This window comes from Manacus vitellinus, unplaced genomic scaffold (genome assembly GCF_001715985.3).
Source record: "Manacus vitellinus isolate BGI_N305 unplaced genomic scaffold, ASM171598v3 scaffold_20_pilon, whole genome shotgun sequence".
Lineage (NCBI taxonomy): Eukaryota > Metazoa > Chordata > Aves > Passeriformes > Pipridae > Manacus > Manacus vitellinus.
In genome coordinates, this window is record NW_021939471.1 from 4,193,118 (window position 1) to 4,258,711 (window position 65,594).

The window sequence follows — 65,594 nt, forward strand, 5'->3', positions numbered from 1 at the left end:
AGCCCAAAAGTTTCCATTGACCTAAACACAGAATAATCTACTGGCGTCAATGCGAGTCTGAAAGCGGAGAAGCCGATCATTGATCTGCTTCGCTGTCATCTGCAAGAGCTGACACCCGGGAAAAGACAAGCTCAGCAATACCAGCCAGGTGTGCGTACAGCAAATCCTGAGTGGCAGCTGTCTGTGGCTGTTAGAAACCCAGCACACCGTGTTCTCCTGGTAATTATATTTACATATTTGCCATCCACTTAATTACCACGTCTGCCAGGAACTCCGCCGCCAGATTTAGCGGTACAGCACTGTGCCTTCTACCTCCCTTCTAATTAGGTCTAGACAAGGCGATGAACTACATGCAGCTCGTCCAGTTCAGACATTGCCTCAAACGTTAAAACTTACTACTACTGATTAACACAACTAATACTGCTACTAAGCCCTTGTCACTATAATGTGCTTCACTCTTACAACTTCCTTCCGCTTGCTTAGTTACTTCCCCTCCAGACCGACCGCTCTCGCGTCCCGCGGGGCGAGGGCTGCCCTCCTCACCACGCCAGGCTCTCCCTCGGTCTATGCAAGACTGCACACGCTGGCTAAAAATTAAAAAGAAATAAATCATGCTTCAAATGGCAGGAGTTTAAGAGTCCTTACAAGCCTTACTGTCTCCTAGTAGAAGCACGCAGTAGAGCAAGAATGGTGGATTTGTCAAGATACGCTGACGATCACAAAATAAAACTGGAAAGTGTCAAAGCAGCACAATCTTTCTGGAGGAACACCAAAAGGAGAGAAGATGTATGTATTTCAGCTCACTCCGCAGGATCCCAAGGTAAAAGCACCTCCATGGATCAGTCTGGTTTGGATGCTCTTTTAGGCTCCTATCTTAACATAGGAAAAATGAGATTCTAGGATCTGCAAATAACTTGCAAGCACCTCTGTCTTCTGGACAGCAAAGACCAAAGGAAAGAGAGGAGTGAAAACCTATGTGCAAACACAACATGTCTATGTCCCAGCTTTATCTGAACACCTGTGAGGAAGGCTACAAGAGACCAAATGTCAGTAACCCTTATACCCTTCTTAACATAAAGACTATCAGCATCCCTATTAGGAAGGGACAAAAGGCTTAATCTACATTTTTTAAGAATTTTAAGGTCATACAGAAGCAATCCTTCGTGGGATCCTCTGTGTGGAAAACAGGTGGTTAAACAACAAAACAATAATAAGTGCATAAAACCCAGAGACAGAGTAATGGAAATAGTTAAAATAATATGGGAAAATGCTGAACCTTGAACTTGGCAGTTCACAGTTTTAGCACTCAAGGGAAAAGATAAAAGACATGCTTGTGTTGGGCTTTTCGAACAAATGGAGTTGTCCTTTAAACAAACCCCAGGAGAAGAAAAAAAAAAACACAAAACACCACAATATTTGAGCCTCAAACCACTGCACAATGCAGTGAAAATCAGATCTAAGTTAAAGAAAAGAGAAAGTGAGAGAAAAATGTGCAACAAAGGACAACCTAGGCCCTCTGTTACAATGTTTTCCTTGATCAAATGACAGCACAGCCAGGACACAGTTATGGAATTTAAACTCTCACCCCAAACAATTCTTAGGATATTATCATGACACAAACTCTAACAGACAGCACAATCACTCTTGCTATTTTATGTCCAGACAATGAGATATTCTTGTCCTCCTATCTCAAACTCCATCCCCAGGAACTTTCTCATCTTCTCATCAAACTGCCACAAAAATCTGCCTTCTGGAAACACGCTATCCAAATCACTCACACAAAAATCAGTCTACTGCATGTTTTCCAGTGATGCTACAAGCCACTTCAAAATGGTACACAAGAATAGTAAAGGCATTACTGACAATATGGTGCATGATGCTACAGCTAACTCAACCTACCAGGCAGTGCCACCAAAAACAAGCTACAAATTAGCATCCTTCTTTATCCCGCTGCAACTGTGATTCAGGAAAGGAAACCACAAGAGACTTAAATCTCTTCTAGAAGAGCTATTTACCTCACAACCCATCTTGGGGTGAGACCAACGCCAGGCGAGGAGACTCACATAACCCATACTAGGGGAAGCAAATGGCCACCTTCAGCAGCAACCAGCACTGGAGCAGCTTAGACACAGTGAATCACAGAATGGGTGGGGTTCAAACGGGCCTTTAAGCTCATCTAGTTCCAATCCCCTGCCATGGGCAGGGACACCTTCCACTAAGCCAGGCTGTTCAGACACCACCCACTCTCAGGGATGAGGTTTCCACAACTTCTCTTGGCAACCTATGCCAGTGCCTCACCACTCTCACAGTCAAGGATTTCTTCCTAATATCCAATCTAAACTTACTCTCTGTCAGTGTGACGACATTTCCCCTTGTCCTGTCACTACATGCTCTCGTAAATAGTCTCTCTCCGTCTTTCTTGTAGGTTCTGTACTAGAGAACAACCCCAGAGCTGCTTATCCCGCTCTCAGGTTGGGGTTGCCCATCTCTCCTATTGGAAGACTGTGGGACAAAGGATGCAGAACAACCCGTGTCAGATTTAGTAAAGATAAAAACCGAACTCACATCATTCCGGTTGCCACTGAACCAATGCAACTGCACCCAAGAAGAACAAGGAGGCAGCAAGTAGCTGGTTTAACTGGTTAAAGTCACACTGAGCACAATGCAGTGTCTAGTGGCCGGCAACATAAATATACGTCAGTTTTCAAGTTAGAGGGTTCAATTATGCCTACATCCAGCACTAGCCTACAGTATTCCAGTTTTATTTTTTCACTTCCATCTCTGGAAGTGTTCAAGGCCAGGCTGAATGGGGCTTGCAGCAACCTGCTCTAGCAGAAGGTGTCCTTGCCCACGGCAGTGGTTTGGAGCTAGATGATCTTTAAGGTCCCTTCCAACCCGAACCATTCTGCGACTCCATGATTTTTTAAGTATCCGTAACACACCCGAGCGGCCTATTTTCAGTGGTTAACACCAGTCTCAGCGGTTCTCAGCAGCAGGCGATGGATGTTCCCTCCCGGAGGCGCTGGAGCGGGGGTGGCTCCGGCAGCGCACGCCCTTCCCCGCACCGAGAGCCGGAGCGGTGCCCAGCAATGGTCACACAGACGGAGGTGAAAGCGGGTTTTTACCTCGCCCTTGAGCCGCCGTGGTGTCTGTGGCCAGGGGCGCCTGCGCGGCGCTCGGGGGAGTCCGGGGGGGAAAGAGAGGAGAGGGAGGAGGATGGAGAAGGGAGAAGGGGGGATGCCGCCTCAAGCCGCTCACTCACCTCGCGGGCGATCTGGTTGAGCGCATCGTCCTACCCGTCAAGGCGCTCCCGGTCCGGCAGCCCCGCTTTCTCCGGCACCCTGCGTCCCCCATGCGAAACCCGCACCGGGACCCGGCGCCGACCGGCCCCGCTCCTCGGCAGCCCGACCGACCCTCCCGCTCCCTCCGCCCGCCTCCGCCGCGCGCCCGTCACCAGCCCCCCGCCCCCGCGCATGCGCCGACCGCCCCCCGCCCTGAGGCAGGAACGGGGCCACCTCGTCCCCCCCTCCCCCGCCGAAAACCGGATGCTGGCGGCTCCCGCGCGGTACCTTCAAGCCCCGCTGAAAAAGGGATCAGGGGAGCCCTCTGCCCCGCTGCCCTCCACAGCCCCCTTCCCCAAAATCGGAGTCCAGGGGGGCCCTGCTCGCTGCCCTCATGCCCCCTCCTGCTCCCACAGCCCCACTCCTCCCTGGGGTCCCCGGACTGCCCGCCGAGCTGTAGGAAAGTCACAGCATCACAGAGTCACAGAATGGGTGAGGTTGGAAGGGACCACAGCAGGTCCCATCTGGTCCAACCTCCCTGCTCAAGCAGGGCCAACCCACAGCACATGGCACAGGATCGTGTCCAGGCGGTTCTGGAGTATCTCCGGTGAGGGAGACTCCACACCCTCTCTGGGCAATCTGTTCCAGTGTGCAGTCACTTGTACAAGAAAGAAGTTCTTCCTCGTGCTCAGGTGGAACTTCCTGGGCATCAGCTCCTGCCTGTTGCCTCTTGTACTATTGCTGGGCATCACCGAGCAGAGCCTGGACACCCTCCCTGCAGTTACTGACAGACCTGGATCCTCCCGAGGCTGAACAGGCTCGGCTCCCCCAGCCTTTCTTCATATGAGAGATGCTCCAGTCCCCCAGTCATCCTCGTTGCCCTCCACTGGATCCGCTCCATGTCTCTCCTGTACTGAGGAGCCCAGACTGGACACAGTGAATTTACCAGAAATCGTGGAAACGGGCATCAAAACCTCACCAGCAGCAAAGCTGGGGGATTCCTCTGCCACAAATACGGGGGAAACAGGATAGAAAAATGTCTCCTCGTGCCCTGAACCCTCACACAGCCTCATAGTCCTGTGGGATCTCTTCAACAATGAATTTCCCTATTATGTATAAGTGGACATGATTCATTTTAGTGTCAAGTACATCAGTGCTTAATTAATTCACATTGACAAGGAAAATGTATTTCCTGGAATTCCTGTCACAGCCCTTACACCTTAATTTTCACAATAATTCCCTAAATATGAATTAAAAGTCTCTCAAGCTCACGTTATTACACAGACAAAAAAAAAGGGCTACAAAACCCGCACACCCCCTTCTGACCAGAAATCTGCATTTAATCTTTATGGCTTAATTTTACCATTGATTTAAACTTGATAAAGGTAAAAGCCAACACCTGCCTTCTCAGTATATATTGGCAGTTTTCATGTACAACACCTGAGATTTGGGTCATCCTCAAGTTAACTGGGTAGAGGTATTGCATCGATGCTGTTCCTTGCACCTGGTACTCTTTATCTTACAAGAAATAAATTATTTTTTGTCAGCAGAAGTGGATGGATGAGTCCCTCACCTTACATGGGCATTAAAATGTGCATCACATCCTCAGATTCGGCATCAAGTTTACTCTGACCCCACACAAGTGGATAAAAAGGGACCTCCTCTGCAGTGCAACACTGGGGCCTTAAACTAAGCTCTCACCTTGGAGGCAAAGCCTTGCTGGGTCTGGTTTTCCTAAGTATCCCTGAGGCTTCCCTTCTTCACCTCCCCAAGGCCTGGCTTAGCACTATCACCCTTTCAGGCTCTGCATAACTTCTTCCTTGAGCCCTTATCCTTGCATTTGCCCCTGCCCTTTGAGGAATTCTAGCCAGAGAGGCGGGGCAAAGCCTTATTTTTAGGTCCCTGTTACCCAGGGATTTCAGCCACCTGTGCAGCTGCATCACTGTATCCATGCAAGGAATTTCCCGTTCAGGGGTGCAGTAAGATTTGCATCAGTGCTGTTTGCCTGCCTGGCTGAAAGCCCTACAGAGGCTTGGCTGTATGGTCAGCTGAACCTTGGGCTAGGCAGTTTTCTGTCCAAAAACCTACTATTGAGGGGACAAAGGGAAGGGGAGAGAGGAATAGGGGGAAACAGAAATATGGGGGCAAAGGGGGAAGAAAGAGGAGAGAGAGAAGAAAGGAAGAAAGAAATAAAGAGAAATTTGGGGGGAAGGGGTGGAGAGAGGGGAAGAGAAATACAGGGGAAGGAGGAAGGAAATGGGTGGGAGAAAGGAGGGGGAAAGAAAGAAACAGAGGGAAAAAGAAATCCGGGGAAAGGTGGGAAAGGGTGGGAAGAAGTGGAGGGGAATAAAGGGGGGAAAAGAAATGGTGAAAGAAAATGAGGAAAGCAAAAGGGAAGAAGAAATAGAGGGAAAGAAATACAGGAAAAACAGGGGAAATGAGGGGAAAGGGAGGAAGGGGGAAAGAAAGAGATGAGGAAGGGAAGGAGGGGAAGATGAAAAGAATAAAGCAGAACTGGAAAAGAACAAGATATTAGGTGACTGCAGTGAGATTTCAAATCACACATTGAAAGTGTGCTGCAATGTAAGAAATCCTTTTTTCCCTCACATTCCAGATACACACAGTGATTTTTTTCTTTTAATATAGACAAAATAAGCCATATTGTTATAAAATACTATACATACAGACTTTGTTGAGATAAATATGAAATAATGATTCAAAAAAACATTAGTTTTGGCTGCACTATGAAGTGCAGTGAGTGAAAATGAAATACTGAATGTACATTTCTTATTTTAACAAGCAACATGAAGTCGAACCTCATTTTGTCTGAGAGTCATGAATGTGATTAATGATACTCAGACAACACTGAGTATCCCATGCCAGTTTTAAAGGGCTCAATTTCAAGTGCACAGTACGTACCTCATTCTCCAGTGTCCTGTGTGCAAGGAGGCTGTTTTGTGCAGAGCACACCCTAAAGATACAATTTTCCACTCTTAAACAGAACCGTCTTGTAAAAACTCACTCTTGAGAATCAGAACAAGCAATCAGCTGTTAAAACTGGTGCTGGTGTACTCAACAGACCTCTTTTGCATAATAAAATGGATGTTTTTATATTCTGTGCAGGAAAATGTGCTTACATCTCTATTAGCAGCAAGCCCTGGGATGGGAGAATCCAGTGGCAAGGACAGTGTTAAAACTGTTAACTGATGGTGTTAAAAGAAAATGTTCCCCTGTAAGGTCACAGCATCTGCCAAAACAGAAATGAAGCCTGACAGCTTTAACAAGATATCCATTAGTCCAGGGAGAGTGGAATGCTTGAAGACCTTGGAAAATCTATGCTTAGGAGGCAAATATTTTGTATTGTCAAGACACATGACAGGAGCAGAGCTCCATTAGCACTGTAGTATTTTGCAAACATAACAGCAGTGTTATCCAGCAGGGTCTGTGGATTTATTAGTGGAAAAAAATTACATCACAGACAAGTATGTGTTGGCACTGAAATTCTGCAGGAAAAAACCTATTGATGCAACCAAAGGGCTTGTACTTTATTAGACCTCCTAAGGAGCCCAAGATGATCCTCTTCAGCAAATCAGACCTCCTGGGAAAAGCTCTCAGGTGCTACCACATTTGAACGGTGTCAAGACAGGGCTCAGGAGAGCGGTAGTGTCCATGCAGATTTCATCCAGAGGAAATTCATTACTGTTGGTTCATCTTTTCAAGTCAGCAGAGTCTCTATTTGCATCAGCAGAGCTCTGACCCCCTGGGAACCTTAATTAGCTTTGTCATGTCTAGCCTGGGGCTTGTAGTCACACAGCAAAGCCATAACTGATAAGTGGCTTCCCAAGTGGTCCAGAAAAGAGATCCATGAGCTTGGGCTGACCAAAGAGAATACAGTCCATAAAGTTGTGAGCTTCCAAGCCTTTAGGAGGACTGGAAAAAAAAAATCCCAGAACGGCAGGAGACAATTATCTTGATCACTTTTACCAACAGTAACTTACATGCTATACTAAAGATGTGGGTATATTTCTGAAGAGAGCTTATTTGTTGCCTTCACCTTGCCAAAACCCCTCAATGTCACCTTAGCATGCCATGAGAGAGTTTTTCACCTGTAAACTTTTCGCAGGTCACTGAAGATGCCACTTTGAGGATCTCGAGGTCTCGGTATTGGATTGCTTTTAAGGCTGAGGAAGAATCTTCCTTTGGAGGGAGTTTTTCAAAGGTTAACCTTGGGGTTGATTTCATTTAGTATTTTCATCAGCACCCTGACACAAATAGGACAGCACTAATGAAATAAGCTGATGACACGGTGTTATGAAATGTCACCAAAAAAGGAGGATGAAGTCCTACAAGAGGTTAAGGACTGAGAAACAAGTGGAGTGAAATCAAGCAGACAGCCAATACCACGTCAAGAGCTAAATTCATTATCTCATCAGCTGTTAATAAGGGAAAAAGAGGAAGTTCTGGGGTCATAAACTAGTCACAGATTGGTTGCTGCCACCATCACAACATAAACACCAAAAAAATTGCATTTAACGTTAGAGCACTTCAGGAAAAGTCATTGCACGACCATCTGCTAGACCTTAACTAAAATGGTGCCTGCAAGTCTGCCTTCCCATGCTAAAAAGAAACCAAACTTGAATAGCTGTGATGAGAAAAGCTCCTAAGATAAGCAGCAGGAGGAGTTTACTGAGATGAGAAGGGGTTGGCTTGTCTAGCCAAAGGCAGAACAACTACGCTTCTTTTTTATAAACTCCATTAGAGATAAGTGGGATGAGGATGATGCTCTATAAAACCTGGAGCCAAGTTAGCACAAAAGCATACAGCTAAACAGGCCATATATAACTGTAGTCTGGAAATCAGGGGTTTCTTGCCAAATTTCTGGACGTGCATCCAAAAGCTGTTTTCGGGTAGCCAGGGTGAAGTATGTTAAGTCTGTGGTAAGCACTATACTGAGAGTCTGTCTGCCTTAACAAGCACTAGTCCAAACACTGCAGGCTTTTCACCCTGCCAGTAAATCTACCACATGAATATCCATCACAGCTGACGCTCAACAACCCAGAGAGGTTGTTCTGGTCCCACTGATGCTTCTGTTTGGAGAACATAAGCCAGCCTCCACCCAGACCGACATGTGCAAGCTCTGCATTACTGTGCCAGGCTGGGAACTTACCTGCAATGTGCAAACTATCACTGAACTCGCTGAAAACTGCCCATCCTTGGCGAAAATGGGAACTCACTCAACACAGCCTCTGCAGACCTAATCTAATTAGCAACAGACACGCCATGGCTCAGAGTGCTTCAGTGCAAAGCAAAGTGAAGCCAACTCCACAGCAGCTGTGGTTGTGGGGAGCCAAACCCATCCCAGGCTGTTGAACAGCAACCAATTGCGGTGCCTGGCTCCCAGAGATGGATGGTCATGGTCTGCTGTTTGCTATCTGTGCTCCTATCCGCTATTCCCGGCCTGCCACAGCACTGCTGAGCTGCAAAATCTGGCTGTGTCGTCTCCTGTGGCTTCCCCTCTTGATGTGTAAAAACCTCTATATTTTAAGAAAGCTTCAGGGTATCTTCAGAAGAAAATACGTCCTAGTCTCTTCCACCTAATCTAAAAACTCTCCTCATTCCCTACCTCAAGTGCTACAGGGATAAAAGCTATTCCAGACTGGGGGATGCTTGGGTAGTGCAGTCCCTGCATCCCTGCCTTTTCTTCACAGGGCTTGGGCAGAAGGCAGGCAAGAGGCCAATATGCATATTTAATTTGGGAATACAGCCTCTGTATCTGTCAAAAAAATAGTCTGAACTAGTTAGTCCTTCAGTCAGACAAAATCGAGATGGCTTTGGCGAAAACAATGCATTACATCAGCTGAAGCAGCTGAGGAACTGGCTCTGCATCACTTTGGGATTAATATATCAAAGCATTCCTGCTGTCATTGTGCTGGTGTCCTCACCCCACTGACAGGGCATAGACATGAGAGTGAGGAATCACGTGGCCTTGCTACAAGATCTTGATGCTGCCTGCTTGTTTAATTTTCCCCATATTTTTTCTGCTCCATGCTGTGTGGCCTCATCCACTCCCATTCCAAATGTTGCAGAGTTAAGCTGAGCCACATTTTCCAATCAGGCCCTTCATATTTTCTTGAACTCCAATTGTTTTGAACTGGAGTAAAACATAGCCACAACACATGGTCTGAAAACAGCCAGTTGTTTGTAAAAGACCAAGTGCTTGCACTAATTAGTCATACTGTTCTGTAAAATGCCATATGAACATGCTTTTGGAAGAGCTTATGGGAAACCACATCACAGTTAAAACTCCCTCAGCTGAAGCAGAAGAGGGGGAAGGAGGTGCTGTTTAGTGTCCCTGTGGAAATCTATCCAGACTCATCCAGAGCACAAGTCAGAGCCAAACTATCCCTTTTCTCGAGCACAGAAAACAGTGCTCTGCTTCTATCCCTCTTTCATGCTTGTCAGGAAAGAGGTATGTTTTCCACTCACCTATTTTACAGCAAAATGAAAAATTGCCAGCTCTATTCTCAAGGAACGGTTCCAACCACTTGCCATCAGACAGAGGAGCACCTGTGTGATGCCTCATGGTTCTGCATTATGATCTGGAGCTGTGCATCGCTACCCCATCTCCTGCCACCTCTCTGGTCACCCACCTACAGAGAACAGCAGCAAACAGGCAGTGTCAGCTAACAATTCCTGGCTTACCTAAAATAAACCATGCTGGTGCTGAAGTATCTCAGATTCCAGCTGTGATAATCGCTCGTAGGGCAGGAAGGCAGGTCATTATAGTTTCCTGAAATAAAGAAGTTTGCCTAAACTGGTAAGTGGAAGATGATGCTGGTAACAAAACATCAGAGGAAACGGAGACAAAACATTTCAGATGTTACATGTGTTAGAGTTGGTGCATCTGATTTTAAATCATAACACATTTTTCTGGCATCCATTGCATTCCTGGTTTCCTGTGCACAGTGACTGATGAATGCCATGTGGGACTGACTCATCTGCCCAGTGCTCTCTCTGCCTCACTGTGCACAATCAGTTGCTGCAGCCCATCCCAGCCCTGCAGCAGGTACCGTGCACTGCCATATTCCTGTAGGCTTTCCCACAGGATTAATTTTAGACAGCACTAAAACCCTTCTGATCCCTCCTTGTAGGGATGTGAAGGAATTAGCCCCTCTATTCTCCATCTACAGAGACAAAACAGTCAGGCAAGTGTTGTCGAAGTCTCCAGTGTTTAGTTTTCCCTCCAAATGTAGCAACAATTAAAAGAAGATTTCACACACACACAAAGTTGCTGCAGAATCCTTTCATTTCAGATGCTGTAAAAACAACAAATAAACAAATAAATAAATAGATAGATAAAGCACTGAATACCCCAAACAGGACAGAAAGCAAAATATGTGCTTGCATCTAGAAACCACCAATTTCCATAGCCAGCTCAATGGCTTGTCAAGGAGCAGGCTGGAAACATGCCAGAGTCAGGAGCAGAATGGCCTCAGCCACAAGCTACTGCTTTTCCTTCCTTTTGCCTTCTGCCTTTCCTAGCTGTGCCTTTCCCTAAGGACAGCTACTCGATATAAATACTTATTGCAGGGTTTCTAGCCTTAAGCCACGTCAGGCTGGGCACTGTTAGAAGGAGGCATCTCCCCAGGGATTGACAGGCACCGCCTTTGTTGCCCAACTTCAATTTCTACAGACATTTTCATCCTCTCTGACCTTGGAGCTGTGGTGGTAGAGGGGAAAGACAGGAAAGACACTACTCTGTGTGGCCTCTTTTGGGGAAGTTAGTAGTTTAAGTTTCCGAAACATCCGGAGCGCATTAGTGGTTCAACTCAACTAATTAGAAATTCCCAAAATAATTTTTAATATATTTTTCAATTATAAAAGGGGTTGCTCTAGGTAACAGCAGATAGTGGTTCCACCCCCCTCCCTCCCCAAGGCATTTGTTCCTTCCAAGTTTATTGGCAACAGATGACTCATTTCACCTCTGCCTAAGCTTTACAACTCTTCCAGCAGCATCTGGCCCTAAACGAGGTTACTCAGGCTCATACTGATGAAATAATTTCTATTCTTGTGCCTTTACAAACCATGCCTGTAACAGCCAGTACCTGAGACTAAAAACCAACTGAAAACCAGCCAAACATTTAGATGTGAGCTGAAAAAAGCAAGATGATGCTGTGGCCACCGGCCTGGTTGCAAAGCACGGAAAGGCAAAATTCATCATAAAATGCCCTGTGAAGTTGTCTAGGCTACACATCCCAAAGCTGAGTGGGGACTTCTGGAAAACTAAACTTATATTCACACCCACATGAACTTTCCAAGTTTGTGCTAGACAGCATTGCTTAAATATTCCTCTTTCCAAGCTCAGGCAAACCGTTTTCAGTTGCATTTATTGCAACTGTCTCACAAACACAGAGAGATGAAATGCTTCTGAGGGAGATTACTGAGCTGGGAGCAACTTTGAGTTGTCAGGGAGCTTCTCTATAGCCCTTTCCTTGGAAAGGTATTGCCTACATCCATTTTTAGCCTGGTTTCCTAAGGGAACATGTGTGATCACCCTGTGTGCGTGCACCAGTCCCAGACTAACAGCTTCAGCCAGCTGGCCAGTTGCCACCAAGCTTTTTTGGAGAGGTCAAGGTCCATTCCAAACGTGATATCCCCACTGGCAAAAGAAGCAGCACATGGAGCTCCTGGTAGACACCAGACCCTGCACGTGGAAGAGAGTGCTTAAGTGCTTTAATCATGTAAAATGCTGCAAAACCTGCACCTTGTTAGATAACGATGTCTCTTATTTCACAGAACCATTTCCTTCTTTTCCATACCTCTCAGGAGCCGGCTCTCCCTTTGAAGTCAGGTGCCCAACCCAGGGCCAAAGGTGTCTGCACCGCAGCTCCTCTGGCAAGGTGGGCTGGACTCATGGAGGGGGATCCTTCTGGCCAAGGTCCGCTGAGTAAAAGAGAACATGAAGTTTGAGATAACAAAATGTTCGATGCAGACATTTTTATTCGTGGAAGTGACATTTGCCTTTCACAAAAGCTGCTCTTTACTTATTAGACATGTGGCAAGAACCTCAGCACTTCCCTATTCCTCGAGGCTATTTAATTGTGACCTGTCAAGTGTAATTTCAAAGGTGTAAGGAATCTCACCTGTCTCTTCAAATGGTAGCAGGCAATGCTGCAGGGAAACCTTTCTTGTGGTTCACACTTGTATTCTTTATGTAATTTAATGCCACTATACTTCAAATGTTTATTGTAGTCAGTAGTTATTTTCCCTCTTCAGTCTTTAACACATGCTAATGTTCACCACCATTTATCATCTGGGAGCTATTAATATTAAGCTTGTTTAATGTTTCCAGGCCAATCTCTGGAGTGTTTTAGTGATGTTAATAATTAATATAGGAAGCCTAGCATGTTAGAAGCCTGAAGCAGTTCAGGGCAGGCTCACAGTTTCAAGCCACAGTGTAAATGATTTGTTCATCATTACAACTCCAATAATCCTTAAAATATTTCCTAAATCTCCATCAGTGTAACAATGAGGACCCCAATCCTTTTTTCATTAGCAAAGGCACAACCCCTCCTCCTCTCAAAACTGACAAAATGATCTTTTAATGCTCCATTGCAGTGATGACAAACCTCACCTATCTGATCACTATTGGGCTACTCTGGGTCTTCAGAAGTTCATCTTGCACCAGCTGATGACAGTACTGCACACACAGAAAAGGAGAAACAGCAAAGATCAGGACACTTAGAAAAAGCATTTCCATTCCAAGCCAGGCCTCTGTGATTAAACTCCTTACCCATGTTTTCTGGGAGAACCATCACACAAACAAGGGATTGCACATTTTACAGCACAGTATGGCAAATAGTTTTGAGAACATCACTTGTTGTGGCCTCTGAATGGGTTGATTATTTTGAATTTATTTTGTTTACCATGGTTTCAGATGTTCCTTTTTGAAACAAACAGGCTTTTAGAAACAGAAGAGCCTCAGGTTATTTCTGAGGCTGCTGACAAATGCCAGGCTGGCTTGCTTAGCAAGAGGCAGCGTGCCCACCTGTCTTGAAGCTGGCCAGGGGCTCCTCAGACCAACACGCAGCATTTTGGAGCCCTGCTCAAAGGAACACAGTGAGAAGAGCTGCTCTGCAGGAACTGATCAGACCACAGGTGGACTCTGATCAGAGAGCTCAGTTATAGCAACACCAACTAAACCAAAATAGTTCCATCCCAAAAGCAAGGCCTGCTATATATACTTGCACACAAGGGACTGTGTGTGGTTCCTTTTGAAGCTGATGGTGCAGAGGCAAGTTGTCTGTCCTATGGCTGGTCCAGGAGCCAAAATCATTTAGGCAAGGTTACAACAAAACCACATTTCTATGACCATTGATTCTGGTCTCTACATACCTGTTGCCAGCTGTCTAAATCTGGCCATAACCTCAGCTCTGTCCAGCCAGAGCTCCCAACAGACACAGTGTTGGCTTTGCAACAGCATCAAGACCATGGCTGATGCTCTTGGAACGCCTGGCAATGCAGAGGCAGCCCATCAGAACCTATAGAGAGAGCAGTTTGCAGCAGTGGGGGCTTTACATTGGGTCAGCAGTGGCCTGTGGCCACTGTAGGCTTTCAGCACAGCCCAGAGCCCTAAAGCCACCAGACCATGGCACAGGACAACAGCAGGATTCAGATGCTATCAAGTACGCACTCCACACTTTCCAAAATGCCTGCTCACACACACACATGCACTACAGATAATTTGCTTCTGAAAAAACAAATGAGGATTTCCACCTAGTGAGCTATGAGAGTGATATCTAGTGAGCTCATGCTGCTTTAACCCTGCTGCAGTGGCTTCAATCTGTGCAGGTGAAACTTTAAAGCACCTCTAGCAAACCCCAGCTCTGTGGTTTAAGCCAGAAAACTTTCACAAAGCCCTTCCAAGGTAAGTAACATCTTTTTTTTTTGCTACTCCATGTCCCCCAGCAACAGGAAGAGAAAATAAAAAAACCAACCTGAAAAGCTGCTTGTGCTTTTGGACATGGTCTTCAGAAAGCGAGAGGCAAGGCAGACAACAGCGTTCACTGTGTGATCCAGGCAGCTGAAACACGCTCAGGTACCTGTGCCTGTTTCTGGTCAGAGCAAACAAATTCAGGAGTGAGGTCACAGCCACCTGTCCCTGCGTGAAACAGTGCAGCAGTGCTGTGATGTGAGCAGAAAACAAGAGCCTGGAGGTACCCAGGCAAGCAGCACAAACAGTGCTCAGCTGAGCAGGGCTGCCAAGACCACAGCGTACCCTTGAAGCAGACTAAATAAGAAATGAGTGTTCCAGATAAAAACTGATCCATCAGGAACAATTTCACGGTATTCAGAGATCTCAGGGGACCAAAAATGCTAAAGCTGAGGCTAATTTCTGAGCAATCCAAGGTCTAAGCACTGCTCCCGCAGTGTGGGAGCCTTGATGGAGACCAGACCTCCCATGCTGGGCTGCCCGCACAGGAGCACATGTAAACTGTGAAGATGAGCCAAGGAGAGTGGGAGAAACAAGTCAGAAAAGAAAAAAATAAATCTTCCCACAGGTGGACAAGTGGCAAAGCTGAGGTTTGGTTTCAGTCTCTGTTTTCATCTTGGGGTAGTGCCCTCATTACCAGACCCTGTTGCCTTTTCCACCCAACTGCTCTTCCTTAAGCAAGGGATGATTTACAGTGCTCATGTGGATACTTCCTCACAGCAGGCACAGTCAGGAAGAACCAACTGCTATACAACCACTGGAAAAGAACCCTCTAGGAACTCCCAAACTGCTCCATAAAGATCTGTGTCCTTGTGCATCCTTTTACTCAGAGAAAGGGAGAAGGAGAGGCATCCTGCCCCAAGTTATACAGCAGGCAGGGCCAGAAATACAAAATTATTGGAATTATTCTTGCATGTTTAATCTAGGAGTTTTATTTTGACCTGCTCTGACATTCCTGTGCACCACTGACATGCCAATCTTCCCTTCACAGTTAAAAATCAAAGAAAAAGGCTGAGGTGGAGCAGTGGAGGAATGCCTGCAAAGAGGTTACAGGTGCTCAAATGGTGCATTGCTGGGCTGGTGCATACCACTCCTGCAGCCAGACCTGTCCTGTAAATTCTCGTGACGTAATTACATCAGGCAAGCATAACATGAAATGCAATCCCTAGACCTCAGAAAAACAACCAGTGTCCAGTTTTTACCAGTAAAATTTATTTCAGGTGAGGAACCCTTCACTGCACAAGCACAGCTGAACAAGGTGCACACCTGGCTTTGTGCAGGACTCTGCAGGTGCTCTACCCATCCAGTTTTGATGCAGACACAGTCTCTATTTGCAAAGTACACCACACTGAAGGAGGTCTGACTCTGAGCATTCAGGACAACAAGATATTCACATGCTGAAGAAGCAGGCAAGCAGACAGAGATGTTACACATCTGGCTTTCTGAGACCACAACAGTGTTTATCGCAAAGGTTCAGCTCCTGGCTGTTTGGAGAACAGGGCCCATCCAAAGAGAAGTGGTCTGTCCAGAAGCACTTCTGGCAGGAGACCTCAGTCCGTTATCTCCTCTCACCCTCACTCACTGGTGTCTGTTTGGCTGCCCAGTTTTGAAATGAGACTGGGGAGCAGCATCCTCCTTGTCTTAAATTGTAGATGAGCTGTGCCCTCTAGTGGGGTCTGACACACCAGGAGCTGGAGAAGAGCTTTCCAGGGGAAGATGACACAGCCCACACAAGGGACACACTTACCTGGACTCGGGAGGACTCCAAGGCATTTACACCAGCCAGGCCATAGCACTTTGTTCCCACCATCTTCTTTTGTAAAAGCCCTTCACAAAGATCCTGAGATCAGCTCAGCTGGTTAGATCATGCTGCCAATAACACCAAGGTCATGGTTTTGTTCCCTGCGTGGGCTATTCACTTAAGAGTTGGGACTTGATGATCCTTGTGGGTCCCTTCCAACTCAGAATATTCTGTGAAAGGCATCTGAGATGTGTCATGTGCTCAGGCAGAGGAGACTGGTATGAAAATAACAGAGCACGAGATGAGTGCTTATTGCAGCAGCACAAACTGGTAATCAAGTTTCTCTTAGCACCAACAAAGCAGTCCTTTCATAAGGCTTCAAAGCCTTCCAGCCTTTTTTTTTTTTACAAAAAATTAGATGCTTAATTTAGGTGCATGATGCTACCATAGCTTGTAGGTCCAAACCAGTGGTAGAAGGGAACAGACTGCCTTTCAGCATCACTCATTGCTGTGGGCAAAGATTCTTCCTGCAGCAATCCCAGCCTAAGGGGTTCATGCCCCCAGCCCTTCCAAAGTCCTGAAACACCTTCCTACCCATGTGCTGTGCCAGGGAAACTGTGCACAGGGTCAAAGACTTGCACCAAAGGACTGACTGATGCAAAGCCCTGGAAAAAAAATAAGGCTTTAAGTCAGCTCATGTGGGAAACAAGTTATGGGAAAGGGAAGGGGGGGGCATTAAACTGCTTTGGGGATGAAAAATTTATATGAGCCTCAGACAGTTTGGGTTTTCATAGGGTTTTAAGGAATCATCCTCAAAGGATCCCCAGATTCTGTTCTAGCCTCAGCAGAGCTGATGGGAAGGACCTGGGAAGGTAAACACTTTCCTTCCCTCTGGTAAGAGGGTAAAATCTGCTCCCAGGCTTCAGTATATCCACCTCAAGTTTTGCTGTGACAGTGTAAATCTGTGCACACATTCCCAAATGAAGGGAAATGCTCCAATTTTGCTTGCAGACCAAAACTTCTCACAGTGATTCCACACGGCCTCCTGTATGAAATCTGTGGAACTCTCAGGCATCTGTACATGGCTGTTTACCATAGAAATGAGAAGCAATTGAGCCACAGTGCTCAGGCCTTGGAAGTCACAAGACACGCTTCTCATTTCAAAACTAGGCTGATATTATTTTTAAGCTTTCTTGTAGGACTTCTGCTTTTCACCCTGCTCCCTATAACTATTAGGACTAGATTTTGTGAAGTCTGTTTTACTCTCAGACATCTTACTTGAAGGAAAGATACTGCCTGTGATGATGAGTGACAGAAATACAGAACTACCTTAATTTAGATATTTAATTATCATATCTTGCCATTTTCACTCCAATGCATTAACATGCTGTGATTTCTCTCTCAAGATACTGAAGATTTAACAAGAGTAGCCTTTTTCAAAACACTAAGCCCCAGCTGCCTGGGGCAAGTAGCTATTATCTTAGTTGACAGGCAGTAAAATGCTCGGTTTTTGCTCACTTTGCACCTCCCAAGCTCAACAGCCCAAGCATTCTGCAAGACAAGCGGGTGTGTCTTCTCACACACAGTAAATCAGCCATGCTCCTGAAAACAATTCTACTTTGCAATCCCAAACCTAAGTTACCTGAGCCCGTACCTGGCACAGGACCAAAGCCAGGTCTAATGTGTGTCAGCAGAAATTGCTGTATCATAAAAACCCGGGGAAGGACAGATCCCTGGTACGCCACGTCTCCGGCTGTGGTGGAGTCCAAGGTGCTTTTCCTCCCCATTCCCCTGATAACTAGGTTGGTCTTGGACCCTATGGCATGGGGAAAAACACACTCACCCATTCATCCATGTGTCTGTCCATCCACCCACCCACTGCCAGACCCCAGCGTGGGAAGTGGGGAGGGAAGGAGGTGGGGAAGGAGAGAGTGCAGGGGGCATGGCCACCAGCTACGCTCCCTGTGACGGCAGCCCCGTGTTCTCGTCTTGCCTGGCTCCCAGACCTTAGACCTGGCGTCGGGTCTAAGGTTCGCTGATCTCCGGTCGCCTCCCACCTTTGACACCACTCCCGGGTGGTTTCGCTTTCACCTGCCCCTGGCACCAAGAGGCTGGAACAGACGGATGGGGCCATCATCCCACCGCACCTGACAGCACAGACTGGAACCCTGGGAGGAGAGCAAGGCTTCGGGAAGGTAAAGGCATCCTCTGCTGGGGGATTCTCCGTGAGGCAGGCCCCAGACCCAACCCACCGTCTCCAAGGTGCCTTTCCCACACAAGCGCGGGGACTCTCATCCTCCCACTAGGAAGCAGCCCCACACCCAAGGCGCGAAGGTGCAGCCAGCACGAAGGGTGGCACAGTCCTCAGTGAGTCTCTGCCCAAGAGAAGAGGTTTTAGGAAGCCCTCTGCCCTACCCCCATCCTCTCAGGAAGCCAAAGAGCTACTGCAAAGGTCTTAGCAGAGTGCTCGGTGTGTCCCACAGCCCAGGCAGTCTCCATTTATTGCTCTCGTATTTCCCGGCACAGTTAATGGAACTTATTCTCTTCCCCTTAGCTCTGGGGAGAGCTGATTGCCCTGAGAAATCAGCACTATGTAAATCTAACAGTGTTTACACCTTAAGTCTTTGCAGTTGGGATTTTTGTATCCCCTGGTAACCTTGGCTTAAGTGAACTTTCCAAGTGACCATGCTCCCACATCAGCACTGCCAGAGCTTTAGCAGCTAGGAGAAGGCTCCCAAAAGCAGAGGAGTGCTTTAAGTTGAATACTGGAAGTTAACTGGGGATGTAGGTGCATGACAACTATCTCATGTGGGGGAAAAAATTAAGTATCTAAGTGTGAAAGAACCTAAAGTATCACGACCAAAAATTGCAGGGTTAGATACTGCAGACTTACACAGTTAAACATTGAAGTCCTGTGTTTTTTCCAAGGAGATCATTAACTGTGGTTCTGGTTCACTGCTGCACCCCTGCAGAAACTCAGCAAATGTCTTCAATGGTTTTAGGACTTTCTTAGAGCTTGTGATTTAGAAAAGCTTAGACATCTATTAGACATCATTACACTTAAACAACATTAATTTCCCAGGAAGTTAAACAGTCTTAAATGAGACTTCTCGGTAACTTCATCTTCAAAAGGTATGCATTACTTTTCCTTTGTTTTTTTACTGCTTTCCTTTGCAAATAAAAGGCTTATCCCCTCACAGTTAATAGACCAGGACCCTCCACCCCAGGTTAAAAATGCTGCAGAGATACTAATTTACAAAGTGGCGACAGCCAAGCCCTTGCTGTCACATTCTAGCACACACTGTCACCTCATGTTTCTCTCTTTATTACTAGTCTTTATGCTGATAAACCACGAGTTTGAAAGGATACTCCTTAGATAAAATCCAGTTTCCTGCTAATGCTAAACAACTAGGTCACCCTCATAAACATATTCATCAGATCCCTTCTTGGAAATGGGTGGTTCAAGTGCAATATTGCTGATCTGGCGCTGCTGCTGCCGTAGCTGGCAAAGAGATCACCTTTAACTCGATTCACAGTGGGCTCCATAGGGACACAGCTGATTAATGCTGGTCAGAGCTGGCCCAAGGGAAGGAGAGAGGAGACAATGAGACAGGGGAATGGGGGTGTCTGGCTGAGAACACAATTTCCTGGGTGCAGCAATGTTTAATCCTCTGTCAGGAAGTGAGAAATGATCTGTGTCCTGGCCATTTGGCTACTTGCCTTCAAGGTAAGTGTGAGATCAAGCAATCTTGCCCCGAATATCTGCTTCTAGACACAGCTGTCACAAAATATTAAGCTGTATCTGGAGGCTAAATCCACCAGCAGGATTTTTACAGTTGATTGAAGATAAATTGGTTTAACTCTGACTATACTGAATCCAAGCAGGTTCAGCTTTCTCTGCCCCTCAGCATGGCCTCGAGGCACAAGGACAGGACCTGCAACACCTCAGCTGTTCCCCAAGCTGCTCCCCAAATTGCTGAGTTATTCTTTACCAGGATCAAAATAAAAAGCCACAAAATCCAGCATCTAAGCAGTCCCAGTTCAGGTTACACCTCAGCCCTTGAATTCCTGTGTGGAAAAATTTGCTAAAGCCGTTTTACACCAAAGCATTGGTGACTCCTTCAGAGTTTTGAGTTTGTAATAAGATCAACTGAACTTATTCTAGTTATGCTGACAGAAACTTTCTAGCATGCTCATGCACTCTGCTGGGGTTTAACTTACAGAAATGCACAGGAAAGTTTTTGTCAGTATTTCTCCTGGATCTGCTCAGGGAAGTCAGAAAAGTTTCCACATGAACAGCAAGCCTGTGTTTCCTCAGCAGCACAGACACTGGCTGGAAGTACAGGGATGATGTTTGCTGTGACATCCACACCTGGAGCAGGGACTGGTGACCCTGTCAGAACAGCATCCTGGAATTTATGGAGCTGACTAACCCTAAGCCAAGTCTTACTGACGGTCTCTTCCTCGAAGCACAGAGCAGCTACAGAAGGGTGACTGTGAACCACATGAGATATCTGGATGCTCTTCCTGTAGTCCTTTAGCCAGAAAGTGCAGGTTTTTACTCTGTACACTCTTTTTCCAACAACAAAAAAAAAAAAAAACCAACAACAAAAAAAAAACCAAAAAAACCCACCAAAACCAAGAAAAAAACCAAAACCAAGAAAAACACAAACAAAAAGGACAAAACCACCACCATTTCCCCCTGTTCTTCATTGAATTAGAAAGAAGCCACGTGTTTTTCTTCCTTGCCATTCTCCTTGAGTGGAAAGGGAGACATTCTCTGGGAAAGAAGTTGTTTAAAATGAACTTCAGCAAAACTCATTGCAGTAAATCTCAGGTGAGTTTTGTTCCAGCATCAACTCAACCTTATGACGTTGAACAGAGAGCAGCAGAGGGAAATGATGAGAAACTGAGTTTAGTATAGATAATCTTGGGTGGTTTTCAAGCAGCTTCTTGCTTCCTTAGAGAGTTTTGTGGCTTATCACCAATAGTAACTGCCCAGAATGGATGGCAGTCTTATTTCCAGCCTATAAAGAGGCAAGTGTATGTGATCAATACCACAAGGAGCACAGTTATGCTGTGCTGCAGAGTTTATCTTTTTCCTGTTTAAATAATATTACCCACTCCTGACTAGCTGTTCTGCACAAACCACAATCCTGCTCTTCATCACAGGGGCTGTATGAGCTGGGGAAGGTGGTGTTACCTGTGTTCTTTAAGGGAATTAAAGCCCATTTAACTGAGCAGGAAAGCTATTTGGATCTAAAGATACAGACCTGAGTTCAGCCAACCGAAGAATGCTCTTAAGGACAGCCTTAATGAAGAATTAAAGGTCTGGAGCCTGCCAGATTGCAGGGGAAGGACAGGCAAAATAAAGGAGACACGTGGGATGAGCAGCTTGCAAGAACAAGAGGCTTTTGTCAGAGAGGGGTGTTGCAGAGACCTTCCCAGGCCAGGAACTACATTGCTAGTGCTGCTGTTAGGTGTCTTCATAAAGATACTTCTTGCTCAACAGCAATGTTTCACATACCAGATTCCTGAGCCCCAGGTAGAAATATCGCTAAATCTTCATTATAAGTCTTGCAGGTCCTGGTCTTGCTCTCTGGCTGACCAGGGCTTTCTTCCACATGGAAGGAAGCACCCCATTCCAGCAGTGCTCATCCTGGCATCCTGTTCAGTTCAACACCCCATGAGCCTTCATCTTCAGGCTCTGCATGAACTTCCTTCTCCCATTTATAACTGTTCACATGAGTATTTTTGGAGGAGGAGCTCTGTAAGGAGGAACCAAGGCAAACCAAGACAGTGTTATTTGCTGCCCTGTGCTGGCAGTTCCCACCAAGAGCAGGGCACTGTCGCTTCCTTGACCTCAAGGCTGGGAGGAGGAGACACGTGCCACCCAGGAGGGCTCCCACCGACCGTCCTCTTCCCAGGGTATGGCCAAAACTCTGCAGCAGCTTTCTCGGAGTCAGGTTTGAGATAACCACTGTTATTCTGGTCTGTGTTCCCCCGCCATCCCTGGGCACAGTGGAGCTCCATCCAGAGTGGGGCGGAGTCACACTCTGTGCTGACGCAGTCATGAGGTGTGAGACTTCATGAGCTTGGTCTGTCTGGGGGTTCTTTACCATGGTGCAAGAGCATGTGCCATCTGCTTTGTGTGCTGCTGTCCTCAGGGGCGCTTGAGCCAGGTCCTCTTGCTCCTGCTTTTTCAAGCAACTTGCTGACTCAAAGCAGGGCTACCACAAAGCCCATCAGATCCTGAGGTGCCGAGTCATTGCCTGGGCAGTGTCCTTAGCAAGCTGGTAGCAGCATCACCTCCATGCCTGAGCTGGGCTTTCCTGGTATAACTTATAACCAGCACCCACAATAAATGTAGAACATCAGCCTAAACTCTTCAGCAGCACTGTGGTGAGAAAGGTGTGCTCAAGAGCAAGGCACAGGCATGAGTGATGTCCCTCTGCCATTAACTTCCCCCAGCATGTCCTCTTAAAGGAGACACACCAAATTTAGTCTCCTTGTCTATATCCAAGAAGGCTTCTTGCATCGATTGTTCCTTCCTAAAGATCTCCACCTTCTGGTCATAACTGACAGTGGCAGATGCTTTGATAGATTTGATTCAGGATATTAATGATTTTATTCCAGCCTATTCTGAGGTTAAACCCCACCTGTCCCCCTAGCACCAGTCAGGACCTGATGCAGGAGGCTGGCATCAGTTGCAGATGTACACTGAACAGAGTTGGTTTCATTGCAGGCCATGGCACAGGAAACAATGCCAGGTGCCTCCCTGGAGGGGAGCCATCCCACCTACACGTACAAGGTGGTTCTGCTGGGCAGCATGTCGGTGGGGAAGTCAAGCCTGGCCTACCGATACGTGAAAAATGACTTCAGGGAGTTCCTGCCAACCGTGGGCTGTGAGTGAGTGGCTTCAGTTGCTTGATGGCTCTGGACAAGACACCAGGCCTGATGCACTTCCTTGAAGCAGGGTGGGATGGAGAAGAACTGGTTGGTACATCTCACAGTAGCACAGACCCACTTCTGAACATGATACAGATTTGCCCAAGAGCCAGACCTTCCCCTTCACATCTCTGCAGACCATTTGCTCAGCACCAGGCTGTAAGCAGAGCCACATCCATATCACCAAAGTATGGCTTGGTGCTGCTTTTTAGAGGCAGATGAGCAGCAAAATGAGTGAAACCTGGAATTCAAACTGTACAGCCCATCTGCTCTTTGCACGCTTGGTCCTGTGCTGCCCTCCCAGCTATTTAAGACACCCCAGGAGGGTCTCATAGAATGGTTTGCATTGGAGGGCACCTTAAAGATAATCTAGTTTCAATCTCCCCTGCCTAGGTCCTACAGCATCTAGACATAGATGTTCTTTTTACATGATGTACCTGGCTTTTGCCTAAGAAGGCACAGCAGGCACAGAGGCTGCAGTCCCACCTGTATCTGCAGAGATGGTGGAGGAGAGCAAAGTACCATGGAACTTCTCCCCATCCCTCTGCCATGGCTGTGGCTGGTCTACAGGCAGCCATCTGCTCCCCAGGAACAGGGATGGAGGCTCACCCTCCAGTGTGAGCCCTTTCAGTGGATATTCTTATTCAGAGCTCTCACAGGTCTGACCCACCAGCAAGGTGGTGGAGCCTCTCTGTCTGGGGTCTGTTCTTCAAAGCTCAGAACTATCTGGCATCAAACCTGGTGTGAACCCAAATCTGCTGTCAGGAAGGGCCCCTGGCCTTGCAGCACATCATCCCATCAAGGGTACCAATGATCACGAGAAACCCACCCCAACTTTGCACGTTAGAACATTGTTACCAACCCTCGGGATGGGTTTGACCTCACAGCAGCAGACTTAAGGTATCTCCTGTTACTGCAAGTGAACATATACCCTGCATCTTGCTTGCAGGCTCCTTCTTCACACGCACACACAACCTGGAGGCAGCCACCGTCAAGTTTGAGATCTGGGACACGGCAGGCCAGGAGAAGTACCAAAGTGTCTGCCACCTCTACTACCGGAATGCCCACGCTGCTCTGCTCGTTTATGACATTGCTAAGAAGGTAAGGCAGGGGATGCTCGTTCCATCCGTGCCATGCTGCAGCACACTGGTGGGGCAGAGATGTCCAGATGATGGTGTTTGTCCTTTGCAGACCAGAAAGCAGTACATGAGCACCACCTGAGAAGGTGAACATTCCACCTGGGACTTGTCAGGGGCTGCCCCTGCCCATGCAGGACCATGCCACTACCCTGGGATGATTTCTGCTGCCACGCAGAAAGGGTGCATCCCATCCAAGGTGGATTTATGCCTGAAGGTGTTTGAGGGCTGGTGACCTGTTTTTCTGAGAGAGGGCAATCACTACTTCCCCACCACACCTCTTCCACCTTTGGTTTGGTGCCACCCATCCAGCTTTGTGAGACAAAGGGATTAAATCAAAACCAGATCACTGAGCAGTTTTGTCTCCATTTCTCCAGGAAACACTCAAGAAAGCAAAGCTGTGGCTGGAGGAGCTGGAGAAGAAATTCCTTCCTGATGAAATTGTCATTGCTTTGGTGGGCAACAAAACAGACCTTGCTGCTGAGCGAAAGGTCACCACTGAGGTGAGTGCCTGTGGTTCCCTCATCACCCCCTCACCAGCAAGCACTGGGATATGTCCAAGGAAAGCCAAGAGTTTAAAAGGTTTTCAGACACCTCCAAAATCTCTGTACAATTATTGACCCATCATAGCCAAAAAAGCAGCCCCAGAAGAGGCTGGGGTAATAACTCTGCTTGTCTCCACTTAGGAGGGGGCAGAGTTGGCACGGACAAAAGGCCTCCTGTTCATGGAGACATCTGCAAAATCCAACCATCAAGTAAATGATATCTTCATGGCCATAGGTGAGTCATGTGATGGGTCTAGGTGAGAGCAGAAGCAGGTGAACCACGGCTCCAAGCCCCTGCAAAGCTGATCCCCTTCACTGCTCCTGCTTGCCACCGAGATCTTCTTCCCAGCCAATCCAGCCTGTGCCACCCCTTAAGGCATAAGGATGGACAGATCCATCCCAGGATACTCCAGCATCAGAGATGGCTTTCAGGCCTTCTCCCAAAGCCACAATTTTATTTTGCTTTAGTATCCAATCTGGGTGTAATGGTGTCCCCAGTTTAGGGGAACTGTGGGATGGTCCCCTGGGGTGGGATGGTGTGGCCATTGCACCCCACACTACCAGCAGGGGAAAAGAGCCCTTTCTTGCCTTATGTTTCCTCCCAGTCCAAGAGCTCCTACGTCGGGAAAAAGAGAAGGCATCTGCCCCATCCCCACACGAGAGATCAACAATTGACCTGAAGGAGGGCACGCCACAGAGGAGGTGCTGCTGGCTCTGAGGACATGCAACTCTGGACCTCAGCCATGACTGGATGAAGTCTCCATGAGGAGCAGTGGGGACTCAGAAGTGCAGAAGCAGCTCAGCCTGACCACCCTCCCCCTCAAAGCAAGTTCAGAGCCCACCCCGGGTGCACAGGGCCTCTTCAACCCTCTAGCACTCTCTTCATCCGAGAGCTAAAGCACAGGGTTTTCTTCCACCAAGCTTCCACTTCCAGAGAAGAGCACAACCTGCTAGCAACACTACCACCAACCCTGACTGGTGATATCCCCCCACCCCAGCTGCACATCACCTCCTCCATCTCCCTTTCCATCTGAAAAGGGAGGGTTTAGCTTTCCAGAGCAAAGCAGGTGCATTCTGGGGACTTCACACTCAGGCTGCAAATAAAGAGAATAGTGCCCTGAAGGTGTGTTATTTTTTCCCTGTCCTGGATGTCAGCCTGCAGGTGGGGAAGCTTAGAGGTGGCAGGGACCAGAGCCAGTGCTCCCTCACCCCATCTAACCCATAGTGGGTCACAGCCCATCCTTGGGAGAAATCACAGATTTATTGCCAACATAAGAGCCAGAATGGGGCCAAACCAAACAAGTGGTGTCCCAGTACCCCGTGCCTTCCAGGGCCTCCCCTTTGCATATTATGAGTTAGATGTGGGAATGCACCTTGGCTGGAAAAGGATTAAAAACCACCTGTGCTCTCTCCAAAGGCAGCAGCACTCACCTTGTCTGCAGGGCAGTAACCTCTGAGGTTTTGGGGCATGGCCTGAGAGCAATGCCAGGCAGCAAACACTCTTGAAGACCTTCCCCATGCAGGGGAGGTTGTCTTACCCCTGAGAACCAACCACCCCAGCACCCCACACCAGCCAGGACACTCACCTGTGGTGCTTCCCCAGGGCTGAGCCATCCCGGAGCAGGACAAGAGCCCGTCCTCCGAAAAAAGGCTGATTTGCTCCCTCCTCTTGCCTAAATCCCCTTTGTTAGGGCAGCTGGGAGACATTAGGTGCTAATTGCCACTCCTGTACCCCATCTGCTCCCTCCCCTTCCCAAAATTAACCCTTCCCTCCCCAAACCACACTAGACCCTCATTGCTGGAGCGTGACGAGACCAGCAAATTTTGGGGTCACACTCTCTACCCTGCACCCCCCCACGTCCCCCTCATGCTGCGTTTTGGAACAGAGAGGCTGGGACACAGGGATGAGAGGAGAAGGGGTTTTATTGTCAGCTTCAGTTCAAGGGTTCCGCTCCTCCCGGGGAGGGTGGGGGGCTGCACAGGCTCGCTGCCGGCCCCCCATGGGGTGGGTGCCCTCGCCCAGGGCTTGCCGCCTCCCGAACCGCCCCACCGGCCTGATCCCGCGTCCCGTGTACCAGGAGGGGTCGATGTCCGGGTCTGCAAGGAAAAAGCCGAGGAACCATCAGGGGGTGATGGGGGAGAGGACAGGGCGTTTCACCCGTGGGTGGGGGGATGATAACCCAAGGAGAGCAGGAAAGGGGGAAGAGAGGGATAAAAGCTCTTGCAAAGGCTGTTTCAAAGCAAACCTTTGCTTCTGCATCGTTACACCCCCTCCTCGCCCCCAAAAATGCGGCTGAGTCTGGGGATGCAGAGGGGGCTGGAAGCAGGGTGTTGATTGGGGGGACTCCCTTACTCATGTTCTCCTTACTCCTGATTTCCATGGAGCGCTGGAGGATGCGGCCGTAGGCGACGGGCAGGGTCAGGCAGGCGAGCAGCAGGCACAGGAGGCAGGTGGCCCCCAGCTTCATCCCCAGCACTTTCCGCCCGCAGTGGCTCGGCTCCGAAGTCTCCTGGCCCCCGGCACTTCACGCCACAAAGACGGTGGCCTCCGATGCGGCTGTGGGAGGGAAGGGATTTGGCTGTTGATGTGTGTCCCTATCACAGTATCCCTGGGCAAGCAGCGATGCAAAGCGCTCGGGAGAACTGGATCAGAACTCGGGGGTTTTGCTGGGGCTGATACCTTTTGGGAAAGTATCCCCTCCAAACACGAGTTGTGCAAACCTGATGTTCATTAAAACAGGTTTTGGTCCTAGCCTAGTGCCTTGGGTCAGGCCTGACATAGTTCATCGTTTCTCCTCCGGGAGCCCCTGTGCAGCACGGGATCCCACAGCCTGGGTGATGGGGAGAGGAGCCACCACCAAAGTGCAGGGCTGGCTGCACCAAGCAAAGGCTGCGAAGCCTCAAATGAGGTTTGCTGTGGGATGCTGGGGGATGCATGAATGGACCACGGTCACCTCTGCACCCTGGGCGCCCACCCCTGGACCGAGCTGCCGAAATGGAAATCCGGGAACACCCTGTAACCTACTCCAGGGCACTGAGGGGATGAGCAGGAGCGTGCACGGCTGAGCAATGGGCTTGATTTCTGCCAGGGCGAGGGGGGCAGAAGCGGGAGAGCTGGGTGAGGCAGGACACGGCGCGGGTGTGGCGGCAGCTTTAATTCCAAAGACTTTTGCAAAGGAAAAGTTTGCAGCGTGCTGAGCAGGAGGCAGATTGGGCTCCTGCGAGCTCAGGTTTGCTGCGGCCACCAAATTTTTGGAACCCCCCAGCCCGGTCGCACAGACGCAAGGACAGACACACGGGGAGGCAAAGCAGGGCTCAAAAGCATCACGAGAGGGAGAGAAAAGCGTGGCTCCCGCCGCCGGGGCTGCACTTACCGTGGCGTGGCGAGGCGAGGTGCCCGGCTGCCGTCCCGCTGAGCCAGGTGGCTGCTGTCTGAGCCGGAGTCCCCTCCGGTCGCTGTTTTTATGGCCGGTTTCGTGCTGATGTCAGAGGCGAGTCCTGACAGGGACCGAGCCGGGGCATCTCCCCTCCCCGCTGTCCCCTCTCATCAAATCAGCACAGGGGTTTTCATGACTCAGAAGGGACCAGCATTTTATCTTCCGCTGGCTGAGGAAGATAGTTTGGGAATATGTTAATCCCTGTCCTCGACCCAGGGTTATTTTGGACAAGGGGAAGTTTTCTGGTCCATCACACCCCCAGCGCCCACTGCGGGGAGGGGGAGGATCTGTGGTTCACGCTGCCCTGAAAGCTGAGTTACCAGTGCAACTCCACCACAGGATTCACACTGGGTACCTTTCTCCATCACTTTCCCTCCCCCAAAAAAGCTGCTTTAAGGAAATCAGAACATTAAATGCAGAGAAGAGGGGAAGGCAACTTGCTGGGGCACTCGAGTTGTCAGAAATGGGTTTGTCCTCGTGGCATGAGGGCTTCAAATCCCCTGCTTTCCCTTCCTTCCCCACCCCCCCTTTTTTTTAAATGGGTTTAAAAGATTTCTGACTCTGTTTGTTCTGCTGGATGTGACACTGAAGGAGCCATCTCGTGTCCTGAGCACAGAGGGTTTAGTTGGCATCCCCAGGCAAAACTGGGACCAGAGACATCCTGAAACAGGGACATATTTCTGCTGGCAGGATGGTGAAGACACTGTCACTAGTGGGGTGAGGGCAGGGGGCAGGTCTCTGTCTGCCACCTCCCCGTGGAGCTGGCATTGCCCTGGGACAGGTCTCCATCTCATATGGTTGTCAGCTCCAATGCCTGATCACAACAGTGTTGGGGACAGGTGACAGGAGCAGCAAGAGACACAGGGTGATTGCCACAGAGGTGTTGCAAAGGCAGGGAAAGGGGTAAAGAGATATATAAACCCCCCATGTTTCAGCCATGGAAACCCACACCCTGAGCTCAGCAGGTCTCTCTCTACCCCAGGGTTGCTGCTATTATTTAATACAGATTTAAAGTAACCCCTCAAAGTGGGCTTGTGTTTCTTGTGGCTTCAGCTGCCAGACTTGATTCGGGGTGTCCATGCAAGTTGGAGCAGTGCATTTATTTCAGGATCAGCCTCTCTTTACCCCCACCCCGTGCATCCCCTTTGCCCACCTGGCTTCACCACTGGGTACCACTAACCCACAGTCTTCACACCTGTGGCTCTGTGACCAGTATCTGACTATTCATATTGCCATCCTGATCAGAACCATCTGCCTCTGTTCTGCTTCAGTGCTGCTGATTCAATTCCTGTCTGCTTCACCTGGCTAGTTTTAAAGCAAGGACTGCACAGATTGGTTAAAGCAAAGGATGGACATGGACCTGCTGGAGTGAGTCCAGAGGAGGTCACAAATATGCTCCAAGGGCTGGAGCCCCTCTGCTCTGGAGACAGGCTGGGAGAGCTGGGAGTGTTCAGCCAGGAAAAGAGAAGGCTCTGGGGAGACCGGAGAGGCCCTTCCAGCACCTAAAGGGGCTCCAGGAGAGCTGGAGAGGGACTTTGGACAAGGGCCTGGAGTGACAGGACAAGAGGGAATGGCTTCCCACTGCCAGAGGGAAGGTTTAGATGTGATATTGAGAAGGAATTCTTCCCTGTGAGGGTGGTGAGGCCCTGGCACAGGTTGCTCAGAGAAGCTGTGGCTGCCCCATCCCTGGAAGTGTTCCTGGCCAGGTTGGATGGGGCTTGGAGCAACTTGGGCTAGTGGAAGGTGTCCCTGCCCATGGCAGGGGCATGGAATGAGATGAGTTTTAAGATCCCTTCCAACCCAAACCCTTCCGTGATTCTATGGAAAGAGAGAGGAACCTTTGCTTGAGTGAGCTAAAAGAACAGACACAGGAAAATGAGTGGATGGTTCTGGACACAAAATTGGCTTTATTGCATGATTTAGTATACATATATAAAATCTCTAGGCAGAAAGATGGGTCAGAAAACCAGCAGAGAACAATGTGGATGACTACAGCCTGAACGATGCCTTAGTTTGCACTGCTGAAGCTCACCGTGAGGATTTCTTTACAGGGTCAAGCGTGGAAGGACTTGAGTTATGGCTGAAACCAGACACAGCAAGAGATGGAGTTGGGGCAAAGGCTGAGCCCTGACACCAGAAGGCTGGGTGCAAACCCCCCAAGTCTTGGTGGAGCTCCCTTCTGCCAGCAAGGAGCTGACATCCCAGCACCGAGGCCAGCAGAGCAGCAAGAAATGTACCCATTAATGCCACAGTGTCTGGGAAAGTTTCTGCCACAGCAGAGATTTGCACTTACCCTTTTGAGTGTCAGGCCAGAAGGATTTAATTTTAAATTAAGAAACTGGTTTTGTTTCCATCTGGGAAGCCCAGACTATGGACTTACAAGACTGCTCTGGGATGACCACAGGACCAATTTCTAGGCAGTTAGCAGTTTCTAGACAAAGCCAACATATGTGTTACTTGCATGATAATTCATCCTACTGCTCATAATTAAAGTGGTTTTAGCTCAGATGCACAGGAATTGCCTAAAGGGTCCAGCCTGAGTGGCCATTGATGGGAATCTGTCAGCATTGGTCTGACATTCACCCTCTGGCTGCGAATGATCCTCTCCCCATCATCCACTGTGGAAGGAGAGAGGCAGGGAGGGAAGGATGGAGGTGGGGGCTATACAGGATAGGGACCAGCAGGTAACCAAGCAAAAAAACTCTTCCAAAGTGACCTGTAAGAGAAACCAACCCTCTTCCCATCCCAATACCCTGGCCATGGAGATGGGGGCAGGCACTGATCCACAGGGGTTAATGGATGTGGGGAATTAAATATTGGAGGAAAACAAACATCTTGGAGCATCTGGGAGGGTGTTACCAATGCCACTGTCACCTGGCAGAAGCCCAGGGCCACTGCAGCTCCTGAAGGTCATCACAGCTCCTCCAAAGGATGGGGTGGTCCTAACAGATTCTACAATGCCATCATCAGGGACAGGGGACATGCTCATCCACAGAGTGCATCTTGGCATGGGCTGACCCCTCTGCGGAGCAGAGAAGCACCTACACTCTGCTTGCTGGAGTTCTTCTATATATCTTGCTGATATAACCTCACATGGAGAGGAGGGATCTTTGAGAGCTGGAAAAGCAAACCAATACCCAACAAGCTCTCCATCATTTCTTCCACCTTCCTTGCCAACACCTCCTGCAAGCCTCGCCTCACTCGCGTCCCCAGATGGTCACACTCACTTCAGGCACGGCGGCGAGAAGCCTCAGTGGGTGTTTGCATGGCTTGGTGCAAAGATCTGTTGGCCAAGTGCTCCCTGGGAGGGAACCAGCACTGCTCTCAACCTCCTTTGCTGCTCAGGGAAGGGAAGCAATGCTTCCAGGGACATGGTAGGGAGCTGGGACCAGCACCACGATGCAAATCCCAGCACTGGGATTCCCGGGTCCCTGCTCTACTTGGGGTACCCCAGGGGCATCCTCCACCCCACTGTCAGTGCCTGTCCCTGCTCACCACCAGCCTGGAAAAGAGCAGGGACAGGCACTGACAGCTTTTACCAAGTGAGGGCTGTGCCACTGCTCCTGGTCCCTGTGCTGAATGCCACGCTGACATCCAGCTCCCTCCTCTGGTCCCTTTGGCTGACCCAGTACCCAAGAGCTTCCCAAAGCCAAGGTCTCATGCCTGCATCCTCCCAGGGAAGCCCCTGGCCACGTGAATGCACCCCAGTGCCTTGCTCCTCTCCCCAACAGCTCCCAGTGAGACCTCCTGCCCACGGCCTTTGGCTTCATTTCTGTCCAGGGTTTCAGGGAGAGAAGGGCATAGGAGAAGGAGGAGAAAGTGTTGCGGGGAAGGTGGTGAGAGGCTTTGCGCTGAGGTCTTGTATCATCACTGAAATGCGGTAGCAGGAAGGTTCCCCTCTCCTCAGGACAGGTGGGTCATCACAGGCTTCTGCAAGGCACAAGGAGAAACCTCAGCTCACCACTCACTGTGCCCATGCCCTGAGCCACCCCAGGTGACAAGGACAGTGTGCTCCTTGTCCCCTCTAGCTGCCACTGCATGGAGCAAGGACCTGCCCCATCCCATGGACCACTCAGGCAGCAGGAATTCGAAGATGCACATCTTTTTTGGTCCCCCCACACTGGGGCTGGTGACATCCCAGACCTCAGGGGGTGATGCCCAGGTGTGCCTGCCCACCAGTCAGCATGGTGAGACCAATGCTGGGAGCTGGGCGCTCCACCGGCTGGAGGAGAGTGTGGGGAGGGACAGGTCCCTCTGTGAAAGCCCAGGGAGGCAGGTCCCACATGGAATCCAGGCCAGCAGCCCTTCTGGGTGGCTGTGTCCGTACCGCAAAGAGCCTCTCCACTCTCCTGTTCTTCCCGTTGGGGTTTCTCTGCGTCAGGGAACCACGGTAAACAGAGTTGCGGTCAAAGGAATCATCAAAACCTGTAGAGAATAAAGAGAGATGGGGAGAAGCTCTTCATCCACCTCACTAGAGGTTTCAGTTACCCACCAAGTCATTTGGGGTTTACTAATCCCCTGCTGACTGTGGGTTTGGATGCATCATGGCACTTCCCTCTCCAGGAAGGTGATGGGAAGCCCTTTGATAACAAGGAGACAAGAGTTGCTGCTACTCAGGTTCCCAGAGCACTGTGTGAGCTGGGTCAGCCTACCAGCAGCCAGGACCTCTGCTCTGGAAAGCTCTGCCTGCCTGCAAGGAGCTCTCACACCACCCAAGCCTATGACACTCTCTTGACCTACTAAGTCATCTCCTCTCCTCTCTGTGACCAGATTCCACCAGCTGCACCTTTTTAGGCCCAACTTTTCAAGTCATTGACCTGCAGGGAGGGCAGTCAGGAGACCAAGTCACCCCATCACCCAGCCCAGGCAGAGGGGATTAGGTTTGCCTGGTGACATCTGTCCCAATTGCACATCCCTCCATCTCCTCACAGGGCTGACATGTCCCACGGGCTGCCTTTATCTGCCTGTCCTTTGCAGGAAGGAGAGCAGATGACTCCTGAGCATGAGGACAAGGAACCTTTCCACCTACCAGCCTCAGCTTAGGAAACCGCACTGTTAATTGTGTGAATGGGGGAAATGCTGTTTCAACTCTGCATTAAATGATCTTTTCCCCCTTCCCTCCCTTCATCTTCCATTATCTGGAAGGAGAGCTGCTCTTTCTGTCTTTAAGCTTGTGAGTGTGATAAGAGAGAAATAGAAAAGTAATTTCCTAATCAGTCTCACTGATATTGGTCAGGATGAAACATTTCCAGTGATTGCTCCCCTACCACACAAGCTGCTGTGCCAATTTTCAGGTCACAGACTACTTTGAAGCTGCTGTTTGTCATAACTGGGCCCTGGAGGGCCTCTTGCCCCCCACCAGAGACCAGTGGCTGAGGCAGTTGGGCAACAGGGTTGAGATTTATAGTCATAGAATGGTTTGGGTTGAAAGGAACCTGAAAGCCCATCTTGTTCCACCCGCCTGCCATTGGCAGGGATACCTTCCTCCAGCCAAACCAGGTTGCTACAAGCCCTTTCCAACCTGGCCTGGAACACTTCCAGGGATGGGGCATACCGTCCAGGGAAGGATACATTCTCCAGGATGGCCAAGCAAGAAAGAAATTGCTGTCAGAAGCGATGATGGGCTTAGGCGAGGCTTTGAGATCTAACAGCCCACAGGATGCCAGAGATGAAGTAACGCAGATGTCTCCCTGAATTCAGGTGGCCAGAGCCCAGGCTGCAGAGACAGCCCTGGTTCTTGGAGGACTGACCCACCTCAGCCTGACCTCTGCTTTCCTGTCACTATCCCTGATCCTGCCAACTGCTGTCTCCTTTCCATGTTATCCATCACAGGTTTCCTCTGTGGCTGTCTGACCGGGAGGACGTGAGCACAGGGAAGGGGACCCCCATTGCAGACACACAGCTGGATGCAGAGAGAGGACCAAGCATCCCCCAGAGCTCAGTCCATCACCCACAGGTCCCCATCTCCCACAGGCAGAGCCATGCTCCTTACCTGTGATTTCCAGCGGACTGTTGAACCTCCTCCTGAACCTCTGCAGTCCGGGCATTGCCTGCAAGGGAAGGGGAGCAGCCTGCTGTGGGAAAGGGGACAGAAGGGCAGAGGTCCCCACTGAGGCAACTGCTTTGAAAGCGGCTCCAGGCTTAAAGCTGTGCCACATGCAAAGCCAGCACTGACTAAACACATACTCACTTTAATGTCATCCAAAGACTCCCCTGGACTGCTGCTGGCAGGACCGGGAGAGTGGAGGCAGGCAGCCTGCAGGCAGAGGAAGGGCAGAGGTTTCTTTGGGGGTGCAAGAGGAGGCAGACAGCTCGGTCTGCAGAGCCCCGGGCAGCAGGAAGAGAGGTGGGCACAGCTCAGCAAGCCAGGCAGCCCTTGGCAGCACCCAGAGGCAGCAGCAACAGCCCGGGGGAGCATGTACATCTCAGGGCTGGGACCTCATACCCACCATCCTCCATGCTCACCTGCCCACTTGACTTTTTCTTTGCCTTTTCCACCGACTTCACCGTCAGCCCCGCCGCAGACAGAGCCGCAATTCGGGATTCGATGTCTGATATCTTTAGAGGGAGGAAGAAAAACATACAGATGGTGGCTGGAGGATCCACCACTGGCTTTGTTTGCCATCAGTGGCTGGGCAAAGCACCTCTCAGAGCTAAGCCCTCACCTCGCTCTCTGCCTGCTGCACCTGAGCAGCAGCCGAGGCCACTTTGTCCTCCAGCTCTGACAGCTCTGAGTCAGTAGTGCCGCTGTGCTGAGCCCCTTCCTCAAGCTCCTTCAGGGTCTTCTCAAGCCTGTAGGTCTTTCCAGCAGTCAGGTACACCTGAAATACAGGAAGAAGAAAACCTACATTGCAGAATCAACCTCCCTAGAGTTCTCCTCTCCTGGTGTGACTGCAGCCACAGATGCAACAGCTCCTGCCATTCTTATTTGACTGCCTTCTTGCCTTGCAGCACAGACAGTACCAGTCAGCTCTGACATGGCTTTTCATCTCATTTCCTCTCTTCCCCAGGCTTTTAGAGAGCAATTACCAATGGGGTGAAGTGGTAAAAGGCTCAACGGGAACACAGGAAGCACCAAAACTCAGTGACCTGCTTGAGGAGCAGCAGCATCTTTATGCCATGTGCTCAGAGGGAGGGCAGGTACCTGCAAACAAGCTCAGGCTGCCATGTCCTGTGATGGCAGAGAGCTGGGAAGGAGATAGACTGACTTTTCATATCTTCTCAGTCTATTTTAAGGGTGTCTGTGCTGCTGGGTTGCCTGGGGGCATGGTCAGCCTGCACTGTCCTCCCTTTGCTTCATAGAGAAGAAGGGTAAAAGGATCTATCCCAATAAACTCACTGCCACTTGCCTGCTTTTGGGCTGTTACAAGGACACAAGTCCAAGCAAAGCAGTTCAGGAAACACTAATATGTCAGTATGCAATCACATAAGATGATCAGATGGGTTTTGGTCACTGTTCTGCTGACTGGTCCCAATATATCACTATTGCTAATGCAATTCCTGCTCCTCCAGCCCTATCTGCTTTACCCGGACTGGACATTATGCAAAACTGCCTGGCAGGAGTCCTCTGCATGCACTGAAGTACCAAGCATCCACCCAAATCACAGCAGCATATGTTCCAGAGGTCCCACCCACCCCAGTGCAAACCCTAAAGCCATATACCACTCAACCTGTGAGTCGTAGGGATTTGTTGTTGGCCCATCAGGCTCTCCCAGTGCCCTCCAAGGCAGGTGGCATGCCTTGGAGAGAAGAGAGTGGCCAGCCAGCTGTGACTCAGCCAGGATCCCTGAGGGAATGGCAGGATGACACACATCTCCCAGAGCCATTGTCTACCCATCCCTGTGCCAGCACTGACGGCAGCAGCACTAAGCCCAAAGTTCACATCCTGCCCAGCCCTATCCCCTCTCCAGGGAGCAGGGGAACCTCAAAACCTTCATGCATGCAACCCTCTTCCTCTGGGATGCTGTATTTGGCCAAAAACCATCCAGGTGTTGTAGCTCCCTGCTTTTATTTGCAGGCTTTCCCCAGTGAGAGGTGAGCCACAGCACATGTTATAAAACCCTGCTCCCCCAGTGCAGGACATTTCCTACAGCAAAACCCAGCCACCCAGATGGAGATTCAACTCTTTGAACCATTTCTTTGGAGCTTGGTGCATGGCACTGTGGATGCAATCCATTTCCACAGGGAATCAATATATGTGGGTTTATAGCAGCTAAAAACCTGGTCAGTGCTTCATAGTGTCACATAAACCTAGCAGGGGATTATGCTCTAGATGTAGCCTTGTCACCTGCACGAGCCCATCAGCCCCAGGGACAGGCCAGCCTTAGCAAACAGGTAGGTCACGGTACCCTCGATGATGAAACACAGTGCTGGGAGGAACCGGAGAGAAATGGGACACGAGTCTTGCTGGAGCACAGGACTGTTGAAGTCCAGCAAAGCAGTGCTGCTACAGCAAGCTGGGGACTGTGCTCACCTTCTTTCCCTGGCACTCACCCAGGGGAACCAGGAACCAAGGAAAGGGAAACCCACAAGACAAGAGCACCTGCTCTTGCTGTTGTATCACCATTGGACAAGACCAGACTCCTTAATCCCTCTGCTGACCATCCTTTTAGTGCTGACCTACCCACTAACCAGAAATCTGGGGGGGGGATTCCTCTACACTCCCACCCCCTGATGCCCACTCTGCTCGCAGAAAGTTCTCTTGAACCTTACATTTTCCTCAAGCTCACGGTACGCTTCGGCCACCTCTTTCCCATCTCCCAGGCTGGGAAGCTGCCCTGCGGGGAGGGCACAGCCGCCGTTGCACCGGCTCTCTCCGTGCAACGACTCCCACACCGCTTCCTCCGTGGCGTTTATGGCTCTCAGCACTTTGGCCGTGATTTCGCTCAGAGCCTGAGCCGACGACCTCTGCGAACGCCCAGCACAGCCAAAGAGGAGGGTGGGAGCGGGGAAAAAATAAGGACGTTATTTTAATGTGGTGTACAAAACAGTACAAGTTGGGGGTGAAAGGGGCATCAGACCTTCAGGAGCTGTGGGTAGATGGAGAAGAAGTAATTAACGGGCTTACGCTGTTCCTGAAGGGCTCTCCAGTGGAGACGGATGCGTGGCTAAAGCAGAGCTTTGATCTCAGCCCGTGCTTTCTGGAGGATGGCTCTGACAAAAGAAGTCATCTTGAAAGGCTTGGAAAAAAGGTTATCGAGGGATGTTTTGCTCGCTGGAAGCGGTGCCACCACCGGAGCTATCTGACACCATCTGGCCACCTGAAGGCCTCTTGGTTACTCAGCAGTTGAGATCTAATTGCAGCATATTGCTTTACACTTCAGCAGGTCTGAGCAGGGATGCAAATAACTCCTTGAGTTTGTGGCAAAAGAATAAAAACAACCAAACCTCATAAAATGATTGTATTGCCACACTGCCAGAACTTGAGACTAAAGTCCTCTCATCCCTCCTCAAGGAGCACTGATGCCAATAATGCTCCTAAGTGCTGTTGGCTTGATGAGGTGCTAAGCACATGTAAAAACGGGCTGAAGAAACTCATCATCTCTCTCTCTCAACTGATAATTCCCTAGAAACCAAGGAGATGGGGGTGATATATGTGCCAGTGACAAAACAGTTGTGTTTACAACTGCACCTTATTACCAGGCAAGCTGTCCTGCAGAGAACCAGCTAACTCAGTCCAGATGATATTTTTATAATTTTATGGTGCCTTCACGGTACAATGGAGTTTTTTCACATTTTCCATTAGGATTGTGTGCTTTCATCACAGTGTTCTCCAGTTAGAAGATTTCCTCCTGACTGGAGGAGACTTAAACAAAAAACCCTCAAAACCCAAACCTGGCTCTGGTATAAGGAAAATTGTTAAAAAACATCCACACCAACACAGCCTTTAATCAAGGCTGGTCCAGCTACATCACTGAAAACATTTCTAACTCAATACTCCCCCTTGCTTCATAGCTGGGTTTGGGTGCAAAGAAAGTAGAAAATCTGAAGGATCTAAGCTTCATTTATGAGAATCAAGAATCTTACACTGATACCATACAAACAACTGCCTGTTCAGGGTTTGAGCCTCTGTCTGCTGCACATCAGCAGCTCACACAGGAGTTAAGTTACCATTTATCTGCACTTCAATGGAAATGGTTATTAAGATGATGCACATCCTTCCATCTATGAGAAGTAGTTAAGTCTGGCTGCAACAATCATCTAAAAGCAGCCTTCAGGAAAAAGGAGACAGTGAAGGATGCTGTGGGGTACGGATGCAGCACATAGCTGATCCAGTGGCACAGCAAATGGTACCCAAAACCACCAGGTTTTGCTCTGGCTGAGGAACAAATGCACACTGAAAGGAGGCCTCGTGGCACCATGAAAAAGTCATTGCAACCTCAGATGAAAGTAGCTTTACTGGAGAGGAGCAGCGTGGTGCCCACTCGCTTCCTTTGCTGCACTCACCAGCGACAGATGTGTCAGAACAACTCACGTGTACCCCTTCCACAGCCAAGGCAGAAGGGAAGGGATGAACAAATCAGCCTCTATAGACCCAAGAGGGAATGCTGACCTCTCCATTTGTGCTAAGGGATCATCTTGGGAGGCTCTGCACAACTGGAGACACACTGCATAGATGCTGTGATCCCTCCTCTCCCTGACCCACAGGTCACCCACCACATAGTAGGGGATAGGAGCCAACACAGTGCTGTAAATACTGCTCTGGCAGAGTGGAAGAGGGATCAGGGATTTAGGGACTCAGGAGCACTGATGGGTGTGGAAAAGACATTTCAGGCTGTAGCAGGTGCCTGACAAAGGCTGCTGGTACTAAATCATCACCAAGTTCTTCTCCTACCCCAGGACTCTCCTCCATAAAGATGTCCAGGTCCTGGGACAACTCTAAGTAGATGTGGAGGTTGTGTACCTCTTAGTGACAGGCAGTAGCCTCTAAGAGGCTTTACTTTTGACTCTTGGATGAGACTGGGAGAGCCTACAAGGAGCAAGGTCCAGATCCAATACCCTGGGACTTCCCAATCCCTTGACACTCTGTTAAAGCAGACAGCTGGGTCAGACACACCATGGCCCTGGGAGGCATCAAAGTGGAGGTGTGGGACAGAAGAAGAGTTCCATTATCATGGTGTAAAATCATAAACCACTGAGAGCAGAAGGAATCACAGATGCAGCCTGGAACAATACAGGTGGGAGGACACAGATTACCTTTTGAGCATCTCTGGCCATGTCATCGCTGGAGGAACTCATCTCTGGTTTCTTTGCTCTCTTCTTTTCTTCATGCTTCTCTTCTTCAGAAGAGACTTCTTTGTCACTGATGTTGCTGGCTAATTCCTCCAGCTTCCTCTTCAACTCCTCCTCCTCAGCATCGGGATCAGTTTGGGACTCTGGGGCTGGAGACTGAAGGAGCAGAAGAAGGGAGTTGTGTGACAGCCTCCTGTGGTGGACAACAGGGCATTGCCTGGGTCCAGACACACTCACTGAGCAGAGGAGCTCGAGGAGTGGACAGATGGACTTTGCAACAAGAACTTGGAGCCCCTCTCCATACCTGTATTCCCAAGGAACAGCCAGACTGCCCAGGGGAGCAGCAGAGAACAGCTCCACTCTGAGGAATACCTTGCTCTAAAGGTCCTTCCTCCCCATTTTCTCCACACACAGAACATCTTTATTTTGCCCTGTGGAAAACTGCCTTTCCCTCACCCTTCAAAAGGTATGCACTGGGGATTTGGGGCCAAAAATCACCATGTTTTCGTTAGGAACCATGGTGTGGCTGGTAGCTCTGGGGGCAGAGATCACAGCGACCCAAAGACATGGTCCACCAGGGTGAGGGAAGCAGCCATGGGAATTGCCACTCCAAGAGGTAGCTTTCAGAGCCTCTAGATAATCTTATTTGCGATGAGAAACCATGAAGCAAATTCTCCTGTAGGACAGATGGCTTATTTCCACCTGGCCTGGTTATTAGGGGCAATTCATGGTACCCAGAGAAGAATCCTATTAAACTCCCAGGCACTGGAAGAGATCTCCAGAAGTTCCTGAACTCGCTGTCCCTTGCATTAAGATGGGAATACAATTACCTGCGTCATACCTGGTGGGTTTTTGTCTAAGCTGTTTTTAACAACCTTGAACAACAGCATCTGCAGCAGGCAATCTTTCTCCCAGGCAACCTATTCCAAGGCTCTGCTGTCCTTTCTACTGGAAATCTTTGCTTAATACTTAACTCCAACCTGTCCCACAGCAGTCTAGACCCATTGCCTCTGCTCTGCTTTGCCCTAGATATGGGAATAAAGCACGGGAACCTGCCACTGTGTACATCTCCTACTCCCTTGGTCAGGCTTACTGACAGAAACACTGAATGATCACAAACATGGCCATCCCCTGTTACAAATTTTAGAAAAAAAAAGGAGAAATTGCATCGTTTCATCTATGCCTAGAGGGGACCTCCCTGTAATTATCACCGTCCATTTTACTGAGCTGTCAGCCACCAGAGCGGTGATGGGTTCACACGGAGGAAAAGAGTGCATAGTCTAAAATCAGAAACCCAAAAATCAATGTTTAGCGGCCTAAGTATTCACAGATTCTACATTGTTGCTCAGCTTTAACTTCATTTAGATGTTTTCTTCCAAGTTTTATGGCATGGTAAGACGAGGGCAGCTCAGAAAGGATGCAGAAATCCTCCTTGACTCAGATCTTATAGACACAATAACCAGATGATTTCCTCATGGGGACTAAGCAAGTGTCCTGTGATTTCAAATGAGCTGTCACAGCTCTGTGGATGTACAGACACCCACTTAATGAAACTCCTGAAATTAGCATTTCATAAAGCATCAGCCTGAAACCCAGTTTTCCTTGTGCAGAAGGAGCAAGAACGGCACTGGCTTGCAAGGGGATCTAAACAGGTTAAATTTGTCCTGCCATGCAATGTTTTCTGAGGCACTCCATCACCTGGAACTAGAGAACAGCCTCCAAGGCCAAAACAGAGACTAAACTCAAACAACCCAAGTCACTGTAGCACTTAGGGTCATGGTTCAGTGGTGGACTTGGCAGTGGTCAGTTAATGGTTGGACTCAGTGACCTTAGAGGTCTTTTCCAACCTAAATATTTCTATGATTTCATCTATCCAGCTTTCTCCCTGCAATGCTGGCTGCTTCAGGGAAGCCACTCAGTGATCAGAGGAGGGGCCCAGCACAACCCAAGCTCTCTCCTTGCAGAGCACCTTGGCTTTGCCCAGTTACCTTGTGAGAGTGCACCAGGATTTTTTCCTCCAAGCGGTTCAGAATGCGTTCGATTGCAGACATGCGAGTGTTGAGCTCATGAATCTAAAGGAAAGAAGGGAGAAAGAGAGAGAGAGAGAAAAGGAGTAGAGAACAGACCAGCCACCACTGCCAGGACAGTGAGAAAACAGTGTAACCAGCAGAAGAAAGCAAGCAGCAAGACACTGCCACCATGGACAGAGTTAAAAGACATTAAAAAACAATGTCTTAAAAAATAATATCTTTTAAATAGTGTCTTAAAAAATGTCAATAACTTCCAGGAGAGCAACCTCTCCTCAAATCTGGAAAACTCAAAGCAATGGTGAGTACCCAGCACATCACAATTACCACCAAAGCTTTGATGCAGTGAATATAAAACCCCATCACCAACAAAAGCATCAAGCTGTAATAAAGCCATCTATTTTGCCATCATTCCCAAGCTGCTCCAAATTGAAGTCAACATCTGTTTTCACCTCCTAGTAACATGTTTTTCAAGCTGTTATTACCCCATCAGCAGCCTGCCAATATAGTTCTGGAAAGGAAGAGGGAAGAGGGCAAAAATTTCCCATGAAAAATTCCAGGTAGAAAAACTAAACCTGAAAGTTTTCCCCACCACTTTGAAATTTTCTGATTTCCCAATGCATCGATTTAACCAGATGGTCTCTTCTCCCTTACTCTTCCAACTATAAAAAGGGGCATGGAGAGAAGAGCAGAGAAGAAAAAGACAGACTAAGTCCTGAAAAATCAAAGAGAAGTTACATTCTGTGCTCGAGAACCAGGACAAACCTCTGTGGTGAGGGTGGATTTGGATAAGATATTAGCAAGAAATTCTTCCCTGTGAGGGTGGGGAGGCCCTGGCACAGGCTGCCCAGAGAAGCTGTGGCTGGAATAGTCCAAGGCCAGGATGGACAGGGCTTGGAGCAACCTGGTCTAGTGGAAGGTGTCCCTGCCCATGGCAGTGGGATGGACTGAGATATTTTTAAGATCCATTCAAACCAACACAATTCTACAATCTATGATCACTGAAAACATTAAAGGAACTGCTTTTTTTTCCCTTTTGAAATGGAAGTTTTGTTTTCTTTAGAAAAAAAAAAAGTCTCTCTCCTTTGATCCAAACAAATAAAACACAAATGATGAGAAATATTTCCCATTTTATGACACTACCTGTGCATCACTGCTGTTCTGAGTGGCTGCTGCCCATTCAAAGGGGAACAAGCAGCAAATGCAGTAAATAAACGTGGTAACAAAGAGATACAAGGGCTTGGCTTTGTTTTTATAACATTTCCTACCTCTCTCCTTGTGCTTGCTAGTGTTTTATTAATTAATTCTTCACAACAGCTTGGAGTGATAGCCTCTGCTTAAGGGAAGATGAATATAAAAGCCTGGCGCTGTGGAGAGCAGAGCGCTGTCATTGCCACCCCGAACTGAGAGCATCTCCGAGCAGCATTAAACCCAGGGGCAGGAAGCAATTCAATCCATTGCTAAGTGGTTTCTCAGTACTGGTTAAGGCCTGACTCCTGCATTGCTCCCGGTGACAATGAGAAGCCTGTGATGGTCCATTAGCTTCAGAGATGGTGATGAACTGAGCACCAGCACGGCCCTGTCTCCATAAGGCAGAGGTTGGGAGAGATCAGAGCATAATGCAGGGACTGCTGCTGATGTTGATGGATATCTACCAGGGCAGGAGCTGAAGACCTTGTCTTCATTCTCCTTCCCAATCAAAGCTGGCTTTAATGCAGGGTGGGCACCCATTAGGGCAGGTCCCCATCAGGGACTGCATCATCCTGCACTGCTCTCTGTGTGACAAAGGCTGGCAAACTGTGCTCTGTATTAAAACACCTAATGTGAATAAACTTAAACCACAGCCCATAAGGTGGACATCAGGAAATTTCTGCTTAATAGTTAACCTGAAACTAGGGAAATATAAACTTGAAACATCAGGTAGAGGAACAATTCCTTGCTGCTGGAGAGAGAGGACATGTTACTCTCGCAGAGGTGCTGCCTCCAGTCTCTCAAATACCCAAGACTTCTAACAGAAGCTTTGTGTAAAGAATAGCCAGGCAGCATCAAAGCTCTGGGAATGCAGAACCACTGAGCTCCCTTGAGGTACAGCAGGATGGCTTTTGGGAAGAAACTTGGTAAATTGGAGCTATTCCTTGTGAATTGGTCCTGTCCTCTGAGTTGTAAGAACCTGAAGGCAAAGACCTGTATAGTTACCAATTCAGGGCTTCTTTTCATGTCTAATCAGGTTTAAGAGCTTTTCTAAATAGGTTTTAGAGTTTTTTCTAAGTTTTGTTTTAGCACCTTCAGTTCCTGGAGTCACAGACCTAGGGAACAGACTCTGCTTTTGTTACTGGAAAGTTAAGTTTCTTGTGTTTGGGACAGAACAGTGTATCCTCTCCAGAATTAATGCAAAAGTGGTTTTCAGATCAACCAGATTTTGACAAACTTGCTCTTAAAGTAGCTTTAGGAAAGAGAGTTTTCATTCTGTCTCAAAGAGCTGAGCTCTCCACCTTTTGAAATCTTCAGATACCAACAGATAAACACTGCATTTAAAGCCAGGCTATAGGCTGCAATACAGGGTTAACAAACATGATTCTGGACTGTACACCTGCAGACCCACATCTTGAACTGCAAAGGGCACAGCCTCTGCAAGCTGCAGCACAGGGGGACCAGCTGTACTCAGCCACCCTCACTGTTCCCTGGGATGTCCCATCAGGACCTGGGTTACCCCAGAAGCTCTGATGATGGCTACATGGCATATCCTGGAAGTGCCTGTAAGCAAATCCACAGCCACTGCTTCACTGCTCCGATGTCAGGACAAGGGGATGGACACCTTTTTCAACCAGCTCTGCCAATAGAACAGACCTGTTCTAACAGCAGCATCTAACACCAAAACCCAGGGGTTCTTGCCTTCAGTCTTCTTTGGGCTTGTACCTGGCCCCTCCTTGGCCAAAAGTGACATGTGAGCATCATTCTGAAGTTAATGGTCCAGCACAGAGCTGGGTTTCTTCCTGCTGGGAGAGAAGCAGGCTGGATGGGAGGATGGTTGCTAGCTGTAAACATATCAGCAGCACAAAGGGCAGGGAGGATGAGGAGCTATTTAAGCTAATGAACAATGCTGGCATAAGAGCAAATGGGGTTAAATTGGGAGTGAGAAGAAGTCTCGTAACCATTAGGGTGACAAGGCTCCACACCAGCCTTCCTACTTGTGTGACAGAGCAAACCACAGCACAGGCTGGACCGCCCTGAAGGGAGAGCTTACCCAGCTCCTGGAGGAAGTCATCTGAGGTATTGGTAGGAATTTGGCCCCATCTCCCCCGGTGCACATTTCATGCCTAACGTACCATGGCCTCATTAAGGACACCCAGTCCAGGGCTCTCCTATTTACTGCTGACTGAAAAAGGAATGGCATTTACTAATTAAAGCATGTGCCCAGAGAAGTAAAAAAGGAAGGAAAGCTTTCCCTACACAGGCACATATGAAGCGTGGTGCTGAGGGATGGTTGTGGTCACAGATCCCCCCAGTGGTTACCCAAAGAGGGTCCAGGACATGCAAAATTACCAGCTGTGAGACTGGTAGCTGGCTTTCCCCGTGCATCTGTAGCCAAACACCACCCTGCATTTTGCTGCTTGTGAGATCTGAGGAACGCTCACCACCACCCGCTGGCAAAGGCAGCATCAGGAACAGCAGGTCCTCGCTTGGCAATTAAAACACAAGCTCACAGCCTGTTTGACACCTTCTTTAGCCCATTTCCCCTATTAGGATCATTCAGGAGAGGTACGTGACAGGTTGTCCTGACCCAGTCCTGTCGGGGCAGGAACACACTGCAAAGGAGGAGAAGAATCTTGGCGCTCATTAAATAACCCCCTCCAGACCTCTGTCTGATCATAAAGCACTGGCACATTCAACTGAAGAAAGCCTTCTTGGGGACACAGAAAAACACAGGCAACTCACATATTAATTGGGACAAACTGGAAAATGAACAGCAATGAAGGCAGGTTTGTTACTGTGCCGGCAGCATAGGCAGAGAGAAGCACCAACCAGTGCCTGATTTTCTCTTTGCTGTGACCAAAAAAGTGGAAGGGTAGGAAGGAGGACCTGGGAGAGGAAGCACAGAGCTCCAGCATACTTCTGCATCATCCTAAAATGGCATCTTAAAGAATGAAGGAGGCTTGAATGCACCTTCCCAGGTCTCAGTCCTGCTTCCATTTCACAGCCACCTCGGCAGGTCCATCACAACACAGAAGGCAGGAAATCTCCTGGGTATTCATCTTGTGAATTCATCAAAATTGTGATGTGACACCTCAATGAGTCAGTTCCTAGGTCATCCCACAGCCTCTCTGTGTTGTTCTGGCAATGTCAAGTGGCTACACCCCAGTTCCTGAGCAGAAGAGGAGGAGATATCTCAAGTCTACAGAGGTCTCTGCTCCTCTGGACCCACATGTTGGAAACAAGGGCATCAACCCATCCCTGTGCAGAAGGGGCAGCAGTTGTGTGGATACTTAGGGCACAGCAGCTTTTCTGCTCATGCTCCACATCCATCCTGTCCAGGAGACTGCTGGACAGTTTGCCATTGCTGCTTCTCTTCTCCTCCGAAACCACCCTGCAGCTCAGGGGTAACAAGAGGGACCTGGCCACAGACTTGGTCTCAGAAGAGGCTCAAAAACTGTTTGATACCTGATTGCCAGAGTGGCTGATGTTCTCCTGGGAGGAGGCTCTGTTCCGGCGTTTTAAGTGATGGGGTGGGTAGGCAGGGAACTGGGCTCCCTTCACATCCTCATCAGAGGTGTCCATATCTGCGGAGTACCGCGACTGGGACGGCTCGTTCCAGGAGCCACCTTTGGAGAGAGAAGGCTTCAGCACAAAGGTACAAGAGAGTCACACCCTTGAGTTCCTTCCTGGACATTGGCCCCACCCTTAAGACAAGCAAATATGGAGGCACTTTTCCAGATCACACTTTCTATTCTTTGTCAGGAGATGCTTCTGCAAGAGGGACCGAGTTTCTGGATGACTACACTGGACCAGGCTGCAGCTCCACACACTGTGGCTGCACAGCTCCAGGCTTGGCAGGGCCACACACCCTGCAGAGACAGTGTTGGGCACAAGGAGCATCATCACTGTTCCCATGGCCTGAACAGCCAGGCCCCTCACCAAAAACCACTGTTTCCTTCCCAGTTTTGTGGGAGCCCAGGTTTGGACACTGCCCTTTGTGAGCTGCTGGAAAATGTTTAGGCTCAGGCTAGAGAGGTACCACTTTAGGATGGAGCATTTAAAAGGAGTGGAAGGGCTCCTTCACAAAGGAGAATTTCAAGAGACAAAAACAATGAGAGAAAACGGAATTAACAAGCCAGGGGACTGTGCTGCTACATCTTTCCAGCAGGACTCGGAGTAGGAATTTAAACAGTACATGGTAAGGTCTACCCAGTGTTCCTTAATGCCCTGAAAACACAGCCCAGCCACTGGAGACACAGAAGGGCACATTCTACATTTGCATGTGCACAAACCAGTATCCAACCCTCCTGGCTCTGCTATCACTGCAGGGAAAACAGAAGTAGTAAAAGGCAAATTCTGCCTCTTACAGGGTATTTATAGACTCGCAAAACCACAGATCATTTGGCCTATATGTGCACCCTGCCCAGCTAAAAGGATGTTACTTAGCAGTCCCCAGTTCCTGCCTCCAGTTCTAGTCCAAGTCTCCTTAAAACTCAAAACTTTCTGCACCCACAAGATCCTTTGCCAAGATGTTGAATTCCTCTACCTCTGTCCACAGCAGGAAACACATCCTATTGTTTCTAGTAGTGTCCATTTGATTGTATCTAGTTTCCACCCTAGAAAAGACCAGTAGGTATGAAAGGGATCAACATGCTAAGAATGATCCCCTCAGCTTTCTTGGGAACAAGACCAGCTCTTTACAACTAACAGGAGCACATTGTTTCATGAGAAAAAGCCTTTTAGTGTCTTTGACATTATTCAGAAAAAAAAAAAAAGACATTTTCATTTGGTCCAGCTCTTGCAGCCACTTGTCCAAAAAGGATACAAGAGGAGCCTGGACAGGGACACCTACCAGGTTTTGGATTTCTTTCCAGGCTCCTTCTCCGTGAATTGACGGTGAGCCGAACCTGAGTGCTGAAGTGCTGCTCCGGAGGGCTCATGCCTGGTCCCTGTTCCTGCAGGACATGATGGAAGACTAGATCTGCATCCGCGATCCTGGATTCCTGGGAGGCACCTTCGGCTGAGTTGGGGAAATCTGTGAAGGACTGAGAGATGGGCATGCTGTTGAGCAGCTGCCTGTGAAGACTCCACTTGAGAGATCCCACCTGCAGTGCTCTGGGGCCCCCAACACCAGAAGGACATGGACCTGCTGGAGTGAGCCCAGAGGAGGCCACAGAGATGCTCCAAGGTCTGGAGGCTCTCTGCTCTGGAGACAGGCTGGGAGAGCTGGGAGTGTTCAGCCAGGAGAAGAAAAGGCTCCAGGGATACCTTAGAGCCACTTCCAGTACCTAAAGGGGCTCCAGGAGAGCTGGAGAGGGACTTTGGACAAGGGCCTGGAGTGACAGAACAAGAGGGAATGGCTTCCCACTGCCAGAGGGCAGGGTTAGATTGCATATTGGGAAGAAGCTCTTCCCTGTGAGGGTGGTGAGGCCCTGGCACAGGTTGCTCAGAGAAGCTGTGGCTGCCCCATCCCTGAAAGTGTCCAAGGCCAGGTTGCACGGGGCTTGGAACAACCTGGTCTAGTGGAAGATGTTCCTGGTCATGGCAGGGGGGTGGAACGAGATGAGCTTTAAGGTCCCTCAAATACAAACTGTCTATCATTCTATGACTCCTTGTCTCTCCTGACCTTCAGTAACATCTCCTCTCTTTATCCTTCATTGACCTTTTGGTCAAAGGTCATGGACTGACCTTTTATAATGCCAGTTATATTTATACAAAATATCAAAATTCCTAACAATCCAATTTAAAGATTTTGCCTGGTTGCTGAATCCTGAGCAATACTTCCCATCACGGCCAGGGGGCACTGGTAATTTTTGCAAGCACTGTTAATTTTTACAAGCACAGAGTCCCTTCAGCCAGGCTGCAAAGCACTCTGATCTTTTAAAACACCACCCCCTTTCTCTTATTCAAAGAACTACCACCTCAACTGATCTGCAATCAGTGAATCTGATTGGGATGGTCTCAACAGAGGCCAGCCCTCACGTTGAATTCTGCTGCATAAAGATGGGTTCAGATAAAGAAAGGAGGAATCTACTTATTTTTGCCAAATTCTAATTAATTTATGTGGACTCGTGCAGATTTATTTTTTTAAGCCTTTGTTACAGATGTCAGCGAATCCCACTTCTACCCATGAGGGAAGTTTAAGGTATCACAGCATCATTAGAAGCAGCAGCTGTTTAGTGTTTTAAAAGTGCAATTTCAACAAGAAAGGCAAACAGGAGCAGCTCAAAAATCTTGACTGGAAGCCTCCCAGGCTGGAAGACCTTTTGCCATATCCAGAGATGCCCCATCTGTGTTTCTACCCAGACCTGGAAGGTAGGGATGGCTGAGCCCCAGCCCTTGGTGGGATCACGGGGCGCAGCTCACTGCAGTTCCCTGGTCTGGAGCTGTCTGTGAGTCCTGTTCCTGGTCAGGAGCTCCAGATACTAAGGCACATCTAGACTCCTCCAGTTTTTGTTCTCCCCACCCTCTGGCTGGCCCTCACTCTGCAGGTGCTGTCCCTGCCCTCACGCTGACTCTGCGGGATCCACCTCAACCTCACAAAGGTTGTGTGCCTCAAAAAGCTGCTGGCCAGCTATGTCCCCAGTGCCACAACATGGCAAAACCAGCCCCAAACTGGATGGGAACATGGGAGAAGAATCTGATTTCATTTAATCCCTTGAGCACTGAATCTTCAAGGGCTCGCTGGAAACTAAGGTGTCCCATAGCCTTGGGACAACACAAGAAAACTATTGTCTGCAGAGAGAAAGGAAATCTGCAGGGAAAAGGCCTGAGAACCTCTTGCTGTCTCATCTCATCCTCACTTGGATCAGATGCCCTACTCCTGACTTAGCCTGAGGCAAAGGACTCCAATGGCAGAAGAGATAGGAAGCGGGATATGGGGAGCGAAGATTGGCACCACTGCCTCCCAACACCAGCTGAAGGAGATTTTGAGAGCTGGAGGAGGGGGGTAGCAGAGGTAGCAAGGAGTAGGAGGAAGAAAGGAAAGAAAACCCTCAGCACACTCCCAGTACCTGGAAAGCATCCGGGCTGCTGGCTGCTGGAGAGAGCTGCGCAGACTGACGGCGAGACTGAGCAGAGTAATCCGAGTCCAGTTCAAAATCAAAGGGATGGACAGACAGCAGGCGCTTTGTCTTGCACATCTTAGCATAGAAAGTGCAAGAAATGAAAATTCAGCATAAAACACAGTTGACCTTGAGGAAAGGGGGAGGGAGGGCCCTTTTCTCCTTAGTTTGCCTGAGTTTGCTCTGATTTTGCAGCGAGAATTTGAGTCTGACACTGTCCTGCTTGAAGGGAGCCAGGTACAGCATATGCTTACGTTGAAGGCAAGGAAAAGTGGGTTCCTGATCTCCACAGCCTCTGGCTCAGGACTGTTACCATAAGCAGTGAGAAGCTCTGTCCTGGTTTATAAAGGCACTATGGGAAAGCTCAGCCAGGTTACAGCTGAGAGGGAGAGCCAGGTGATGCTTTTCAGTCCTGAAGCATCCCCCTGTCTTCAGAGAAAGGATGCTGCAGGCAGATTTCTCTGGGTATTTGGGAGGTCATCAGTAAAAAAAAAAACAGGTGGTTCTCATTATGGAGGAGCTGGGACTTTTATACTAATTGTGGACATCCTTCGTGTTAGGAGTGGGTCTTTTTTTTTCCAGAGCACAAGTATTTGTGACATTACTGACATGGTTGCTTTTACACAAACTGGGAAAAGATCTTGTCTCGGAGAAGGAAAACAGAGATAAAAGTCCAGTTTTGAAAGTGGCACAGGAAACCATCACCACTGCCACCACCACCAAAGGCAGGCCAAGGACACAAAGAGCTCCAGAACAAAACACTTACTCTGCTGTAGCGCTCTGCCTCAGCTCCACGAAGGACATTGTCTTCATCATCACTGTCGTCCCCAGCATCACAGCTGGTGAGCAGCTGGCACTCACCTGGAGGGGAGAGAACAGCAGTAGGTAACATGGTTGTCACACCATGAATGTACCTGCAGGTGAGGCCATGCTTGTTATATGGGCTGAAAAGGTCCAGGTTAGAAATACCTCCCCACATTTTTTTCTGCAGACAACCACTCTTAGCACTTGGTCTTGCAAAGGCTTGGCTGGCCTTTCATTGCTTCCCCTTCCAGATGTGCACCGTCACAGATGTGGAAGTGAAGGTGTTCCTTCAGGAAGACGAAGGGCACCTGCAGCACAGGGAGCACCCCGAGGTCCACCATGGTGACTCCAGTGCTCGAAGGCTCAGCCCAACATGTCTCTGCTTCTGCTATTTCTGATTCCCATCAGCCAGCTCCACTATTTATCAGTGACCCCACTGCTTTCTGGATGCCCGTCTCCACACCCAGGTCACTGCCAAGCCCAGCAGTACATTGGGAACAGCCCAAATGCCAGACCAAGTCCAAAGTCAAGGTAGGCAAAAAGCTGTTTCCTACATCAAATGGCAAGGTACAGTGAATCTTTCCTGCAAGGGCTCCTAAGGAACACAACATAAAATCCCAAATTCCATGGGTTCCTTAAGAATGTGGGCAGCTTTAAGTGTATGACATAGATGTACATTGAGATGGTGAGTGTTTGCAAACTTTGAGTTTGGCATGTAACCAAAAGTCCTCTTGTATCCAAATCTACCCTTAGACATCCCAGATGCACCACAGTGCAAGAGTTGACCACTTCAGTCCACCTCCACTGCAGTGGAAGAATGTTCTCCCTGGTCTGGCCACACCAAATCTCTCCAGAGTGCCCATAGCCAGGGGATGTGAAGAGAAAAAGACACTGAAAACCTTGCTTGAACTGCCAGCCCCATGCTGCAATTCTCTTTTTTACTTACTGTTAATGTCTGGCAGGCTGTAAACTCTGTCATGAAGACCTAAATGAAAAGATAAAATAAAAATAATCATATTTTCTCAGGTAGACAACAAGCCTCAGAGCCATGGATAACTGGACTTCTCATTCTCTAGCCATCATAAGAAACAATCATGAAAAAGATGATTCAGAGAGAACAAAACAGGCACTTGGAGAAAGAGCTTGACTTTTAAAAGTCAAAGAGCTGATTGCCTCACTTCCAGTTCTCTGGTATTAATGAAGTAATAACCAACAAAATCATTTCTTTTTTAAAAAGGCATCAGAATCTCAATTTAAAGTGGCCTAAAACACTTAATCTCATGCTTGGTCTGGTTTTCTCTCAGATTGTCCTTTTTGTGTGGTCCGATGCATTTTTTGATCAAATGCTGCATGAATTGTCTCTCAGTCCATTAATTTTATATTCCCTGCCACAACCCTCCATGCTTTTTCTGCTATTTCTGCCAAGAGTGGTCTGGATAAAAGAGTGATTGGACCAGTTGAATCAAGTCATGCCAATGGTATTTGTGCAAACTTTTCTTTTGTGGCTCCTCAAGACGGGAATAAAATCCACACTGGCTTACAAAGGCAATAGGCAAAGGAGTGTAGGAGCTGTATGCATGGCAACTAGCAGCTGGTCAGTAAATAGTTCTGTATTAACATCATTATACATTTATTCACTGTTGGACCATTATCAGAAATACTGATGACAGGTAACTCATTCGTTTTGATAAGTTTTGTCCCTGCCAGGGGATCATCAGATTGTAAAAATCATTAGATCTTAGGGAAAATAAATGGCTGCTGGCTTTATCCTGCAGTTAAACTAGTGTTAATTTCACAAACTCTGTGATGAAAAGAGCAAAAACAAAGAAAAACAAGAGCTGCAAACTGCAGGACATGGAACTTTTAAAAATAAATGTGAGATATTAGGAACTTTTTTTTTATTGAAAGGGTAGTCAAACACAGGAACAGGTTGTTCAGGGAAGCAGTGGAATCACCATCTTTGGAAGTGTTCAAAAAACATATACATATGGCACATGGGGACATGGTTTAGTGGTGGGCTTGTCAGTGCTGGGATAATGGTTGGACTGGACAATCTAGAGGTCTTTTCCAACCTTAACGATCCTATATTCTCAAGTCTGTGGTAAAAACACTGAACAACAGCTGCTCTGCATGTGAATGCACAAGTCTGAACCCCTGCTTCCTCCCCAGGATGTTTTGAACGTGGCACCTGAAGCAGCACCACCACTGATGCTCCTCCCTCGGTGCATCCCATCACGGTGCCGCAGCGATGCCCCGCGCGCAGCAGGGCAGGGGGAACCCCAGTGCCTCTCCTCACCTAGAAATGCAGAGTTGACCCCCTGCCCTGGCTGCAGCCTGCCATAGAGGGACTGCAGCACTTTGGCACTTCCAAACCTCTTGAAACGGGATCGCACGTGTTCGTAGTACCACTCCAGGGACCCGACCTTCACGATCCTGCCCAAAGAGAGGATGCACATACATGAGCCAGTCCAGCCACGCCCATGGTGAGCAGGCTCTCACCCAGAAACCGCCTCTTAGCAAAAACACAGTGTGTTTTCTAACCAGCATAAAAGGATGCTGAATTTGGGCAACTCTTGTTGAGCCCCATCCCTGAGGCTCACCTTGTCCCTCACGGCCTCCATCACAGCAGGCCAGTGACAAGTGGAATTCCTCAGGGGTTGATATTGGGACTGGCACTGTTTAACAGGTATATCAGTGACATGGACAGTGGGATTGAGTGTACCCTCAGTTTGCTGATGACACCAAGCTGTGTGGTGCAGGGGGGAAGGGATGCCATCCAGAGAGACCTGGATGGGCTGATGTGAACATCAGCAAGATCAACAAGGCCAAGTGCAAGGTCCTGCACCTGGGTGGTGGCAATCCCAAGCACAAACACAGGCTGGAACATCTCTTCTCTGCTCTGGAGACAGGCTGAGAGAGTTGGGGTTGTTCAGCCTGGAGGAGAGAAGGCGTTGGAGAGACCTCAGAGCACCTTCCAGTACCTAAAGGAGCTCCCAAGAGAGTTGAAGAGGGACTTTGGACAAGGCCTGGAGCGACAGGACAAGAGGGAATGGCTTCCCACTGCCAGAGGGCAAGGTTAGGTGGGACAATGGGAAGAAACTCTTCCCTGTGAGGGTGGTGAGGCCCTGGCACAGGTTGCTCAGAGAAGCTGTGGCTGCCCCATCCCTGGAAGTGTCCAAGGCCAGATTGGACGAGGCTTGGAGCAACCTGGGCTAGTGGAAGGTGTCCCTGCCCATGGCAGGGGCGCAGAACTAGTTGGTCTTTATAGCCCGTTCCAACCCAAACCATTCCATGATTTCATGAGGAGCAAGACCTGGAGAGGCGGCAGGGATCACAGACCCAGCCTTGTTCCTTCTTGTTGTAGCGGCTGCAGTTCTTGCAGGTGTAGAAGTGGCAGTCCAGGCACTGCCTCTTGCTGTTCAGCAGGAACTTGAAGGGCTGGAGGCAGTGGACACAGTGAGTTTCATTGAGGTGGGACTGATTTGTCAAGAACTCTCTCTTGCTGCTCTCCTGGTCAATCTTGCATTTCAGCTCCCTGCAGAAAACACCCCAGAACACAGGAATTGTTTTTATTATCATTTCACTGCAAAGTCTAACATGGCAAACCCTGTTATGCCTCATTCATTTCAGAAACGATTTTCCAGGGAACATTCCGAGTCCTGCAGCTTGTGGAAAGAGCTGTAGGGCAAATCTAATAAATAATATCACGAGTTAAATAAGCTGAACAAAGAAGTGGGCACCAGGTTCAGGGCAGGTATCATCAGATATATTAGGATCTGCCACTGTTAAGTTTAATATTAGATTTGGTTGTGCCAAAACCTGTCCTGTTTGTTTCACAGGGTGTTGATCATAAATCCCAGAAATCTCAGGAGAGTGGCTCTTCTTGAACACTCTGGCTGCATGCCAACCTGATACAATCTTTGGCCCTGGAGTCCAGCAGAGAATTAAAATCTTTCTGGAATTCTCAGTTAAGAAAAAAAAAAAAGAATTCTGGGATTAAAAAGGATTAAAAGGGGTTTTGATATAGTTCTTCAGTGCTAAATTCAGCAGAGAATTTTATTAAGTGATGTGCAATGACGTTCTGGCTGTTCAGAGGACGCAGCAGGAGGAGTTGCTTGTGACAGTCCTGTGAAAGGCTGTCCAAGACGAGTGTTTTCCAAGAGTACCTTCTCCTGGCAATCTATCACTGCAGGCTTCCTTCATTATCTGAACCTGGCTGCTAAAGCAGGTCCCCCTGCGAGACAGGGCCTGCACGAGGCTGAACCCCCAGCAACAGCCCAGGCCTGAAATGCCTGCCAAGCTGCTGGGGGCCCAGTGTGCTGCCCAAAGGCTTTCTGTTTGCTCCTCGTACCACGCATCACCTCAGGTATGTTTGCCTTTGGGGCCATGGCGGAGAGGAAAATGTTTGACTTGTAGGGAAGGTCCTAGAAGGTTGTTTTCTGCCTAGGCAGGATCAGGAAGCTGTATTTTCCAGAGCAGAAGTTAGCTTTGGCCAAAAACCTCAAGCCATCAGCTCTGGAGGATGCTTCATGATCACAGTGTGGACCGCGAGGCTTTGGTGATGCTCCCTGTGCCGGCCGCTGGACCGACGCCGGGGTGACCACAGGAGGAGCCTTGCTGGCCACAGGAGCAGTGGTGTGACTGGCACTGGGAATGACAGGCATGTCAATCAAGATAACCTCTGTTTAACCAAATCAGTTTGCACATTAGGGAGCAGTTCTTCTTTTTTTTCCCAAGGAAGACTTTTCTGGCCAGCCTACTGCCAGCACACTGGGCTGTGCTGTCACACAGCAGTGACACCAGCTTGCATGAACCAAGGACTGGGGAGATGTAAAAAACAGTATAAAGACTGAACTGGGCACGTGGCTTTTTAGAACCAGGCATTCACCATCTCGAACAAGCCAGTGCAAATGTCCAGCAGTAAAGTTACATGTGGCTACGAAAACCAAACCTGCAAATAGAAAACCCTTGGGTTGGACTCAGTGCTCCTTTTCCACTCCCGTGCTAAGGCTGTTTCCAGCAGGATCCAGTCTTTTACTGGAACTGCTTTTTCTGGTTCCCAGAGACCGGTTGGATCCCTACACCTCTACTCCCTCACCCATCAGACCTGCCAAAGGAAGGACAAGTCTCAGCCAAACCAGTTTAGAAGCTGCAGGAACTGCATGCTTCTTGTCTCCTCTTGCTGGCAGGAGCACAAGCCAGCCCCTTCCCTGCTCTGCTCACGGCAGAATAAATAAATCCACAGCAATGGGATGCCAACTGCAGCAGGGTTGGTCCCACTGAGCTCCAGGAGAGACTCAGGGAGCCATCCCTCCAAAACAGGGATGTTTATGTAAAGAATCAGGGAGAGCCCCCACAAAATGGCCATTGTTTAATTTTTTGGGCAAAGCACTACCCTCACATGCCTGTGTAGTTTCTGGCCAGCAGAAGCCTTTGTCCGTTGTTGGTGAGTAGCTTCTGCCAAAAACAAAATACAGAGAAGCAGCAGAAAGGAAATAAAAGGACCAAGATGGGGGGGCTAGGGGGTGGGGGGGCTGGGCAGGGGGAGATATTTCTTCAAGGCTTGCAGGTTGAGACAAGTCCAGTGAACAGAAAAGCAAATGAATAGAAAAGCAAATGGGGCTGGTCAGAGCACAGAGAGAAGGGTGAATGGATGCAGGGTCTCCCAGAGTGTCACATCATGTCCCAGCTTGTTACAGGCAGAAAATGCTCCTGTAGCTCCACATCCAGCATGCAGGAATGTGGCAGACTTGTCTGGTCTATAGCAGAAATTATTCAGAAATTACAGAAATTTCTGTAATTTAGAGTGTTAATACCAGCCCTCCACAGGGCAGGATTAAACAAGAAAATAAAAATAAACAGAGGAAATTACACTTAGGAGGAGAGCTGAGTAGAAGTATTCTGAGACCTGAGATCTTTCCCCATCTTACACCTCCCATAGCGTGACACTCCATTTGGAAGCTTCCTGGGCATCAGAGAGGACCCATATAAGCCAGTCTGGCGCCAAGGTCAAGTAGGGAAGGAATTCACCTCGCCCAATTCTTTGCTGCAGGGCACAGCAATATGGGTCCCCACCTCCTCCCTCAAGGCAGAGCTCAGATCCATCACAAGGGAGACATTCACCCTTTCCAGGATGATAATTTTTATAAATATCCCTGTCTAATCAGCTTCCTGCATTTCAGAGCTGCCAGCAGAGGAAGGCAGTAGATGATGATACTGAATTATCTCTGCCTCCCACACAGGCGGGGGGTTTTAGGCAAAAAAGTAATCAGGGCATTGAAAAATATATGACTGAGAGCTTCTCGTGGCTAATGGTGGAAATGGAGAGGCTCGCAGGACAGCAAGCTTTTGGGGGATGCAGATATCCCAAATGAAGATGATTCCCCACCTTTTCCTTTGGATCTGACAGAGAAACTAATGAGCTCCTGGCCCCCAGGGATTGTCATGGTACCAGCATCAGCCCCGGCTCACAAAGTTCAGGGCTAGGAGTGTCCAAGGGCTCAGTGGGAGAGCAGCACTGCCTGAACCCAGCCTGGGAAAATGGACTATCCCCTTGGGAAAATAACAAGAATTTGGCCAGACACTGAAGAGGGTCACTGCAGCTTCTTGAAATGTGTCTTGAAATGTGAAATCTAATCATTATTAGATTCAATGCCTGACATAGCTAATGAACAAGACCTAAACTCCCACAATTTCTCATGCTCAGAATTTAATCTCATCTGACAGAACATTTTTTAAACAGCACTTCTGGTCAAATGCCCTGTTTGTAAGAACTTAGAAGTTCTTGGAATTTGCTGTTCCTGTGATTTTCAATCTTTTCCCAGTCTGTGGGCCCCTAAAACTTTCCCAGGACGGCACAGCTCCCTGTATAGCATATTTAAGGCTACTACAGTAGGTTTACTACTCCTCTCAGTTATTTTTCCAGGATCCTTCAGGAGCCTGTGGTCACCCAGGACTCACTGAAGACCCCTCCTGCCCCAAACGCACGAGACCTATCACATGAAGCAAAAGCAGGGGAGCCAAATCCCATCCTCTGCTGCAAGATAAGGTCTCGCCTCGAGAGCCCCGCCAACCCCAAGCCCCACAAAGGCATTTCCTGGTATTTGTCCCCATAAAGTGCCGCGGTGTCACCGATCCGCATCGCCGCCGAGGGCACGGTGCCAGTTTGCACCTTTGCCACCCGAACGCGTCACCTTGCCGCTGATAACGTAATCTATCGGCCGTGTTTGACTTGCACAGTCAGGTCCCGGCTGTTCCTCCTCGCCCACAGCCTCGGCACGTTGCTTTATCCCTACAAAACCCGCACGCTGCTTTATCCCTACGACTGCAGCTGCGGCGCGCTGGAACCGCACGGAGCGGAGAGCCGATACTCACTCCAGCCGTTCCTCCTCTTTTTTCCGCAGATCAAAGTCCCGTTGAACGACTTCCCAAACATGTTTGGCTTCTTCGTCGGTTAGCTTGGAGAGGTCCAGCTTCCTCCCCATCTCGAAGCCGATCCCGTTACTCGCTCCCCTGAGCGCTCGCTGTCCCGCACCCTGGGATGCTGACGGAGCGGGAAGAGCTCAGCCCCACCTCCGTGGCTGCCCCGTATAAAGGGGCAGAGGCAGAGCTGCGGGCAGGCCAGCCGGCTCCTGGCAGCGCCGCAGCCGCTCTGCCGGGCGAGCCTGCCCGCAGAGACGGCCGGCGAGCAGGGCTGGCACGGTGCCTATCGGCTGCGGGGACTCCTCGCCACCCGGGCGGGCAGCTCTGCCTTCCCCCAGGGTCCTGCCCAGAGCTGCAGACGGCTCAGACCTCGTCCGCCTGGCTGGGGCTACACGAGATGTTTACTCTCTGCCTGCTTTATGCAGGGTGTGTGAGTGAAATGAAGCCTTCAAACGAACGCCTCCCCGGGGAAGGCAGGCCACGGGGTTTGGGAGGGAGCTGAGCATTCCCGGGAGGAGCTGTGCCTGCACACCCGGGGGGACCGGCTCCATCACGGGGAATCTCGCCCCACCACGACCCTCTGCTCCCCAGCTCGCTCTTCTGTGTCTGATCTCACCACACCAATTTTCTCTCCACCAACAGTCTAGGAAGGAAAACTTTAGTGCATCTGCCTTTCCCCCACACCAGAACCTGGCTTCTGGCGTTGCTCTGACAGCAATTTGGGAAGCTGAGCTTTGCTTGTGGCAAACAGCTTAATTAGGACAGAGCGCTCCCCTCGTTCACCGCGAGCAAGAAAAGACGGTTTGACAGGATTTTAAGAAAAGTGCTAAACACATCACATAGCCAAAGAGATATATATTGCAATAATCTGACTACCAGGGCTGTTCTCTTGCTCTCTGTGTCTAAGCAGGACCCTGGATATTAAAATAAACACATTTCTCATCTTCATCCCAGCAAATATTGATGCAACTCACATTTTTTTTTCTCCCTGACAGTAATGTAAAGAGGGACCAAGGGGGCAAGACCGAAGAAGAAAACTATCCTGCCTGGTGGGACTAAGATCCCTGCTGCCACCCACTCTGCTTGCCCAGGGGTACATGGAATTAATTATCCACCCTGGTAACTCATTTGAAACAAAGATTAAACTCTATGAACAGAGCATTTTGAATCCGAACTTGGATGAATTTTGCGCAGAAAAAGTGATGATTACAGACGCAGTATTTGAGCCTGGATATCAGGGACACATGATCTTCACTGGAAGCCAGAAATTGATTTCAGCTCCTCTTCCAGCTGAGATACAGTCCCGACAAAAGCAATTAGTTTATTGGCAGGAGCCAGACACCGCTTGGGCTGCTCCTTATGTAAGCTTATATTTGAGAGCCCTTGCGCGCCCCACTGCATCCAAACAGGGAGCGGGTCAATAGATACTAATTAACATCACAATGAGACCCTGTTCCCGGGCTAGTCAGTACAATCACGCCAGGAACTCAAACACTGCTCGGATCTGGATATTTTCTTCTCCAAAAGGATGAAGGTGCATAAAATCAAAAAGATGTGGCCTGCTATGCAATGGAAATATGAAAAGTGCAAGTGCTCAGCAGTGCCAATACCCCCAAAAAATGCTGGTTTACCAGAAAATCACTGTGTGGGAAATGTCCCTGGTGCAGGTCCACAGAATAATTTCCAAGTATTCCATTGGCCTGGGAACTGAGTCTCTTTAGGGAAACTCTCCTCCATCAGCTCACTGGTGTGTGTAACAGCAGAGATTTCTTTTTTCTTCTTTTTTTCCTCCTCTTTTCTTTTTCCTCTTTCAAAGGAGTTTGTTGGGTTTTGTAGCAGTTCAGATCCAGCAATCACCATCGCTTATTCTCTGCTTTGGGAAGGACAATTAAACCTGCCTGCCCACAGCTCCCTCTCCCATCATACAGCCATGAATAAAGGCTCCCAAATCTTACAAACTCATGAAAAAGAGAAAACCCACACCCAGAACCACTCAGGCAGACACTATCACATGGAAGTGTTCAAAAAATGTGTAGATGTGGCACCTGGGGCACAGTTTAGTGGTGGAGCTGGCAGTGTTAGCTTAATGGTTGGACTTGATCTTTATGATTCTATCTTGTAGAGCCAGACAATGTTATATGTGTGCCTAAGTCTGCCAGCACCTGCAGTGACCACATGTGCATGGGGTGGAAGTCAGGAACAGGGATGTAAAGGCAAAGTTATGTGTTTCCTAATAGCTGGAGGCTCAGATTGGTGTTGAGTCCAGTTGAGTTGGGGATCTGGGCACCCTTGTGGCAAAACAGGAGAGGCAAATGCCACAAGCTAAGCCTCTCCTGGGAAACCAGGTATAGATGGATTTCAGGCTCCATTTCTGATTTTCAGTATTGCCAGATGACAAAATAATGGATTTCTGGGATATCTTCTTTAAGAGAAACATGCCTTCTAGCTGCAGGGCTACTCTCTTAAAAATAATAGTCACATGAGTTGCTATCTTTGCAGTTCTTGGTAACCGTTTGTGAGACAACTGTGAGCTGATATATAGGACATGTGGCCTGGACTTTCTCCAGCCATTCGTTTTACAATGTTTTAGCTGATAACTGGAAGTAAATCCATAATCAGAGTTCAACAAAACTGATGGATGAAGATAGTATACAGTTGCTTCTGAAGACAGCAAATGCCACTCCAGCAAAACCAGCCAACACTCTCACTTTCCCATCCTCATTTTCTTCCTGAGAAAGAAGTCCCTCCTCCTCCAAACCAAGGGGCAAAACCCCAACAATTTCTCCATCTATAACAATACCCAGCTTTCCAAACAGCTGCCCTAAGTGCTGCAGAGAGAAGATGTGCCCAGACAAGGTGCTGCAATGATGCTTGGGGTGGTGGGTTGATTTACAATGGCAACAGCTCCAGCTTTGCTCCTCACTTCATGAACACTGATGGGTGTTTTGGCTCCCATCAACACAGGGTCATCCCAAGCACCCAGCCAAGCTAGGGGAGTTTCCAAAAGCCAGGTGGAGTCAGACCAGGAGCATCCACCAGCAGCCCATCCTCCAGCCCATTTCCAAGCCACAGGCCAGGAGGTCACAGGACCCTTATTCACAGGATCATAACAAAACCAGGAGCTCCAACAAACATGTTGCTGCTGACCTTAGGAATTTCACGGCGGGCTCTGCTCTCCCCCCATCCTCCTGCAATCATCTCCCAGTCATGAGATCTCTCAGAGCTGGGATGGCATTCCTTTTCCCTTCAGTTTCTTGGCAGTTTTACAATGACATCTTACCATCCCCATCACGGTGGAGAAGAACAAGCAGGGCAGGGAAGGGGTGTACAATGGCACTGCTATTTCTGTATGTGACTCATGAGGGATTGCTGTGGGTTTCATCTATTAATAGGACAGTTAAATTATGTTATGGCATGGCCAAAGCTCATTTTGAATGACCCTGTATTCTGTGGGCAGTGACTCTGTGGGGGAAGACCCATGGTAGAGCAGACTGTGCCTGAAGGACTGAACCCCATGGAAAAAATGACCCACATTCCAGCAGCTCATGAAGAATTGTTGCCCATGGGAGGGACTCCATGGAAAGCAGGGGAAGGACTCCTCTCTCTGAGTGGCAGAAACAACTTGTGATGAACTGATCATAACCCCCATCCCCCATCTCCCTGCACTGCTGGGGGGGGCAGGTGTGTTTAGGATTTATTTTACTTCTCATTATCCTGCTCTGATTTTGTTAGTAATAGATTTAATGAATATCCCCACTTCAAGTCTGTTTGCTTGTGATGGTAATCAGTGAGTGATCTCTCACAGTCCTTATCTCAACTCATGAACTCTTCATTATGTTTTCTCTCCTCTGTCCAGCTGCAGAGGAGAGTGAGAGAGTGGCTTTGGTGGGTACCTGGCATCCAGCCAGGGTCAACCCACTACAGACCCCAACAACCTCACTTACAGCAAATGGCCACTCAACTTTAATTATTGTGGATAACAATGCTCTGATATCTGTTGCAATTAGAAAACTACTATCAAGGAAGTCTTGAAAACAAAGTTTGCGGATATCAGTTATAGGGTAGAAGCTGTAAGAACATATTCCCTAACCATGTGAAAATTATGGAGTCCTCACAGCCCCCATAGCCCTCAGAGCCTCCACAGCCCTCACAGGCCCCCTCAGACTCCAAAGCCCTTTCAGACCCCATCGCCCTCACTGTTCTCATAGACCCTTTAACCCTCACTGACCTCGCTGACCCCATACCTCTCACAGACCCCATACCCCTCAGAGCCTCCATAACCCTCACAGACCTCAGATCCCATAGCCCTCACTGCCCTCATAGCACCCATAGACCTCACAGATCCCACAGGTCTCTCAGCCCCTCACAGCCCCCAGAACCAGGGGGTGTCTGGGCACAGCCAGAGCCTGACCAGACACCTCACTCATCCCCAGGTGACAGCACCGTGGTGTGGCCATGCCAGATGTGCCATTCCTGCCCTTTTGCACCCTCCTGAGAATCCTGAGCTTGCTCTGCGCAGCCCTGGTGGGCATCTGGTGCTACCACTGGTGGGGGTGCTTTTCCCTGGATGTTGGTACCCAGACATTCAGCTGGCACTTGATGCTGATGTTTTCTATTTCGGAGGTGGGGATCACATTTCTTTTGAGGTGTGGGGTCATAATTCCTCTCTTGGTTAGGGAAATTAATTTTGAATCCACACGTTGGCTGGTCTTGGTGAATTTATTTGCTTTTCCTAGTATACAGTGCTATCGTTTGAACTGCTGTTGCTCCAGTGGGAATGGAAAAGCCAAGCTCCAGAGCTTTTTGTCCTGGTACCTTTTCCGTCCTGACACGTTTCCTTTGAGAATTGTGACAGGACGTTTTCCCCTTCGGAGCTGCATTTTGGGTTGTTTGTTATGTACACACCGCCACCTCGTGGAGTGTTGAACAGCGACAGTGGGAACGTCGGCGTGTTCTTGAAAAAGACGTAAATGTACCGGGCTTATCCAAATGGGAAGATCCAAAGTTGAAAACGTCCTCCTCTGCTGCCAAAGGAAATGTGCCAGAACAGAAGAATTTCACCGACCTTCCCTTCCATTTGCAAACTTGTATTTGCACCACAATCAAGTGGGAGTTACTTTTCCTTGCAGCCTGAGAACTGCACACACCACCATGGTACATGGCACTTTCAACCTCTGCTGTATCTGGTGTGATGCACTTTCAGTCTTGCAGAGTCCAAAAGGTCCATCTACTTCTCACATAGGAAAACACGTCCAGCAAACTGCTCCGTGGAAACTTTGAGGCTTCAGCAGAACCACCAAAGGCCAAGGGGACTTTGGGCACTTTCTCTTCTCGCTGCACACCTGGGCAAGTGTTGCTGAGCACAAGGACCCTTTTCCCCTCTTTCCCAATCCCCTGTGGAAACTGGGCACCAAAAAACACTCCTGAGCCTCTGTGTGTGACAACAGGAATTTTATATTCCCATGCTGGGATAAAGGAAAGTGCTTGCAGAGAAGAGGTCTTCCTCGCAGGCTCACGTGGCCCCAGCACACACAGCTTCCCACATCAACTCTCCACAGAGCTCTGGCAGCACAGAAACTGCTCCGCAGAGCAGGTTTGAAACGCCAGGCTTGAGATAGCGGGGCTGATGTCATTCTTCATACCTCCGAGGCCTGGAACAGGGAGGAACAGAGCCAAGGTCAGAGCCTAGATCTGTGGTGACCTGAGAAACCCCTCCAGCCAGGGCCATCCCACCCGTGGCTGCGGGGGCACAGAGCCTTACGTTGTCAAAGAGTGGCTGGAGCGCCTCAGCCAGCTGCAGGGCTGGTGTCAGATGTCTTTCTCCGAGGACAGAAATTCGAGGACAGTGGCAGTCATCCTGACCAGCTCTCTGTCTGAATCCCACAGGAGCTCCTCAAGGCTTTCCGTCAGGCTGCCCATTCTTTTGGCCTGTGAGGAACACAGTGCTGTGCTGTGAAGCCATGAACGGCTGCACCACCAGTCCCGCTCCAGCGGGGCAGCCCCACGTGCTGCCGTGGGGCCTGGAGGCCAAAGGCCTGTCCCGAGGGACTCGGGCAGCTGAACTGGGAGGCAGCAGAGCTGGGAGCAGCTGCCACAGCTCCTGAAGCCCAGCCAAGCCCAAGTGACTGTGTTCCCCAGCCCGAGGATTCCAGCAGGGCTTCAGCCCCTGCCCCCTTCTCACCATCACGGGATCCTGGCTGAGCACCATGAGGCCTCTGAGCACTTGGCAATGCATCTCTGGGCACTCACTCCACAGGTGCCTTGAAAGGATCTGCAGGATGCTTTCACCACACTCAGTCACATCCAGGTACACCAGGACCTGGAAGGCACAGAGCAGTGACGGGGTGCCCAGCAGGGAGGAGCCCAGACTGGCACAGCGCTGGGCCCAGGCAGCAGCACGGGGTGCGGCACCGTCCCGGGCAGCCCTGCCCAAAAGCAGCAGTAGCTCTGCAGAGCCCCTGGGCTCCCTGCCCTGTGCAGGCCACGTGCCCACTCCTCTGTGCCACCCAGCCCTCAGTAGCCTCGGATTCCTTGGCCTTGAGGAGACATGAGGGAAGCTTGAGTGCTGGCAGCAGAGGGACCCAAAATACAGCTGGGGACAAGTGTCACCCCAGCAGGGGAGGGCCTGGGAGGGACAGGAGGACTGGGGTGGAGCACCTGTTGGGGTTGGTGGGAAGGCTGTGTTGGTCCTGGCATTCCTTCCAGAAGGCATCGTCCTCCTCCAGCCTATGCACTGTGTTGAAGAACACCTGGAAGAGCAGATGCACAAAGAGGCTGGGGAAACACTTCCTCACTGTACGTGGGCACCAGGGCAGCTGGAGGGCTGTCCACAGCGCCACGTTTGCCTGCAAAAAAGTAAAACAGCTGGAGACAGCGCTCAGTGCTGAGACATCCACATGGCAAGGCCCGAGCGCGGGAGGGAAAGGCCAGGGGAGACACAGGAGGAGCACCTGGCCTGGTGCCCCTGAACCTGCCCCTAACCCAGGTTTCCAGCCCAGTGCCTGAGGCAGGGAGATGCAGTGCTGGGGGAGGATGAAGAGCTGCCCTGGAGGCGATGTGGGAGTAAACAAAGTCCAGTTCCAGAAACTCAGAGCCAGGGCAAAGACATCTGTTTCATCCTCATCAGAGGTGCACATGCTGCAGGCTGGCCAGCTTCCCAGGACAAGGGTAAGTATCTCGAGCACTGACTGTGCAGTCCGACTTGAGAAGATGATTGTCCTCCACATGGTCCCAGCAGCTCTGCAGGGTCAAACTCTGTGTCAGCAGGGTCTAAGCCACAGTGCCACGGCCTGGGTAGCTCCCAGTCCCAGGTGACAAACCCACAGCACCCTGAGGAGCAAGGAGGGTGTGTGGGAGCAAGACCCGTGGCTGGCATGCCAGGGCTGAGAAACAGGGGAGTCAAAGGCTCCTGGAACTCTCAGCCTGACAGACACCTGGGATAGGATCTACAGGGGGAGGGGCTGGTGAGCCCTGAGCCCTCGAGGCAGGGGGGCCCCATACCTGTCACATGATGGGGCAGAGCGCAGCAGAGTCACCACCACATCCACGGGGTGTGCCTCGGCCAGATCCAGAAGAGCCTTGTCTAGTCTGTGCTCAGGAGACACACTGGATGTGAGCCCCCAGTGGATGTACCTCACGAAGGCTGGCACCTGGAGGGGGCACGGGGGAGATTTGGAGGGCTGCCAACTTGCCCAGCTTCTCCCAAGAAGTGCTTCCCTTCCCACCACACTGTGCTGGCCTCAAAGGCTGAGGGGGCCCAGCAGATCCGGC

The 65,594-nt window shown here is 49.4% G+C and overlaps 2 protein-coding genes across 5 annotated transcripts; one reads left to right on the top strand and one right to left on the bottom strand.

The window, feature by feature from the left end:
- Positions 1 to 18,047: 18,047 nt before the first annotated feature.
- Positions 18,048 to 25,728, top strand: RAB17 (RAB17, member RAS oncogene family). Of its 2 annotated transcripts, XM_008929011.3 has the most exons (6): positions 18,048 to 18,210; positions 22,761 to 22,920; positions 23,913 to 24,064; positions 24,477 to 24,602; positions 24,786 to 24,879; positions 25,250 to 25,728. In XM_008929011.3, the coding sequence occupies exons 2-6, from the start codon at positions 22,764 to 22,766 to the stop codon at positions 25,360 to 25,362; spliced, it is 642 nt and encodes a 213-aa protein (XP_008927259.1). In that variant the 5' UTR covers positions 18,048 to 18,210; positions 22,761 to 22,763; the 3' UTR covers positions 25,363 to 25,728. The 2 variants fall into 2 exon arrangements, with proteins under 2 accessions (XP_008927259.1, XP_017927194.1); XM_018071705.1 differs by lacking the exon at positions 18,048 to 18,210 and having other exon boundaries at positions 22,776 to 22,924.
- Positions 25,729 to 29,981: 4,253 nt separating this feature from the next.
- Positions 29,982 to 58,136, bottom strand: MLPH (melanophilin). 3 transcript variants are annotated; one of them, XM_018071674.3, is made up of 17 exons: positions 57,777 to 58,018; positions 53,716 to 53,937; positions 52,699 to 52,835; positions 51,349 to 51,387; positions 50,365 to 50,459; positions 49,548 to 49,676; positions 47,387 to 47,579; positions 46,000 to 46,160; positions 41,302 to 41,385; positions 39,278 to 39,469; positions 36,794 to 36,988; positions 34,747 to 34,902; positions 34,547 to 34,639; positions 34,272 to 34,337; positions 34,074 to 34,131; positions 32,409 to 32,506; positions 29,982 to 32,011 (listed from the first exon to the last, which is right to left on the bottom strand). In XM_018071674.3, exons 1-17 carry the CDS (start codon positions 57,884 to 57,886, stop codon positions 31,985 to 31,987), a joined length of 2,055 nt encoding a protein of 684 aa, XP_017927163.1. In that variant the 5' UTR covers positions 57,887 to 58,018; the 3' UTR covers positions 29,982 to 31,984. The 3 variants fall into 3 exon arrangements, with proteins under 3 accessions (XP_017927163.1, XP_017927165.1, XP_017927164.1); XM_018071676.3 differs by lacking the exon at positions 36,794 to 36,988 and having other exon boundaries at positions 57,777 to 58,136; XM_018071675.3 differs by lacking the exon at positions 34,272 to 34,337.
- Positions 58,137 to 65,594: the final 7,458 nt, after the last annotated feature.

What these genes read in the sequence shown, in the direction of transcription:
- RAB17 (XM_008929011.3), top strand. Translation starts at nt 22,764, where the DNA reads ATGGCACAGGAAACAATGCCAGGTGCCTCCCTGGAGGGGAGCCATCCC. An exon ending in GTTCCTGCCAACCGTGGGCT is followed by an intron (nt 22,921 to 23,912) that starts GTGAGTGAGTGG and finishes TCTTGCTTGCAG; the next exon opens with GCTCCTTCTTCACACGCACA. An exon ending in TTTATGACATTGCTAAGAAG is followed by an intron (nt 24,065 to 24,476) that starts GTAAGGCAGGGG and finishes CCATTTCTCCAG; the next exon opens with GAAACACTCAAGAAAGCAAA.
- MLPH (XM_018071674.3), bottom strand. Translation starts at nt 57,886, where the DNA reads ATGGGGAGGAAGCTGGACCTCTCCAAGCTAACCGACGAAGAAGCCAAA. An exon ending in CAGCCTGCCAGACATTAACA is followed by an intron (nt 50,460 to 51,348) that starts GTAAGTAAAAAA and finishes TCTCCCCTCCAG; the next exon opens with GTGAGTGCCAGCTGCTCACC. An exon ending in AGAAAAAGTCAAGTGGGCAG is followed by an intron (nt 34,338 to 34,546) that starts GTGAGCATGGAG and finishes CTCTGCCTGCAG; the next exon opens with GCTGCCTGCCTCCACTCTCC.